Source organism: Balaenoptera musculus, chromosome 2 (genome assembly GCF_009873245.2).
Source record: "Balaenoptera musculus isolate JJ_BM4_2016_0621 chromosome 2, mBalMus1.pri.v3, whole genome shotgun sequence".
NCBI classification, from domain to species: Eukaryota; Metazoa; Chordata; class Mammalia; order Artiodactyla; family Balaenopteridae; genus Balaenoptera; species Balaenoptera musculus.
Window position 1 is genome coordinate 111,866,183 of NC_045786.1, and position 72,089 is coordinate 111,938,271.

Here is a 72,089-nt window from a genome sequence, read left to right on the forward strand (position 1 = left end):
TACTCTATAATCACAAAATACTATTTTATTTGTCAGATTCTTCTCTCTCTCCCTCCACTCTCTTTCCTCCTTCCCTTTCCTCTTCCTTCTCTCTCCCAACATTGCTTAGCTTAGTTCTGATCTCTCTTTCCTTGCTCTGCAACAGCCTGAGAATCCCAGAGGCAATATGCCCCAGGATCAAAATGTGGGCAACAGAGAAGTAAGGAACCCTGGAGACAAATTGAGATTTTAACCACAGAAGCACTTACCCAGAGCATTAGCAAGTACTACTGGATAGCCGATTGTGTTAGCTGGGTACCTAGGCTAACTTTGTAGGACTTATGAACAAACTGGACTTAGGAACGTGCTCTCGGAATGGAACTTGTTCGTATGTAGGGGACTTACTGTACATCTATAGAGGAGGGCGTCTAGTGCTTATTTGCTAGCAGCAGTCAATAACATGGGCACAAATAACTTGGCCCCCAAGTGAAAAAATCAGTAATTAATTCAGGCCTGCTTGTACTTTTCTCTAAAGTAAGAAAAAGAGACTGTCTGATATTGTAGGACTATGATCACAGAACAGGATATCTGACTAGTAGGGGTTTCCAGGCTCCATTGCAGACCTCCTGAATCAGATTCATCAAGGATGATCCTCCTGGTTAGGAACCACTTAAGAGAAGGATGCACACAGAGGTTCAGCCTAATAGCCCAAGGCATAAATCTGCAGACACACACACACACACACACACACACACACACACACACAGGCCCATCACTTATTAGTATGAGACTTTGAAAGTCGTTATGACTCTTGCTTTTCTTATCAGTAAGACAGAGATGATGCCTACCACAAAGGGCTAGTTTAAGGATTCTGTGTGTAAAGCACTTGCACATAATAAGTTCTCAACAATAAGTACTTATGATAATAATCAGATAATGATTTTAACAAGATGATAAGTGCCATCCAATTTTTCTGAATTTTTTTACAATAAGCTCATATTATTTTTATACTTAGGGGAAAAAATTAAGCTCCTTCTGTTTTTAATGGGTCTTGCTCTTTCAAGAGCATAGCCTTTAAGTGCCATTATAGAATCTGCTATTAAAATTTTAAAGAGGAGGGGCTTCCCTGGTGGCGCAGTGGTTGAGAATCTGCCTGCTAATGCAGGGGACACGGGTTCGAGCCCTGGTCTGGGAAGATCCCACATGCCACGGAGCAGCTGGGCCCGTGAGCCACAACTACTGAGCCTGCGCGTCTGGAGCCTGTGCCCCGCAACGGGAGGGGCCGCGATAGTGAAAGGCCCGCGCACCGCGATGAAGAGCGGTTCCCGCACCGCGATGAAGAGTGGCCCCCGCTTGCCGCAACTAGAGAAAGCTCTCGCACGAACCGAAGACCCAACACAGCCAAAAATAAATAATAAATAAATAAATAAAGTAGCTATAAAATTTAAAAAAAAAAAAAAAAAATTTTAAAGAGGAGGGGGGAATATGGGTCAGTTTCATGGAATAGGAACTAGGGAAAAAAATAATTTCCATCTCTTCAAAACATAACTTCTTTCATCCCAGTTATATTTACAGGTATTGAAATAAAAATGAACAAGACAGACATAAGATCTACTCTTAAAGTCTTTATGGAGTAGTAGGAAAGCAATGACTTATAACAGAAATCACTGGAATTGTGCTAAGTGACACTGTGTCACAAGGCCCCTCACCAGGTCTGGAGGGTCACAGAGGTTTCCTGAGGAAGAGATACCTGTGCTGGGTAGAAAAGAGAAAATCTAGAAGAAGAGTAGAGAAGCACTCACCAGGCAGAGGAAGGAGCCTGGGTAAACTCCCTGAGGTGGAAAGAAGAGTGGGAGAGGGAGCGGTAGTTGGTTGAGAATCATAAGAAAAAGCTTATGAAGCACAGAGAGGCAGATCGTCCAGGCCTGTGGAAATGTTAAGGATTTGGGACTTGATCCCAAATGCAATGGAAAGCCATGGGTGGGTTTTAGGTGGAAGTGTTATCATATGACCTATTCTTTCAAAGAGCAGTCTGGGTGCTTTGTGAAGCACTGGGATGTTGTGATATAATAAGAAATACATACTTGGTCTTCATCCCAGGTTCTTGGCACAGAGCTTCAAAAACCCTTGGAATTTCCTGAGTGGACAGAGGTGACAGGAGTGTTTTTTGTTATTCATAAGAAGTCCTTTTCAACCATACCTGAGTTGAATGAGGAACTCTTGATAGGGCCCTAGATAGCTTCAGGGTGGGGCTGGGGGAACCAACCATGTGATTAAAGTGTGGGAACTTTCAGCCCCACCCATCCAGGGAGAGGAGGGGGGCTGGAGATTGAGTTTAATCACCAAAATCGTAGCAAGATCTTTTTGGATCCACCTCCTAGAGTAATGAAAATAAAAACAAAAATAAGCAAATGCAACCTAATTAAACTTAAAAGCTTTTGCATAGCAAAGGAAACCAGAAACAAATCGAAAAGACAACCCACAGAATGGGAGAAAATATTTGCAAAGATGTGACTGACAATGGATTAATCTCCAAAATATACAAGCAGCTCATGCAGATCAATATCAAAAAAACAAACAACTCAATCAAAAAATGGGCAGAAGATCTAAATAAACATTTCTCCAAAAAAGACATACAGATGGCCAAAAAGCACATGAAAAGATGCTCAACATCACTAATTATTAGAGAAATGCAAATCAAAACTACACACCAGTCAGAATGGCCCTCATCAAAAGGTCTACAAAAAATAAGTCTACAAACATTCTACACTGTTGGTGGGAATGTATATTGGTACAGCTGCTACAGAGAACAGTATGGAGGTTCCTCAAAAAACTAAAAATAGAGCTACCATATGATCCAGCAATCCCACTCCTGGGCATATATTTGGAGAAAAACATAATTTGAAAAGATACATGCACCCCAATGTTCACTGCAGCACTATTTACAATAGCCAAGACATGGAAGCAACCTAAAAGTCCACTGACAGAGTTTAATCACCAACGGTCAGTGATTTAGTCAATCATGCCTACATAATGGAACCACCATAAAACAATGGGGTTGGGAGAGCTTCTGAGTTAGTGAACACATCACGGTGCTGTGAGGGTGGTACACCTGAAGAGGACATGGACGCTCCTTGCCCCTTCCCACATACTTTGCCCGATACATCTCTTCCATTTGGCTGCTCCTCAGTATTCTTGGAGTCAGGCATGATAACCATTTCACCATGAGGTCCCTCTAAGTATTCTTTATAATAAACCAGTAATAATAAATAAAGTGTTCTCCTGAGTTCTAGCAAATTATCAAACCCCAGGAGGGGATCATGGGAACCCCTGATTTATAGCCAGTAGGTCAGAAATACAATGGTCCAGACTTTCCATTGGTGTCTGAAGCAGGGGCAGTCTTGTGGGACTGGGCCCTAAGCCTGTGGGATCTGACACTAACTCCAGGTAGACAGTGTCAGAATTTAATTGAATTGTAGGACACCCAGCTGGTGTGAGAAAATTGGTTTTGGTGTGGGGAAGAAAAACATACATTTGGTTTCAGAAGTGTTGTGAGTACAGAAAAAGAGTTTTACTTTAAGAATGGATTCAGGGGAGGTAGGAATTAATGGAATAATGGCAGTGTAGGTAAAAATGAAAAACAGACAATTCTGATCAATTATTTAGGAGGTGGAATCAACAAAACTTGATGGTGGATTGGAAATGGCAAATGAGGAAAAGTGAAACAATAAGGGTAAATCCTAGGTTTCTGATTCGGATAACTATGCTTGAGGGTACCATCTACTGAGATGGCAAGCACTGAACCAGGATCAGGTCCTAGGGGCCAAGAAGAGGAAATTAGAGTGTCCAGTACATAGCAGGAAATAGGCACTCAGAAGCAAGGTCTGGACTGCATTATCAGTTTGGGAGTGGTCGCCCCAGGAGTGTGTAATCAATACGTCCCCAGACCCCATCTCCTCCAACTGCAAAGTGAGGTCACATCTCCATGAACATCTAAATTGCTTCATCCTTTCCCAGGGCTCTCCTCCAGAAACACCCAAAGATTCTCAGGGCTGCTCACACTGGCCCAGCTCTCCCAATCCTCATGTGCCTCTTGCTGCCACCACAGCAAGGGCAGAGGACTCAGACATGCCCCTCAAGTCAGGTCTCCACCACCACTGACCCCTCTGTGGCCAAGCCTACAGGTCACCTCCAGCACTTTCTTCCTGGATGGCAGAATCAAAGGCCAGTGTTGCCATCAAGGGAAGAATTGCTCTCACTCCTGATTTCCTTGAGGAAAGGTTTTCCTTCAGTGCATTCCTAGCCCCTCTCCATTTGGGAACGTAAAATGACTTACCCGCTTGGAAATTTGGAAAGAACTGGAAACGCAAGATATTCACCTATCTTCTTGGGAATGAGCTACCCACCGGGAGACCAATTTGTCTGCTCCTCCAGAGGCTGGCTCTTCCCCCCACACCCTGGTCCATCACTGCCTGTGACTGATAGGGAAATTCTGCCTAATTCTGGGCTTTGAGATGAGCAAGACCATTTTGAATAACAGACCTAAAGTATACCATGCCCTTTGACAGTAAAAAAGGGGGAAGAGGTGGAGATTTTGGCCGATTATGGTATCTAGTACATACCATTTACTATTTGCTGTCTCTCCATAACATAAACTAAATGTGTACATCATTTTTAAGTATAAATACACCATAATTTAACCAGTCCTCAATGAACAGCCATTCATCTTGTTACCACTTTTCTACTGTTTAAGCCTCATTTCAATTAATATCCTTGAACATATAATTTAACTGTCTATAGACTAAGAGTAGAGCTGCTGGGTCAAAAGACATATATTTCTTTTTGGGGGGGGTGGGGAGCTGCATTGGGTCTTCGCTGCTGCACGCGGGCTTTCTCTAGTTGCGGCGAGCGGGGGCTACTCTTCGTTGCGGTGCGCGGGCTTCTCATTGCGGTGGCTTCTCTTGTTGCAGAGCACAGGCTCTAGGCGCGCAGGCACAGCAGTTGTGGCACAGACTCTAGAGCACAGGCTCAGTAGTTGTGGCGCACAGGCTTAGTTGCTCCACGGCATGTGGGATATTCCTGGACCAGGGCTCGAACCTGTGTCCCCTGAATTGGCAGGTGGATTCTTAACCACTGCGCCACCAGGGAAGTCCTATATATAGTTTTGTTTGCTTGTTGTGTTTTTTGTTTTTTAAATATTGATACACCTTCTTTGAGACAATATACACTTCTACCTGCATGAATGTATTAGTATTATATTGCTACATAATAAACTTAAAAGCATAAAAGTGTCTGTGGTTGGGGAGTGCAGGTACAACTTCCCTGTGTCCTTCACTGAGAGTTTCACAAGGTTGCAGCCAAGGTGTCAGCTGAGCTGTGTTCTCATCTGGACACTCAACTAGAGGAGAATTTTCTACCTGGTAGCTGTATGAATTAGAATCCGGCTTCTTACTGGCTGTCAGCTAGAGGCTGCCCACAGCACCTAGAGGCTGCCCACAGTTCCCTGCCACATGGCCTTCTCCATAGTAAGTTCAAAGCATGGCTCTTTGCTTCTTCAAGGCCAGCAACAGAATCTCTCTCTCCAGTCTGCCAAGATAGGGTCTTTAAAAATGTAACATAATCATGAAAGTGACATCCCATCACTGTTGTCACTGAAGCAAATCACATGTCCTACCCACTCTCAAAGGGAGGGGGTTCTAGAGGACATAACACCAGGGGGCAGAGATCATGGGACCATCTTAGAATGGTGCTTCCCACAATGAAGCTTCCCACCCAGCTCCCCATGCCAATCCTAGGTTATCAACCTCTGCCAATCTGACAGGTAATGAAATATCTTATTTTTATTGGCATTCTTTGATCACCAGTGAAGCTAAATACCTTTTTATATATTTTCTGGTTATTTCCTATTTCTTCTTTTGTGACATGTTTCTGCTCTTGCCCAAAGTTTTATTGAAATGTTGGTACAAATCAACAATCTCTTATTTGCAATCCCCAAAATCAAAAAAACTCTGAAAATCTTAAATTGTTCACAACCCATTTGGTAGCATAATCTGGCTTGATATGAACTCTTTTGTCAGCAAAATGTTCTCTGGACTGATGCAAAACTATAGTTTTATTTACCTCATTTACTGTGAATATTCATATAGTTCAATGCAGAACTAAAAATATATTTGATAAACTGCATATTGCCCTGGGTCTCACTAGGAATATTAAATAATATACACCATTTACCTTTCTAAAGCCCCCAAAAATCGGAATTCTGAAATATTTATAGTCCCAAGTGTTTTTGATAAGGGGTTATGACACTCCATTTCTTATTGATTTCCAAAATGTTTTTGTAGTTTAGGAAAGTAAACATATTTTCATAGATATTGCCAGTTTTTTCCCCATTTTGCCATGTTCCAATCTATCGTATAGTATTATAGGTTTTTTTAATTATTAATTCATGTTCATTGCAAAAATCTTCAAATATAGATTATAACAGTGGTTCTTAATCCTTTCAAGTAAATGATGACTTTGAAAATCTGATTAAAGCAATGGGAAAGCTCCCCAGAAATTTTACGTATAATTTCAGGAGCTTTATAAGCTTAGACACCAGATTAACAGCCTCTGCCTTCTATGCGCTTCCTAGGAACTTTCATCCTTTCCTTTGACTTCAATTATCATCTATCTATGACATACATACATACATACATACATACATACATATATATATATATATATATATATATATATATTCAGCCCAGATCCATTTCCTGATTATTATCTCTCCATATTCATCAGACTACTAAACAGCTCCACTCAAATATTTCATCGACATCAAACTTGACACATCAAAAACTTAAATCATTTTCTCCTATGCTAAACCCATTCACCTCTTTATATTAATTTTTAATGAATCAAATTCGTTAAAAATTCAATAACCACTCAACTGAGTCAGCCAAAAATCTGGTCAGCAACCATGACTTCCAAATCTCCTCTACACTTGACATCTCTCAATTTTATCCACTTCTCATCTCCACTGCAACAAACTTAGTTTGACCACCATGCGTTGCCTGAATTACTCTAACAGCCTTTTAAATAGTTTTCCTACCAGAGTTTTTATCCCCTCCAATCCATGTTTAACGTTGTAACCAGAATGATCTTACTAAAATGCAAATCTGGGGAATTCCCTGGCGGTCCAGTGGTTAGGACTCCATGCTTTCACTGCCGAGCGCCCAGGTTCAATCCTTGGTCAGGGAACTAAGATCCCACAGGCACGCAGTGTGGCAAAAAAAAAAAAAAAAAAAAAATGCAAATCTGATATCACACCCTCATTTAAAACTCTCCAATGACTCCCACTGCTTTAGGGCTTACAAAGCCCTTTATCATCTACAACCCACTGACTCCTGCAGGATCACCCTTATACCTGATCATTTCCCCCAAGTCCCCATGTCAGTGAATGTCGCCACTTACCAAGTTGCTCAGGACAGAAACCTGGACTCTCTCCTCCCCCTCACTCTCTATATCTACTTAGTCACCATATCTTGCTTCTACCTCAGTGCCACCACCTTGGTCCAAGTTACCCTCTTTTTCTCACCTAGACTACTAAACTAGCCTTTCCTCATTGAGGAGGGAGCAAAGTAGATGGTTCTCATGAATAGCTTGACCAACCATTAGTAAAGAGTTCAATTTTGTACTGTAAAAATGTTCGTGTAAGGACATTTGACATATGCTTTTAAAAACCCTGATGAATATTTAAGAATCAGAGAAACTAGAGTTTCCATGTAAACTATAAAATAAAATAAAATAAAATAAAATAGGGACTGCCCTGGTGGTACAGTGGTTAAGAATCCGCCTGCCAGCTTGGTGCTTTGTGACCACCTTGAGGGGTGGGATGGGGAGGGTGGGAGGGAGGGAGCTGCAAGAGGGAAGAGATATGGGAACATATTGTATATGTACAACTGATTCACTTTGTTATAAAGCAGAAGCTAACACACCATTGTAAGGCAATTATACTTCAATAAAGATGTTTAAAAAAAAAAAATCTTATTGGCAGCCTCTGATGCCACAGAGTGAAAAAAAAAAAAAAAAAAGGATTCCGCCTGCCAATGCAGGGGACACAGGTTCGAGCCCTGGTCCAAGAAGATCCCACATGTCGCGGAGCAACTAAGCCTGTGCGCCACAACTACTGAGCCTGTGCTCTAGAGCCTGTGAGCCACAACTACTGAGCCCACGTGCCGCAACTACTGAAGCCCGTGCTCCGTGACAAGAGAAGCCACTGCAGTGAGAAGCCTGCACACTGCAATGAAGAGTAGCCCCCGCGCGCTGCAACTAGAGAAAGCCTGCGCACAGCAACAAAGACACAACGCAGCCAAAAATAAACAAATAAATAAATTTTTAAAAAATAAATAAATTAAATTAAATAAAGTAAAATAAAATAAAAACAAGATCAAGGCTTTGTATATATTCCAAAGACTGAAAGCTGACAAATCAAGAAAACAAATACCAAGAAAAAATATTATGCTCTAATAAAACCATGGTACTATTTTATTACTCAAGGTAAATGAAGTAAAGAAGTTTAAAGGGACTGAGATTTCATTCCGCTTGAAAGCTCACAAGTTAGCCTATTAACTGTTTGATGGATGCTGACAAAGACAGGAAACTCCAGGGTCAGAGACAAAGGTCTTTGTTGCCCTCAGCAACAGCAGTAGCTGGAGGACAGCATTTTCTTGTTAAGGATCCTCAAGCTCTAATTCTCACAGAGAGACATAAAGAGGGCCTAGGTAACATCTATACATACAATGGGTTTCATTACAGGCGAGAACCCCTGAACTTTGAGAACCCAAATCTTTTTATACAGGACAGTAAGCATGTCTCTGCCTTTTGCTCCAGAGACGAACACTGTATCTTCCAGGGTTCTAAGCAAACCTACCATTCACCCTAAAAGGAAACACTACATCTTCCAAAGCTGTTCCTTTAACAAACATCCTTAGAAAGATAGTCGGGAACAAAGGCAATCAGAACCACTGTTATAAGACATGCAGAAAATGTGAGAGACCCACAGAGAACTATCTCCCAACAATATCCACTCCACGCACACATTAGTTTCTATACATCTCTTTTTTTTTTGGCCATGCTGCTTGGCATATGGGATCTTTGTTCCCTGACCAGGGATCGAACTCACAACCCCTGCATTGGAAGCGTGGAGTCTTAACCACTGGACCGCCAGGGAAGTCCCAGTTTCTATACATCATTACGCGGCTCCATCAGCCACTCTAATTAATCTAACCAACAGAGGCTGGAACCAAATCAACTTATCTAGCACAGCATTTAATTAAGGCTACTATCAAATAGGATTCTGACAACAGGATGAGGCCATCCTATTTTGATCTCAACCATGGCCCCCAGCATCCTAGAACCAACCCAGCTTAACAAATCCCCAGAACTATCAGGGTCTAATTTAGAAAGCCATGTTTCTGTATTGACCTTTCCACTTGGCCCAAGGCATTAACCCAGGCACAGCAAGGTGTACTTGAGATTGCACAAAATCCACCTTGGCCCATCAGGAGGAAGTCTAGGGCAATTCTCTCATCCGTAACAACTTTGGCTAATGAGTTGAGGCTGACCTGAAATCCTTCTAGGGCCAAGGCAGTGCCATGGATCACTTCAGCTAAAATCATGAAATTCTGTACCACCTTTTCTAATTGGATGACTCCTGTTATAGGGATCACTGCCCATAAGGTGTACATGAATAACAAATCAGTTACCTTTCTGGAGAGCCTCGTGGGAGAGATCTCTGCAGTCATCTGAGGGCCACATGATCTGTCAAGGCTATTTCTAAACACTTGCAGGTCTCTCATGATTGCCCCGAAGGGTGTTTTTCAGGAGACAAGTTAACTCCTGACTTCCACACAAGAAATAAAGTCCAGAGGTCACACGTGGTGTCCCTGGAAAGAAAATGTTTTTACAATTGTTGGCCTCAAGTGAGACCTCCATTATTCAAAGGGCATAGGTTGACAGTTCCTCCAAGGGGCTTCCTGGCAAGCTGGTATACCTTAGTTAGGGTTCCCGGTTCGGTTTAAATAGTTGAATCTAGTCACTATTTTTGGAGGGATTGCCTGAGAGCCGACAGTCCAAACTGTCCTATCTGTCCAGTGCCAGCAGGAAGGTGGCATTTGTTCACCCCGCAGAGACTGAGCAATGGCTATGGAAATGGAACATATCCAGAGGTGTTAACCAGTGTTTTGCATGGGAGATGCAGAAGCTGGGGCTATCCTCTGCTTTATGTGATAGATTTCTTGGTAAGGTCAAAGGGAATGGCAATCAAAATCATGGTCAGAGCCATCTGGAGGTGCAGGAGAGGGATGGCAGATTCAGCAGTCAGTTCCATTTAAGGGGCTTGCACCATTGGGAGAGCCACATCAGGGCATTTTCCTTCCTGAGGAAGGATCCAGGGTGGCTCTGAAAGACAAAAGATCATTAGAGTTCCTTCCTCCCTGTCCTGGGGTTTAAAGTGTTCTCACCTCAAGCACTGGAGTTGTTCTTTCTCTCCATCACCACAAAATCAGTCTGTCCCATTCCAGTAGCTATAACTTCACCTTTTTTCCAATCATCTCTACTCACCCAGACCTCTCATTTGGAAGAGTCAGGTACAAAAGAGATAAGGCATTTTATAAAACTTATAGAAACTCATTATGCCACTGACCTTGGCCTGCATGAACCACTGGGTGAATCCCGAGGTGGTGTACTCAACCAAGTACTGACTAGCCTTATGATATGCAGCTATATCAATCCAACAGGAGAAGCCAGGGGGCTGAGCCGGTTTGAAAGCCCTAGGCCCCCTTTTGGCTGGGCGGCCATGAGTGAACAGGAAAGCATCACGCCCAGGAATGGTCAGGGAGGAATCCCAAATTGTAAAATAATAAAAGATCATCCGAATCACTAACCAGAAAGTGGTTGAGAAGAGATGGTCCCTTTCTGAGCACAGCCACATACAGTGACCAAACTGCCTTATTAAGGTATATGCACCAGGAAGAGATGAGGGACTAAGAGTCAAAAATATATTTAAATTGATTTTTCAGGAGGCCATTCCAATACTCAATGATATCAGATACCTGCGAATGGCAGGGAGCATGAAATGGCCCTTGAATACCTTGACTGTCAGCGCACTGTTGAGTAGCTTTTGTGATTAAAAAAAAAAAAAAGCACACCATTGTCAAGCTGCAAATGGGCCATGAAAACATGACACAGATCAGTTTCAAGGGCCACAACAGTGTGGCTGGAATCAGCTGATTAGGCTGGAACAGCAATATTATAAGCCCAGAAAATGCCGACAGCCATGAGGCACAACAGACAGCCCCAAGAGGGAGTCAAAGTTCTGATGTATTCAATTGGCCAAGAGCAACAAAGTTGGGGTGAGGGCCCACGCTACGTCACTCCCCTCACCAAAATGCTTTTGGCAGGAGTCACAAGTCTGGCTTGTAGTGGTAGCCTCTGCATCAGAAACAGAGTCCTTCACCTTGCACAGAGCCTACGAGGGTAGCTGTGTTTCCACGTCCAGTACAAAAATGGACCCAGGCAGTAATGGTGGCAATCCGGGTGGCGCAGTCTTGACATGAACGGTAGCTTTGTACCAGAGAACTGGCCCATATTATGGGCATCTACATACGTGACACAGACATTTTGATCAGCAGCTGTGATTTATGACATTTTGCAGCCCCAAAGAAGGATGTCTTTAACCTACCGATCTGTAGTTTTCCAAACTGCTAGACCATTGGCTACAGCCCAGGGGTCATTAAAATATAAGTTGTATCAAGGGGAGTATTGGCCAGGGCTGTGAGAACAGCCTTGAGTTTTAACAGCAAATGGAACAAGCATGCCCATGTTTGGTTCTGCAGGGCTGACACTGAGGCTGAATAGTAGCAGAAGCTCAGCAGACACCATCAGGTTTAAGCTTAGCCAAACCATCAGTGAAGTAGACCTTAGCACTCAGGGTAATCTCTGTGAACCGAGGTCCCCACTGAACCAGCAGTTTTGCTTCAGGCAGCAGAACAAGAGGTAAAGTATTCCCAGAGGGCGGGCTGCCCCTTTTTCATGTAAAGCTGAGACGCACTGGAGCCGGTCAGCTGCACGCTGGAATACAGCATTTCCCTCTGACAGTGAGGCTGGTTTGGCCTCCCCATCCTGTTTGCGTCCAGCTGATTCACCCTGAAATGAAACTATCATGCCGGACAGTCAAAAGTCTTCCGTGAGTCAGTTCCAAGAACAGCCCAGTAGCCAAGTTCCTAGCTGTTTACAAAAGGAGAGCTGCTACCAGGGGGCAAGAGGGCCCAGGAGTCCAAATATCCAAGGAGCACCTCAGATAGAAGATGCCTCTTTTTGCCAGACTCTAAATGGTTAGACCATTAGTCATAGAGACTTGTAGCTCAAAGGGGTCATTTGGGTTGTGGGGATCCAAAGGTACTAGTATTTCTCTACACACATCTCTTCCCGAACATGAGTGTCACCTCTGGCACTTACAAGCATTGATAGCACCGACATGTAAACATCAATACCCATTACGCATTCACCAGTGGAAGCTACAGCAGTACACTGAATAGGCCCAAACGGCTGCACCCAACAGGGTCACATAAATTTCCGTTCTCCACTACAAAAATTGCCCAAACTCCACTAGTTGAGTTCTGGTGCCCTTCCTCCCACAGGAATGGGTAGGATAATGACTTGGGTAACTATATCCAACGGAGCCATGAAAGTTTGACTCTCTCCCCTCTGCGAAGCTCCCCAGCATACTAAGGCAGGATGCACTGAGTCTCACCTTTGATCATCTTCCTCCTTAATGAAACTGAAGCCAGGATAGAAGAGAAGGGGGCACAGAGGGAGAGAGCAGCTCTGAGCCCATTAGCAAGGTTTTGCATTCAGTTCACCTGAATAAATGTGGAGTGTTTCAGACCACCCAAAGGTCTCTATTGAATAACGTGCCCCTCACTGCTGTCACCATTTATTTCTGTTTTGGGGGTTCCTTGGCTTAGCAGCCACAGCTACATTGTCTTTAGAGCCGTCCCATTACCCTAAGATCCCTTTTTCCACCTGCCCAGAGGAGCATGCCCAACCACTAAGGCACTGTGTAGGCAGCCTGTTTCAATCATCTTTCTCACCGCTCAGCCTCTAATGATTAATTAACAAGTAGGATAGCGGAGGACCCTGGTTCCCCTAACCCATGCTCTTACTTGAGCAAGAGCATTTACTACTGGATACCAGGGTATGTCTCATCTCTGAATCTGGCCCATGGGGCCATCATCCTTTCTCTTCTAGGAGACCACGTCCCTTCTTTGTCGCATTCTCACCACCAAAACTGTCAAGAACTGTGAAGGATCTGCAAGCTAACAAGTTAGTTTGGCAGTTTTGTGGGTACTGGCAGAAGACATGAGATTCCAGGGTCAGACATAAAGGACTTAATTACTTACAGAAACAGTCAAAGTAGGGGCTTCCCTGGTGGCGCAGTGGTTAAGAATCCGCCTGCCAATGCAGGGGACACAGGTTTGAGCCCTGGGCCGGGAAGATCCCACATGCCATGGAGCAACTAAGCCCATGCACCACAACTACTGAGCCTGCACTCTAGAGCCCGCGAGCCACACTACTGAAGCCCGCGTCCCACAACTACTGAAGCCCGCGCACCTAGAGCCCGTGCTCTGCAACAAGAGAAGCCACCATAATGAGAAGCCTGTGCACCGCAACGAAGAGTATCCCCCACTCACTGCAACCAGAGAAAGCCCACGCACAGCAACGGAGACCCAACACAGCCAAAAGTAAATTAATTAATTAAAAAAGAAAAAAAAAGAAATAGTCAAAGTACCATTTTCTTGTTTTGGTTTCCAAGCTCCAATTCCCACAGGACAATGCAAAGAGGGCCAGGTGACACCTGTACATGCAGAGGGTCACATTACAGGAGAGGAACCCTGAGCACAGGGAACCCAAATCTTTTCTAGTGCCCACTGCTTCAGAAGATGATCTTTATATTCCAAGGCTCTAAGCAAACCTGCCCTTTGTTCTGGAGGGAGACATTATCTCTTCTCTATCTTCTCTATCATACAAACATCCTAGAAAAATATTCCAGAAAAAAGGCAGTCAGTATCTCTGTTCAGAAGACATACGGAAACATAAGCGACCTATAGAGAATTGTCTAATGCCCACTTGTAAACAGATAGAAAGTTAAATGATCTCCCCATTTGTTATTTACTGACAAATAGACCAGACCCTTGCATCAGTGGGTGAGGATATGCTTCCCTGATTACCTCTCAGTGGATCTGCTCCTATTTCTCTTTCTGATTCTTCTCAAGATTCTCTGTACGGCTAAACTTATCTTCCATCTATCTCATAGGCCAGTGTTTCATAACAACCATTAAATACAACAGTGATTTAACGGATTTCAGCAGAGTGAGGATGAATTAAAGATTTCTGAGTAGAGGGCTAGGATAGATAATCTGGATACCCATCTAAACTAGTGATTCTTGACTTTTCCTGTCTTCAACTCACCAGAGATCCATACATTAGAATCTACTTGTCAGTGGTTAAGGGGGAGAGGAGGGATGTCAATGGAGGAAAGCCAAATTTAAGCATTAATTGAACAAATCCAGACTTAAATCCTCATATTCATTATTTTGCTTGAGATAGTGTGAATACTATAATTATGCCATAACCAGACATAACCATATCCAACTACTTTTAAGCACTTCAAAACTAAATAATTATATATTATTCCCACCCTCCCTAATAGTGATGATATAAATTGATTCTCTAAAACTACCAGACTTTTATATATTACTTACTACCTCTGGACTAGAAAACACTTCAAAAGTCTAATCCATACAATTTGGGGCCAAAAGTACTTACATTTTTTTTTTAAATAGCAAAACATTCTGGGAGATATGTTAAGAAAAATGTCTAATTTTTTAAATTAGAGATACTTTTATGTTGAGAGACATGTTAAGATATACTTACTGCTTATCTGTCCACAGCAATCAATCCAGAAGTATAAATATGAGATCAACATTTAACCAACAAGGAAAAAAAAATACTGTTACATCAGCTGATTTTTCTCTCTTTGAATTTAATGAGTTTACATCAAAAAATTAGGTAGTCATTTTACATTTAAGGAATAAAAATCTTTTTAAAAAAAAAGCAATACAAAGAGTGAGAGGATTTTAACCAAGTTTACATTTCTTTTTGCTATAGTTTTTAACAATTCATCTCATCATATTACAATGTGCAAATGCATTTGCAGCACCCATTACAATCATGACACTAAATTTAAGGAAGTACATTGTTACTAATGGCCCTCAGAGGAAACTGATTTACCTTCTATTAAAAACTCTACAATATATAAGCATTACGTAATAATGCTACTTCACCACCATTTGTCACAAGAACCATCACCAAAGTTTTCTGGAAATCAGTCCACACACAAATTAAATATTTAAAAGGTGAAATGTTCCTTATTTTAACTTTAGCAAGATCTTTCTTTTTCATTGTTAAGAAACACTTTAATAGTTTTAAAGTAAAAGCTGTTAAGAGTAGAGTCCAGATAGCTAAAACTGCACTCCTGAGTTCGAACTTACAGATAAGTCTTTTGTAAATAGTTCTCAATAAAATATCCTCCCTCCCCATCCCCCTGCCCCAAATCTTGATTTTTTTCTTACAAAACTTTGGTCAAGAGTAGAAATATATCCAGGCAGATATGTATGCCATATGATAGCAAGAACGGTAAAGCCCAACTAATGACTTTGGGTTTTAGAAATAGAAGGCAATTAAAATGTACTCAAAGTTACATTAAGAAAAGCTTTCACTGGGTAATATTGAAACAGTCACAAAGGTTAAGAAAATACTGATATCAAAGTACAAATGACTACAATGTTAAAATAGACAAAAACTACTATACAAGAGCCTCTTTTAAAATTAAAAGTAAAGAACACAACACATGAGTCAGGATTGTTTTCCTGTTCAACTCATAAATTTTAGTCTTTATATTCAGAGGGTTGGTTATGTTGACATCTAGTAGAGTTTCTTATGACATCTGATGAAGTCTCGTTCCAACTTCAGACGGTGGCTCTTCCCTAAAGAACTTCTTGATTTTGGTCACATCTTGGTCACTGTACAATTTCAAAGTAGTGCAGTATCGCCATGATGTGCTGAGGCATGAAGACATATCCTGTGTACAGTGCCATCCCCACGATGGAAACCAGCATGGAATCTGAGTTGTAGTTAAGGAAACTTCATTTAATTTACTTTTTCTCAGTTTATCCAAAACTAAATCCCCAAATTTTTTCAACAATTGTTCTATGTGGAAGTACCCATTCATTTAATGCTTTCTAATACCTACCAAGTATTTATAAAGAACTAATAACTATAATTATAGCCACTAACCTTAACTATGCCTGACACCATTCTAAGTTTTTTAAGCTCATTTTATCTTCACCATCACCTTACATGGTGCGTACTATTATTCTCCCTGTTATATTCCAAAACATCAGGCTGCTTAAAATGAAGCAGAGAAAGTGACCCTGTTCAATCTAAGAAACAGAAATGTATAGGAATAAAATTGTACAGTATTTAATGACTGCAAAAGGTCTACAAGCTTGAACAATAAGAATGTCTGATCCAAGAATTCTAGAATTATTTAAACTAGAATGTGGCTAAGATATTGGCTTTACAGCCAAAGATAAGATCAATCATATACTAGTGACATAAACTGGTAATAGCTGCTACTATTAAACATTTAGTAGTATTATTATTATCACTAAACTTTGCAACAACATCAAATTAAAGTCACCTTGATAACCTAAACCATAAACATTCTGCCCTGTGGTCCTTTCTCCGCATTCCAAAAGGAATGTAAACTGTATAGCGGGCTTCCCTGGTGGCGCAGTGGTTAAGAATCCGCCTGCCAATGCAGGGGACATGGGTTTGAGCCCTGGTCCGGGAAGATCCCACATGCCGCAGAGCAACTAAGCCCATGTGCCACAACTACTGAGCCTGCGCTCTAGAGCCCACGAGCCGCAACTACTGAAGCCTGCATGCCACAACTACTGCAGCCCGTGCGCCTAGAGCCTGTGCTTCGCAACAAAAGAAGCCACCGCAATGAGAAGCCCTCGCACTGCAAAGAAGAGTAGCCCTGCTCCTCAGAACTAAAGAAAGCCCGCGCGCAACAAAAACCCAATGCAGCCAAAAATAAATAAAAATAAAAATAAATAAATTTATAAAAAATAAATAAACTGTATATATGCAAGTCAACAAGGAGCCCTCCTCTTGGGCCACACGAAATACTGCTAACAAAAATTATGTAAAACCTGAGGGCTTTTTGCTTTGCAGAGTCATGCTAAGGGGAATATCTACTTCTGACCTGGGACTGTGTTTTATGCATTCATTCATTCATTCATTCATTCATATTCTCTCTCTCCCCTCTTCGCCCACCTCCTGTCTTACATACCTTCAGCTCTACATACTAGTAGTTCTACAATACCTTACATTCCTTTATGAGAATATAGGGTTTAAATAAACAATGTGCTTACTACCAGCTAATATTTGTATAACAGTTTAGTTGACAAACCTCTTTTATGTATTATCTTGCTTGACCTTTATGGCTTTCCTGTGAAATGTTTATTCACTAGTACTCATCAGAGACTGACAAAACACTGAGGGGACTTGTCCAGGGTCACACAAGAAACTGTCTTTAGAGCCACAGCTCAAACCTGACTCAGACCCTAAGTTCATTCCCCTCATCTGGCAAACATGGGTGAAAGTCTCCCATGATAATTTTTTTTGAAATGAAATTAAAATCATAATAATTTGGGGACTTCCCTGGTGGTCTAGTGGGTAAGACTCCACGCTCCCAACGCAGGGGGCACAGGTTCGATCCCTGGTCAGGGAACTAGATCCCACATGCTGCAACTAAAGATCCCACACGCTGCGATGAAGATGCCACATGTCACAACTAAAGACCTGACCCAGCCAAATAAATAAATAAATATTAAAAAAAAAAAAAGATTCCCACATGCTGCACAGCACGGCCAAAAAAAAAAAATCATATTTATTTTATAGTGGGATTTTACAGTCTTCATGGGAGGGGTCAGCCTGCATTCAGTCTTAGCTTTTAAGCTAAGGTTGGTCAAGTGTGGGTCCTGAGGTGGGGAGGGCAAGTTCTTGCCGATTAACAACCACTATTTGGTGATTTACATTTTCCTGGGGGGTAGGAGGAGCAGGAGCAGCTGGGTGATGGGTAAGGGGGTTAGGAGGAAGGGCCTTGGTGACAGGGAGACGGCCACAGTGGACATTCTTAGTCCTTCAGTGTCCCTCACAGTGCCCAGAATAGTGACCGGGACAATTTGGACACAGGGGTATCGTGAAGCGGGATTTATGAAGAAGATGGACAGGACTTTGGAAATGGGTCACTGCATATGGCGGCAGAGGCCAGTGTCACATCTGGGGTGAAACCGATGACCCTGTTGGGGGTACCTGGGTTGGTGCTGCTCTCCCTGTGAACAACTTCACAAGAGGGAGGGTGTTTGCAGGAAGGAGATGTGCACTGGTAGAGATGCAGATGTCAGATGTGGGTAGTTCTCCCATGACCATTTTTTAAATTTACTTTTTAGCCTCCCTTAATCCAGTTCTTTCTTAAACAACCACCTTGTATTCACCACTTAATTTCTTAAAAAAAAAAAAAGTACAAACTTGCTGCTTCCACATCATTGCTCATCACCCACACAACCATCGGCCTTCTACCTCTCCAGGCTATAGACACCGCTCTCAGGTCACCAACGACCCCCTATCGAGTCCAATGGCTATCTAAATTGACACTATTTTCATCTTTCCTCTTCAAAACTCCTTCAGCTCTGGGCTGAGGTACTTCTCTGGTGCTCTCTTCCCTTCTCTCGCACCATTTTCCTAGTTCACTGGCTCTTTTTCCCTGTCTGCCACTAATGTGTAAGATGATTAGAGTTAATTTTGTGCTTTTCTCCCAAACATCCACTCCAGCCCTCCTGCTAGTACAGCAGCCATCCTCTTTGGGTGGGCCTAACCCTATCCCAACTCCAGGGATAAGCCCTGACTGATCTGAACCAGTTAAGATCTTCTCTTTTTAACAATACCCCCCAAATCTGATCAACAAGCTCAAAGTTTAGGAGTTCTGCCAGGAATTCAGGAACACAGATTCTCCTTCTAGAATATGCAGTTTGCTGATAGAACCCTGGAATCATTGGAGTCACTTTGCCTCCATGAGGAAATCAAAACTCAGAACAAAGTTGACAGATGAAGGTGGTGGAACAAAAATAATCGCAGAAAAATGGAGCTAGAACCCTGATCAAATGACCTGAAGCCCCCCCACCACTGGATTTTCAGATACATAAGCCAATACATACGCCCTTTACCCATAAACCACCTTTAGATATTCTTTGTCATACTTGCAGTTGAAAGGATTCTAAATGATAAAATGGAGTTCCCAATGATTTGTCTTGGGCCTACACACACTTATAACTTAAACAACCACCTTAATGTTGTTGACCTGACCCCACCTTCCATACTGCAGACAAGTATTTCCTATGATACTGGACATTTCCACCTATGACAGGCTTAAATTCACAGAGCCAAAACTGAACTCATTAACTTTCTCCAAAACTACTTCTTCCTATAGGTCCTATTTTTCCAACGATTTGAAAATAGTTGACACACTATCTGATACAACTATAGATTAACTATTTGCCTAGTCACTCAATCTAGAAATTTCTTTGATTCCTTCTCCCCAAATTCAAATTATTTAAGACTTCTCAGTTCTTTCCAACCACAACAAATGACTTTTATCTCATGTTCCCCTACCCTAATCAATGATAAATGATTGAGGTACTTATCATTCCTTACTTAATCACTTAAAAGCTCCCATTTTAGGCCTCTGGCTATTTTCCAAGTCTCTCTATACTAGAGTTATCCTTTTAAAATGCATGCTTCCCAATGCCTCTAGGATAGCACTTGGAATTCTAAGCCAAGCATCCGAGGACCTTTCCAATCTAGCTCAAGTACCTGGTCTTAGGTTGGAGTGCAAGAAGTAGACAAGAATTGACAAGAATTGGCTGGAACAGGGATTCTTGTATAAGTTATTCTGAAGGCAGTTTTATCAGAGGGGGAGTGAGCAGAACAGAACAGAGCAGGGGGAAAAGCTGAGGAGGTTCAGGAGCTCAGCCCCCACAGGGCGCTCTGGAGCATGAATTGTACCACATGTTGGTGTTGCTTTGAGGCAACAGGTCTGATATTTTGTATCCCTTAATCTGTCAATCACTGGCTGTACCATAGGCTGAGGAAAAACCACCTGGGCAAGACAGCTGCCTCGGCCAAGGGCAATAGTCTGGAGAAGGGGGAAGCTAGAAGGCAGTAGCAGACAACACTCCCAGCAGCGGGGAGAAGTACATCAGCTGGCAAAGGGGATCAAGGTGGGGGCCAAAAGCATCTACAGTTGACCCTAGAACAACACGGGTTTGAACTGCACAGGTCCACTTATACGTCGATTTTATTTCAATAAATACCTACTACAGCACTACACAATCCACGGTTGGTTGAATCTGCAGATGTGGAGCCACAGATACAGAGGGCCCGACCGTAAAAAGTTATACTCAGGGCTTCCCTGGTGGCGCAGTGGTTGAGAATCTGACTGCTAATGCAGGGGACACGGGTTCGAGCCCTGGTCTGGGAGGATCCCACATGCCGCGGAGCAACTGGGCCCGTGAGCCACAATTACTGAGCCTGCGCGTCTGGAGCCTGTGCTCCGCAACAAGAGAGGCCGCGACAGTGAGAGACCCGCGCACCGCGATGAAGAGTGGCCCCCGCTTGCCGCAACTAGAGAAAGCCCTCGCACAGAAACGAAGACCCAGCACAGCCAAAAATTAAAAAATAATTAAAAAAAAAAAGTTATACTCAGATTTTCAACTGTGCAGGGGTCAGCACCCCTAACCCCTGCTTGTTCAAGGGTCAACTGTACCATGCTGCTTTTCCATCATACCTCCCAACACTCCAAATCATCCCCCAACAAACACACATCCTACTCATGCCATATTACATGAGTCTCAGAAAACAATGTTCTATATTTTCATACTGCTCTGCCTTTGCTTACGGTTTAATAATATGACTAAGGATAACAGCAGTGGCAGCTTTCATTTTGTCTAGTGTGCACACGGCACTGTGTTAAGCCCTTCAGTAATATCCCGAAATCAGAGTAAGCAATGGAGCCAATTCCAAACCAAGTCAAACTCCTAAAATGTGTTCTTAACTATTACACTATAATATCTTCCTATGTACGAAAAGTCCTATCCCTCCAAGTAAAACCTAATCATTCTTAGAGCTCAGCTAGTCATCTCCTCTCGTATGAGACTCTCCCTAGCACTCATACTTTTTCTATTCTTACCCCAACGTCCTGGCAGAATTAACTATTCCTTAATGCTCATCAAGTTCTTTACTCATATCACAGCGCTTATCACCTGACATTACCTATTTGGAGATGTATTGATATTTATCTCATCCAGATTATCAACTCCTTGAACACAGGAACAATGTCTAATCATTTTTGTATCTCCAACATCTAACATAACACACGCTTAATAAATATTTGATGAATAAAGGAATTGCTTAAGAAACATTATTTGACTCTAGATTCACTATGGTGCTTTCTACGTATTCCACATATTACCGTGACCAACAAACTCTAAAGCAACTACAGCAAAGAAAACCAAAATCTGTTTCTAAGCAGTACTATATTTTCAAGATGCTTTTTGGTTTTTTTAACAGCTTTTATGTAAGACTTATGAATGTATACACCAAGCAAATGAAATGGTACAGTAATAATCTTCAGGTCATTGGCTCAAATTCAAGTAAGAATTACTAAAAACAGCCATTTGAATGATTATATTACGTACTCTTTATGGCACTATAATTCTTCTATTTAGTATGGAGAATGTATCAGTTAACATGCATAAATTAGCTTAACAGAGATTGCTCTACTATAAGACAGGAATCTGAAACTTAGGCTCAATTTTGTGAACACTAAGTTGTCAAACCTTTAATCTTTTATATGCATATAAAAATCAGGACATCTTTCCAAGTGAAACAAGAACTTATCAAAACTTTTTTTTTTTCTTGGCCACACCAAAGGAATGCAGGATCCTAGTTCCCCCACCAGGGATCGAACCTGTGCCCCCTGAAATGGAAGCGCAGACTCTTAACCACTGGACTACCAGGGAAGTCCCCAGAACTTATCAAAACTTGAAAAGATGTTTTGCCTGGTTAAAATATTAGACACTAGAGTTCATGACTTTCTACAGCATTATCCTGTGATGCATACATGTGGAGTAATAACAAATAAATGGCAATTATATATGCTAAATTCAGGATAGTGGTTACTTAGTGGGGTGAAATGGGAAGAGGAAGAAGGGAGATCAAGTGAGAAGGGGCACAAAGGGTCTTCAAATGCATGTTTTTCTTCAGTAGTTGGTGGTATGGGCACACTTTCATTATATTATTCTTTATGGGTTTTTTATTGCATGCCTGAATAGTCAATAAGTCTTACTTATTTTTTTTAGTAAGTAAGAACTGTAAAGGAAAATGGAACTGCATATAGTACTAGACTAAAAACTGTTTTATTTGAAGGATCTTTTTCCCTGGCAAAGTTTGGGTTTGGCATCACTGGATCTAATTTGCTACTAGGAAATAAACAGAAAATCTTAGCTGTCAGAAACAGAATAAACAACTCTCAATTCTGACCAAGAAAACAGAAAATTACCAAAAGTCACTTGCACCTAGATGCAAATGCCAATTATTAGCTACTCAAAATAATAACAATAATAACAATAAACCTAACCTTTTACCCAGAGCCACTTATTAAATTTAACTTTTAATTCTATTTCCCTCAAAAAACAGTTTCTGTATTCTGATCCCACTTCTCCTAAGTATTTCGAGAATCACAATAATTAAATAAGCCTCTAAAAGTAAGTTTTCTATACAATTAAATTTCAAAATTATTCCCCAAAATTATCCTAAAGCTCTCAACCATAAGAGAATATTTTTTTACTGAAGTATAGTTGACTTACAATGTTTCAGGTGTACAGCAAAGTGATTCAGATATACATATATTCTTTTGTAGATTCTTTTCCATTATAGGTTATTACAAGATATTGATTATAGTTCCCTGTGCTACACAATAGGTCCTTGTTGTTGATCTGTTAATCCCAAATTCCCAATTAATCCCTTCCCCCCCCCAAATAAGAGACTATTTAAAACTGACTTAACTATACAGTGAAACTCATATTAAATGAAAAAGTAAACAATGGGACCATGAGGAATTTCTACTAGCCTCAATAATCACCTTGCAAAACATGCAAAAAAGTGCCTTTTAATAAGTAACTTTCTACAAATGCAATTTAAGCAATTTTAGCCATGTAGCTGAAATAGCTCCAATACACTGAGTTGAATACTCCCTGAGATTATGCTTGGCACCATTCAAAATGGCAGTTTTATTGTGACATTTGCAAGGTTGGGGAACATGTGACCTTCATCTTAGAAATGTTCTCACAAACAGAGCTAAACATACACCATTTAGAATATAACAGCTATTATTTGCTATCTGGGTACTTGAGTGGATTTCTCAATCCACTGCGTTCTTTAACACACCTCTCAAAGTTTAAAGTATCCTTGACACACTGCGAAGTACAAGAAATGGATACTGGAATCACCATGGCACTGGAAGAGACCTAGGTTTGAGCTGCAATTCTGCCAATCCCTGGTTGTGTCAAAAACTCTCTGATCACTAGTCTCCTTATCTATGGTTTGGGGACACACATCACCTACCTTTCAGGGTTGATATAAAAATTTGGAATCAAATCTATTCTGCAACAAAAGGTAATATAATCTTTACTGAAATTATTGTTTGAGGGCTTGGGCACTAAACATTATGACTCAGACCTCTGTTTGGAAATTGCCCAAGGTCACCCTGCTATTAACTTGTTATTTATAGCATAATCCTAAGGCATCACAACCTCTCTGGACCCGAGTTTCTTCTCCATAAAATGAAATCCCTTCCTGGATTAATGTTAGGATCCCACTTGCTTGGAGAGGGCATTTAAGCACCACTTCTCAATCATCCTTAATGTAATCTTCTCTTTGAGACACTGAGGCACACACACACACACACACACAGAAAATGTAAATATTCAGTGTTATATAATACACATATATTGGAAGGTAATACACAAAGTGATAGAGTAATCTTTCCATTTACCAAGCCCTTACTGCTGTTTGTATAAGTATCAGCAGCTGTACCAAGATTAATCACGTTTATGTTTTAGAAGGGGAACCATGATTCAAGAAATATAGAATTTTAAAGCTAGTGAAATCCAGACTATAACAAACCAAAAACCTCAAAAATTAAAAAATACGTCTTTTCCGTTTTGTGTGTATGTAACTGTCTCCACCACTGAATTTTAAGTGCTTGAGAGCGAACGCCTCAGCTGCTCTTTGCTTCCAGTTGTAGTGCATTGTTAGACAAAGCAGGCACTTCATCAACCATTCAAGAACCGAGCAGATAATGTGCCAGGATTGGGCAGGCACTGCCGATAATTGTTTGTTCAAGGGCTGAGTGAACAAATCTGAGGTTATTTATAACCTGGACATAACATAAATATTTTATGGATCCAATGGATTAAAAAGCAAATAGATGTGAAACCATATATCTGTGTGCTGTTTGCTGTTTTCTTTAACAGGGATCCCCAACTAATCATGAGCTGATAAGTTCCCAGTTAGACAGGAAAAAAAATAAATAAAGACTTTTTGCGCATACAAGGGATTGGCCATCCCCAGTCCTTTTCCCAGCAACTTAAAAAAAAAAAAAGAGGAAATGCTTTAAAGTTAAATACAGTACATCAGAAGTAAGACCACAGTAACTAACATTTCCTGCCCTAACCAGTAACCCCGTACTATCACCGCCTGCCTTAGCAACCTATTCACAAGACTTTGGAGAAACCAAAAGTACCTCCTCACTGGGAAAAGGGCAGGGGCCTTTGTTCCAGTGGGTATGATTTATTCCTCTTCACTAGTCTAATTTCAATGTTTTCAGTCTCTGATGGCCCTGGTCACATCAAAAAACAAAGCTAAAATGTCATCTAAAACAATCCAATCTTCTATTAGTCCAATTCCTTTTGTAAAACTAACTTTAAAAAGCTACTTTTATCCTTAGAAATATTCAAAAGTTTTGATAAATTTGATTTATTTTAAGGAACCATCTTAATGAAAAAAGAAAACAAAGTATCTGACAAAGTATTACCGTAGGTTGTTTGGTGAAAAGCAATCAAAGCTCTAAGGGAAAGCAGGTGTCAGCTGCTGAATGATGCTCCAAAAAGGAATCTTTCTTATTACTGCAGGCTTTGTCCCTTGACCTCGAAAAACTAGAAACCATCACCAAAAGAAACGTTAAGAAAGCTTATTTTGGGAATTCCATAGTGGTCCAGTGGTTAGGACTCACTGCCGAGGGCACGGGTTCAGACCCTGGTGGGGGAACTAAGATCCCGCGAGCTGTGTGGCATGGCCAAAAATTTAAAAAAAAAAAAAAAAAAAATGAAAGCTTATTTTTACCAAATATATCACTTCTGATGCTTTCCTAGTTTCCATAAATGAAAGCAAGTAGAAGATAACGATATGGTTATAGCCCTGTGTAAGTCAGCCAATTTGATATTCTTGGGCCATAGTAAAGGATATCACATCAGCATCAGAGGTTACTGTTAGCAAGCAAAACCCATTCTCTGAGCTTTCTGTAGTGTTGGTCATACTTAAGTACGGAAATTGATTTTAGAACAACTTGATGATGAACTCTTTAAAAACTAAACAAACAAAAAAGCCTGCTGCTGAAACCAGCAATGAGCATGTTCAACTCTGAGCCGAAATCCTAGAAATGGTCTGTAGCTCTGAACCCAGAGACACCAAGGCTATGTATCACTATATGTCTTTATAATTAGAGCTTCTATTAATCACATGAAGATCTGAAGTCCCAGGGTCAAGGGGGAAAAATTACCTGTCTGCTCTAAAATATAATCTGTTCTGCTATAACACATTTCTGGAGCATCAATTAACTCATATACGACTAGGATATCACAGGAGCTGCATGGTTTCATATGGGATTTTTCGTAAATTAGGGGAGCCAGATTAGTGAGGAAAGAATTATAATCTTCAGCAAGAAACATCCTTCAGCTCAGCGGCTGCAGTCCTTTTAGCTCTATTTTAAGAAAATTAAAAATTAGCATCTGTACCTGGGCTCCCTCTCCAGAAAGGTACACCTCCAGGCTAGCACAGCTCCCAACTAATGGCAGGATTGCACTGCCTCCTGCACCTCCTCGACGGCAGCCCACACCAATTCCATCTCTTCAGCAGTTCCAGTCAACTCTGTCCATGCATTTTTAATGTCCCCTGGGGCAGCGCCCAGCCTGCCTGCCCAGGCTATCCAAGTTGTCCCCCCAACATGCCAATCACTGTTTTCATTAGCACCTGCTTACGAAGTTGCATAGATTTTGAGGGGCTAATGATATTTTCCCATAAACTCTTTTATTTGAGAATTTTTCAGGAACGCATACAACACATGATGGCCAAAATTCTTGTATTAGTAGTAATTCTACTTTTCATAACTATTGATCATAAATACAATACTGTCTTTCTATCATTCCATAACTACTTTTTTTTTTTTTTAATTGTTTCTGGCTGCATTGGGTCTTCGTTGCTGCGCGCGGGCTTTTCTCTGGTTGCGGCGAGCGGGGTCTACTCTTCGTTGCGGTGCATGGGCTTCTCATTCTGGTGGCTTCTCTTGTTGCGGAGCACGGGCTCTAGGCGTATGGGCTTCAGTAGTTGTGGCACCTGGGCTCAGTAGTTGTGGCTTGCGGGCTCTACAGTGCAGGCTCAGCAGTTGCGGCGCACAGGCTTAGTTGCTCTGCGGCATGTGGGATCTTCCCGGACCAGGGATTGAACCTGTGTCCCCTGCACTGGCAGGTGGACTCTCAACCACTGCTCCACGAGAGAAGCCCCCATAACTACTATTTTTTAAGCATTCCAATTCATGAAAAGTATATATCCTCTCTTAAGTAGATCTTTCAGAACATAGAGTTTTAATTATTAAAATTGAGCACTGGGTTTTTTTTTAATCTAAAGAATTTACCTTCAACTTCCCTGGTGGCACAGTAGTTAAGAATCCGCCTGCCAATGCAGGGGACACGGTTCGAGCCCTAGTCCGGGAAGATCCCACATGCCCCAGAGCAACTAAGCTCCTGCGCCACAACTACTGAGCCTGCGCTCTAGAGCCCGCGAGCCACAACTATTTAGCCCACGTGCCACAACTAGTGAAGCCCGCGCGCCTAGAGCCCGTGCTCCGCAACAAGAGAAACCACCGCGATGAGAAGCCCACTTCGCCTAGAGCCCGTGCTCCGCAATGAGAAGCCACCGCAATGAGAAGCCTGTGCACCGCAACGAAGAGTAGCCCCGCATTCTGCAAATAGAGAAAGCCCGCGCACATCAGCGATGACCCAACCCCAACGTAGCCAAAAAAAAAAAAAGAATTTATCTTATCCTTGCTCCTAAGCACCACAAATGTTACAACAATCAAACCCTGAGCCGGGGTGTCGGGGGGAGGAGGTCACAAGGTCTTTAAGAATATGAAGCAGTGGAGTCAGGCTCCACATTAACCTGTACTGAAAAATCACTGGTATCACATGCAGAAACACTGTAGATCATTTGTATGTGCTTTGTCTCCACTGCCATCAACCTCCCATGACTTTCCCTGACGCCCTAGTACAGATCACCTAGTTCTTGTGTAGCATAGTTTTTCTCTTCCACCTTTCCTGAAAGAAAGGAACTTTTTCCTACTAAAGAAAAAGTTATAATATCCTAAGGAGTACAGACAAAGTATAGTCTAACATTCTCACATAGCCAGCCAAATATCCAGACAGTGTCAAACAGGCTAGAGCAGCTGTTTTCAAACTAAAGCACAGGAGCCCTGGAGGAACAAGACTTTTCAGAGGATTAGAATCAGTTAAGGGGAATCAGTTTACAAATCTTCAGCTTCCACTGTACTCTCTCCTCAAGCTGATCTGAGAACTGTGATCTGCTAGTTCTCCTTCCCATCCCCCCCCTTTACAACTTTACTTCTCTCTCTTTACTTCCAGAATCTTACAATTACACATTTCCCCAGGGTATAAAATAACCTCTGGGACAGCAAACAAAGGAATAGTAACTAACTTACATTGTACTTTATTTCCTTCAGGTAACAGACTCCTAGCACAGCTCCAAACCTCACCTATCTATCCATCTAATAATGTGAATTTGGAAATGAGACACATTTCCAATCTGGGCCAGGCAAAATGCCTCCAGCAAGGAGGATGGTGAGAGGGGCTGTTCTGCCATCACTGAGGAAGTGACCAGAGAATCCACTGTCAACATTCACGAGCGCACCCATGGAGTGGGTTTCAAGAAGCGTGCCCCTCAGGCACTGAAAGAGATCCAGAAATCTGCCAAGAAGGAGACAGGAACTCCAGATGTGCACAGTGACAACAATTTCAACAAAGCTGTCTCAGCCAAAGGGTTAAGGAATGTCCCATACTGTATCCACCTGTGGTTGTGCGGTTGTCCAGAAAACATAAAGCTGAAGATTCACCAAACAAGCTCTATACGTTGGTTACCTAAGTACCTGTCACCACTTTGAAAAACCTATAGTCAATGTGGATGAGAACTAACAACTGACTGTCAAATAAAATTATAAAACAGCAACAACAAAAAAGTGAGACAAGACTGAAGGTGTTTACATAACAATTATTTGAACAGAAAAATGACACTGAGCTTTTTCTGACAGAAATTAAGACTGATTTTGCCTATTTGGCTTCACAGTGAGGACCAGCTTTGCCAATCAGGTCATGTGATGAATGTTTTCTATGAATTGTATAAGAAAAAAATTATAGTTTTAAGGTTTTAGCAAAAACACAATAATTTTTAAAAAGCAAAAACTTAAATCTTTTGTAATTGTCTAAATTCACTATGAAAGATTTCAGATGTCAACTTAAATGAGTGAGAGGATACACAGTATGTGCTTTTTGTTCTTTTAGGGAATGCACAAATGAAAAGTCTGAACACCACTGGGCTGGAGGGTTGGAAGTATTAATTTATCAGTTACAGACACCTCCCTGGCGGTCCAGTGGTTAAGACTCCACGCTTCCACTGCACGGGGCTTGGGTTTGATCCCTGGTCGGGGAACTGCACGGGCAACATTCTGCATGCTGCATGACTCGGCTACAAAAAAAAAATTTTTTTTAATTAAAAATAAAAATAAAATAATTTATCAGTTACAGTTACTCCTAGCTCGGCTTTCCTCATTTAGCCCTCCCTGGTAATGGAAAACTGCATTAATTTCTACAAAAGGAAGATCAAAAGGAAATGGCATAGGGCTTCCCTGGTGGCGCAGTGGTTAAGAATCCGCCTGCCAACGCAGGGGACAGGGGTTCAAAGCCCTGCTCCAGGAAGATCCCACATGCCGCGGAGCAACTAAGCCCAAGCGCCACAACTACTGAGCCTGCCCACTAGAGCCCACGAGCCACAGCTACTGAAGCCCGTGTGCCTACAGCCCATGCTCCGCAATAAGAGAAGCCACCACAATGAGAAGCCTGCGCACCGCAATGAAGAGTAGCCCCTGCTCACCCCCTGTCTGTGCGCAGCAACAAAGACCCAATGCAGCCAAAAATAAATAAATAAATAAACTTATAAAAAATAAATAAATAAAATAAACTGTCAAACACGTTAGTTACTCTAGTATATTGACAGGTGAAGAAAAATCCTTCTCAATTCTAGCTTTAAGCATTTGAGGATACAGCAAAAATCTGAGAAAATAACTTAGTCGCTACTGAAAAGAACATACAGCTTAAAATGTAGCGCTGGGGAGGGGGAGGGGCAACATGGGGTGGGGGAGTGGCAGATACAAACTATTGGGTGTAAGACAGGCTCAAGGATGTATTGTACAATGCAGGGAATATAGCCAATATTTTGTAACAACTGTAAATGGAAAGTAATCTTTAAAGTTGTATAAATTTTTTTTTAATTTTTAATTTTAAAAAAAGGAATGCTTTTTTTTCATTATCATTCAAAGCCTATCTCAATGCAAAATATCTTCCTTTGCTTCTACCCTTGCCTCCTCCAGCCACCCTTAATTTATTCCAAATCCTGCAACCAAAGTAAACCTTTTCAAACTTAAAAAGCCAGATTGGATCACTCCTCTATCAAACCTTCCAAGAGTACCCTTTTTTACCAAAATTAAAAATCAATCCGCAAGGGCTTCCCTGGTGGCGCAGTGGTTGAGAATCTGCCTGCCAATGCAGGGGACACGGGTTCCAGCCCTGGTCTGGGAAGATCCCACATGCCACGGAGCAACTGGGCCCGTGAGCCACAATTACTGAGCCTGCGCGTCTGGAGCCTGTGCTCCGCAACAAGAGAGGCCGCGATGGTGAGAGGCCCGCGCACCACGATGAAGAGTGGTCCCCACTTGCCGCAACTAGAGAAAGCCCTCGCACAGAAACGAAGACTCAACACAGTCATAAATAAATAAATAAATAAATAAATAAAAGAACGTGAATTTCTTAAAAAAAAAAAAAAAAAAATCAATTCGCAAGAAGAGAGGCCGCGATAGTGAGAGGCCCGCGCACCACGACGAAGAGTGGCCCCCGCTTGCCGCAACTAGAGAAAGCCCTCGCACAGAAACGAAGACCAACACAGCCATAAATAAATAAATAAAAATAAATTAAAAAAATAAAAAAACATAGTTCAAGTACTTTCTTTAAAAAAAATAAAAAATAAAAAATAAAAATCAAGGGGCTTCCCTGGTGGCGCAGTGGTTGAGAATCTGCCTGCCAATGCAGGGGACACGGGTTCGAGCCCTGGTCTGGGAAGATCCCACATGCCACGGAGCAACTGGGCCCGTGAGCCACAACTACTGAGCCTGCGCGTCTGGAGCCTGTGCTCCGCAACAAGAGAGGCCGCGATAGTGAGAGGCCCGCGCACCGCGATGAAGAGTGGCCCCCGCTTGCCGCAACTAGAGAAAGCCCTCGCACAGAAACGAAGGCCCAACACAGCCATAAATAAATAAATAAATAAATATTTTAAAAAAAAAAAATCAAAGTCCTTACAAAACCTCCAGGACCTCCAAAGAGTCTGACCTCACCGCCTAGGACTCTCTCGCACACTCACTCTGCATAGCCATACCTGCCTCAGTGATGGCCTTCATCCGTGCCAGGCAGGCTCTGGGCTCAGGGACTTTGCAATGACTAGTCCCTCTGCCAGCTCTGCCCTTCCCTCAGATTTCTACCCTGCTAACTCCCTCACCTCCTTTATCTTTTTACTCAAATATGCTTTCGCAATGAAGCCTCTCCTGATATCCTTTTTAAAAACAGTAACTCCATCCCATCCACACATTTCTTATCCCCCTGACCTACGTTTCTGTTTTCCATAATGCTTACCACCTAACATACTATATATTTCGCTTTTTTTTTTTTTTGGTAACACCTTGCTGCCTGCAGGATCTTAGTTCCCTGACCAGGGATCGAACCCATGCCCCCTGCAATGGAAGCAGAGTCCTAACCACTGGACCGCCAGGGAATTCTCACTATATATTTCACTCATTATCAAAGTTCCCCAAGGACAGGGATCTCTGTCTCATGTGCTCACTGATACATCACAAGCATCTAGGCCAGCATCTGGCACAAGGTACGCACACAGAAGTGTCTGTTCTCACTTAAAGAATCCACTCTGCCTTAAAGAATCCCTGTTCCAGCCAAGTCAGCCTGGCGTACTCACCATCCCAACACATCTCTGCACCCCAGTCCACACCTTCTCCCCACCTAGGAGAAAATAAAGTAAAGAACTCAAATACCTCCCTGAAAGTTCTCTAAGTCCACCATGCTCTTCCTGCCCTGCATCCCAAAGCACTCACTGCCCAGCTCTTTCAGCGGAATAACAAGGGGTGGGGCAAGGATCTACCTGAGAACATGTGTCAGTTCTAATTTTTCCTGAACTTGGATCTAATTTCCTTGAAGAAATGAAGTCCATCTTCTTGGAAACTTAGAACAGAACTCAGGATGTTGAAAATTTTTTAAATTAAAATAAATTTTAAAACCCTGTTCCTAGGATTTTTTTTTCCATTCAAAATGAAAAGAGCTTTGAGTCTCACTGGGAAAGGGAAAATGTATATTCCTGTGGTTTATTTTCCTACTTTATTAAATACAGTTAGTCTCCTTCAGTTCTACCATCTCCCACCTCCTCTCCCTTCTCCAGTCAGTAATTCTTCTTGGCTGTTCACTCAATGCCAGCCCCTGTATGCCAGCTGTTGTACTATACTACTGTACTTTTCAAGGTACTGTACTGTAAGAGTAAAAATGTTTTCCTTATTTTTTGTATTTGTTTTCTATTACAGTACAGTACCATGTAGCCAATTGTGTTAGTTGGGTACCTAGGCTAACTTTGTTGGACTTAACGAACAAATTGGACTTATGAATGCGCTCTAGGAATGGAACTCGTCTGTATGTAGGGGACTGATTGTATTTAAATGTCAGTGAGAAAAATGTCAGTGAGAAAACTGTTACTGGATTTGAGTGACTCTACTCAAAAGGTATGAGCACCTCCCTTCATCTCCAGAACTCTCACTCCATGCCTAGGAGGCCCTACTGGATCAGATATGACCTCCTTTCCTACTACTCACCCCCACTAACCCCACCCCAGACACACCAGCCACTCAGCTATCCCAGAAACAAGCCAGATACACTGGTGCTTCAGGGCATTCCTAGTTACTGTTCCTTCTGCCTGGAATGCTCGATCCTCTGGAATTTTTCCCCTGCTTAAATCTTTCTAAATGTCCCCTCCCTGACCACTCTAACTAAAAATCAAAGAACATGCACTCTTTCTTAGTTCCTATCCTCCTCTCCATTTTATTTTTCTCCATAACAGCTATAACAATCTAATAATCTAATTTTTTACTTATTTATCTAGTGGGATTAGAATAAATATTTTTAACTGTTTTATTCACAGGTAAATCCCTACTATCTAGAATAGTATCTGGCAATTAGAAAGTATATAATACTTGTGGAATACAGAACTCAGCAAATGTACATGTTTTACAAATGAGTAGACAGAGCAATGCAAATTTTGTTAACATCTCCAAAATAAATCAAAGAAGTTCTTTCTATCTATAGCCTCTTCTACTTCTTTAAGTTTGAATTCTCTACAAGAACTGAATGTTGTTCATCAGGAACAGTCAAGTTCCAAAGCTACTCTAAAAGTGGCTTAAAATCAGTGCTTCTGCAATTTCTTTGAAATGACAAATCAACATATAAACAAATGTCTGTCAAGCATTATTTGTTTGCCCAGCACTGTGGTTGAAAAAAAAAAAAAAAAACTCTTTCCTTGAAGAAACATGGACTGTCTTTCAGGGGGAATCTAATTCCAAACATAAACCAAAAAAACTGCCTGCATTTTGCTTAAAATAAATACAAATATAAAATGTCATGGAAACACAAGAAGCCATTACAGAATAAACCTTTGTTTTTTTAATTAAAAGAACAAGGCTAAAATAACTTTCACTTATGCTTCCAATTATTTTAACAAAGATTTTTAATTTTCTAGCTCCCCTCAACAGCATGACTACAATGTTACCCAGTAAGGCACTACAGGGAGTGTCTTGCTGGTTACAAAACATGTCTAGGTTACAAAACCTGGTCTTTTCCTTTCCCACTGATGGCTGCCAGTAGGGAAAGGGGACTTTCGAAACATGTTAAAACTTCCCCTCCAGAGGTGGATGTCAACAGGTCCCAGCAGGTCTCTTTCTAGTTGGTTGCAAATCTCACTAGTGTGTTTTTTCTTTTTTTAATGAAATCATGTGGTCCCATAAACCAATGAGAAGTCAAATGCTTCAAAGGCAAAAATCCACAGAGGTACTACATATCATTTCATAATTTATTTCTCCATCCCCCCCAAGAAAAACACGGAGGTATTTATGACACTATTACTATTGCAATGTAATACAGAAAAACCTTAACACCACTGACACCATAGCATTTATCTATGTGCCAACAAAAGCCTTTAAAAGTAGAGTGTAGACTCTGATAGTGGGGCACTACATTCAACTTCTGATTTAAAGAGTTTAAATTTAGCACAACATTGTTTAAATTCATTTTTTAATAACTTTAACTGAGTCAAGAGGCGGTCTATATTTTAGTATACATTTTACAAGGATGACCTCATGAGCTCCAACCTATAGAACTTAGAGTGAAACTAAACTGCAGCTACAAGTAAATGGTGCAGGAAATTAGAGCATACCTTACATTCAGACTTTAAATCCAAACTCTGCATTCTGGTTCTTAAACTCCAGGTTTGGAAAGAAATGCCAACAATAATAAAACTAAATTTCCTTGTAAAGCAGCTAAGATGCCTCAAAAGTATTGAGACAAAAGACTCAGCTTTGAGTACAATCCTATGCTAGTTCAAGACAAATAAACACACTTATTAAGGCTTGGAATGAAATTACCTCCGTCACTCTACCACAATGTGACAACGTATTTGCAAAGTTCTTCTGAAGCTACTCCAAACTAAACCACACTGAAGACGAGAGGCCCTGTATGAAGCAAGCATGCTATATAAAATATTTGTTTCATATTGGCCCTCAAGTTTTTAAAAAAAGTTATCTCTCATTAGTATTTATTCTGCAAGAATAATATCAAGGGATGTCAACATAGACAAATGAAGACAGACTTCAGGAAGCCCCTCTTCACAACCTTGAGTTATTAATTGAGCTTATGAAAGTTAGATGAGTTAAGATACAGGCAAAGCACTTAGCACAGTTGCTTGGCTGGTAGTAAATGCTCTATAGTCGTTAACGAGTAGTTATTAGCCATCTACGAAAACACAGCTTCAAACACTATCTACAACTAACCACATATTCCTTTTCGGGCTCGACTGTTACGGACTGTGCAAACAGCAAATTAATGAGTAGAAGAGACTTTTTAAACCATCTTGAAGACCAAAAAGGTACGATTAACCAACTGCTTTCAAAAACTGTATTGGGATGCCATGAGCACAAATTCACAACCTGACTTAAAAGCCGATAAACTGGTTAGCATTCTTATTAGGACCAAAGCCAGCTAAATCAGGGACAGCTAAAGGTCAAAAGCGTCCAAGCCGGGAGCGATTTGCTCCACTTACACGGTTCCTGCCTCCCACGGGAACCGGAGATTGAATCAAAGGCTGGCACGGCCGAAGTGCAGGCGAGGGCACACCAGGTAGACATCGCCCTAGGGGATCTCCTCCAGCAATAAAGACGCTTCTACCTTGGTCCAGTGACTCACCGGCGACCTCAGATCTCAAAGGAGTTCTCGTCCCCCACCCCCCAACCGCGGGAGCGCCACCCTCGGCCCCGAGACCTCGGCCCCGCGCGCCCGCCGCGAAGAGGCGAGTCCGCGAGCGCAGTTCCCGCGGGGCCGCCTCTCCGCCCTCCCGCCGCCCCGCGCCCGCCAGGCCCTGGGCCTGGGAGGATGCCGCCCGGGCCCCCGCGCCCCGACCCGACCCCGCGCCCGCGGCCCGAGCAGGATACTGAACACAGTCCGCTCCCAGGGCTCCAGCATGTAGAGCGCCGTGACCAGCAGGTACTGGTAGTAGAACCAGGACATCTGTTTCCAGGCCCGCGCCAGCGCCATCCCTGCCACGCGCCTCCCGCGTTGCAGCCAAACGTCAGTCTGTCCGGCCGGCCTCCCGTTCGCGTCCCAGAGCCCCTGGCCGCCAGGCCCGCCTGACCCGCGCCCATTGGCCGGCCCGGCCCGGAACGTCACCCGTGGGCACGCCCAGCCCCGCGCGCTCCCGGGCAGCCGGCCGCGAGCCCCGCCCGGCCGGCGTTTATTGGCCAGGCCTCGGCCTCGGCCTCGCGCCGCGCCCGCTCTCTCCCCGCGGTTCCCTCTCCCGGGGCCGCGCCCACGCGAGCCCGAGAACTGTCCCCGCGAGAGCGCCCCGCCCGGCCCCGCCCGGCCCCGCCTCGCCCGGCCGTTGGTTGGGGGGCGGTAGTGCCCGATGGGGCCCTGCCGCGGGGGTCGGCCGTGGCTCCCTTACGCGGTGGGTCCCCCGAGTCGGGCCCAGAAACACCAGTCGAAGAAATATTTGCGGAATACCAGTGACGCCTTAGGCGTCCTCCTGGGCTGGGGGATTACAGGGTGAATAGGAGCATATTAGGATCCTTACCTCTTGAAGTTTACGATCTAGGGGAGGAGACAGGCATTTATCACACAAATGCCAGAAAAGCTGTGATCGGTGCAGAGGGGGAGAAGAAGGTGCTCGGAGAGGGTGGGGAGGCGAGCATCGCCCAGTCAAGCAGGTCAGGAAAGGCATCTCTGAAGAAGTGATGCACACACTGCCCTCTTCCTCCTTCCCCACCCACACGCGGGCTCACACACACAAAAGCACACCCACATAAACCAACATACCCCGTGCACTCCTTAACCTAAAGACAAGAGAGAGATTACCATAAATATGTCAATCTGCCCACCTCTCTTAGTGGCGAAAGGTGCCGTGTAGGTCAAGGCCGGGAGAAGGACGCTGATCTGGTCGGTTCTGCAGATGACAGGCTGCTTGAGATCCGTCTGTGGGACAGATATCTCCTGGAGATGCACTCTTAAAAGTCCAGATTTTCCCACTGGCAAATGGGCCAGCAACATTGCACTCACCTTCTGGAATGAAGATGCACGATTAGCATGTGAAATGACACAATTAATGGCCTGCTATTTAAATGTTAAAAGGTTTCTAGGTTAAGTAGCCTTCTGCTTAAACTTTAAAACTTTGATGGTTGATCACTATTTATTTATTTAGAAATATCAAGTACTGTTCATGAGTAAAACATTGGGGATAGAAAGCCAGATAGACTGAGATCTTCCTTCGTAATGTACCCAGTCTACCAGGGAAGAGAAGCAAGTTAACTGATTATAGTGAGATGCGGTAAAGGGTATTTTTATGTTATGTGTAGGATGCCATGATAGCCCAGAGAAAATCAGATTGGGGTTGTAAAAGTCTTCTGGGAAATGGTGCTTGAGCTGAGTATTGAAGGAAAAGCAGAAATGGCAGAATGAATAGGGTTAGGGTGGGGAGTATATTACAAACACAGGAGTATGGAACCCCTGTATGAAGGCCTGGTGCTTTTAAAGAGCTGGAAGAATTTCACGTGGCTAAAGCAAAAAGAATGTGTAGGCAGCAGCAAGAGATGGGGCTAGTTAGTAACCAGGGACCATATCCTGAAGGACCCTGTGTGAGGAGCTAAGGAATTTTTAACTTACTGTCTAAAAGTTAAAAGAGCCAATGGCTTGGACTTCCCTGGTGGCACAGTGGTTAAGAATCTGCCTGCCAATGCAGGGGACACAGGTTCGAGCCATGGTCCAGGAAGATCCCACATGCCACGGAACAACTAAGCACATGCGCCACAGCTACTGAGCCTGGGCTCTAGAGCCTGCAAGCCACAACTACTGAGCCCGTGAGCCACAACTACTGAAGCCCGTGTGCCACAACTACTGAAGCCCGTGTGCCACAACTACTGAAGCCCAGGCGCCTAGAGCCTGTGCTCCTCAACAAGAGACGCCACCGCAATGAGAAGACCACGCACCACAACAAAGAGTAGCCCCCGCTCACCGCAACTAGAGAAAGCCTGTGCGCAGCAACGAAGACCCAATGCAGCCAAAATAAATAAATAAATAAATAAATAAATTTATTTATTTTTTTAAAAAAAGAGCCAACGGCTTAATAAGATTCGCTTTTTGGACAAGACATGGGAGTGAGCAATAGCCTGGAGGAAAAGAGGATCCAGTTGGAGACCTTACAGAGGTAGAAACTGTAAATGGGACATATATAAACCACATTCACTTGGGGCCTCCTTATCCCTGAGAGATCCAAGTACTCTCAGCCCTCCCACTTCTGAATCTTACTGTGTTGAGCTTCTCTCTGTCCCTGATCCTCTTTGAGCTATCTCTCTTCAGATCTGTTTGGGCACAGGCAAGCTCCTTTCTCTTCAAGAATTCCAAATACCTCTGCCCTTGGTGATGCTCGGTGAAGTTTACACCAGGTTGGAAGCATCACCCATAGCTACCCTTCCCTCACTGGGCCAGCTCGCTAAGTGCCATTCCTACCAGGTAGTCCTCCCTGCTGTATGTAGCCCCCCAATCCACTGCATCTCTTCAGGAAAGCAGCCCTGCCAAGCCAATCTCCATCCCTCAGCTTCCCCGGGATTCCAGTGAACATAAATCCCTCCATCTCTCTAAAGTTGATGACTGACTAGGAATGGTGAAAAGAGGCCGGGATCCTGGATAACGACAATATTCACAAAGGATCCAGGAGAAGAAGTCCGGCTGAAAAGATATGAATTCTGTTAGGAAGAGGCTGAGTCTGAGGTATCTGAGGGACATTTAAGTGGAGGTGTCCAGGGGGCAGTTGGGCATGAGGGTCTGGAACTTCAGAGAAGCCTGAACAGGAGCTAGAGGCATGTGAATTTTCAATCAGCATTGGTAATTGAAGCCATGACTGCAGACGGGGTCAGCCAGGGAAAGCAGCCAGAGTGGGAAGAGCAGAGCACAGAATAAACCCAGCAACGCTGCATTTAGGGGATGAGAGTCCAAAGGGAGCCAATAAAGGGCACTCAGAAGGAACTAACAGATTTGACAGCAAGGAGGATTAGACAAATGGGCAAAGTCAAGGGAGGAAGGGACAGCCAGTAAATCAAATGGCTCAGGGAGGATCCGGGAAAGGAGGAAGGGAAGTGCCAGTTTGTTTTGTCCACATGGGGTTCAACTGATGATTCATTCACTGTGGAGTGATAAGGGCAGAAACCGGATTAGAGAGGGAGTGGGAGGTAAGAAAAGAAGAGAGCTGATCAGCCTTATCTTTGCAGGAAGGTGGCGGGGGGATGATAACAAGAGTTTTTTGTTTGGTTTGATTTTCAGATGGGGAAAGTGTGAGCAAGTTTAGGAGCTTAGAGTAAAAATACAGGTGCAAATGGTGGGATGGGGAGGCCAGATCTAAAGCCTTAATAAACAGGAATCGGTAGCTCTTTTCCTAAGAGGGGAAGGATAAGAAGATGGGAGCCAGACGGACATAAACATGGAAGAGTAAGTTAAGGCACTCCCTACTTTACAGCCTCAGTCTCTGTAAGGAAGTAAGGCCTTCTGTTGAGAGTGAGCAAGATGTTGACGTGGACAGTTGGAAAAGGAAAAGGGGGAGTGGGAGAGACTGCCTAAAGCTGCGTAGGGATCATCAGGCAGAAAAAGCATATCAATTTCACCAGCAATCCACAGGACCCATGTACGGAACTGGAGAGGATGAATTAGGAGGCTTGCTCCAGGGTGGAGTCTTGCTGGCTGAGTACAAGGGAGAGACAAGGAAGCAAGGAGGTTGGTGGGAAGAGAATCATTGAAATAACGGCTGTGAGAATTGGATCAGAGATGGAAGTAAATGCGGAAAAGTAAAAATGGAATCGTCAAGAGCTGTGCAAGGGCTTCCCTGGTGGCGCAGTGCTTAAGAATCTGCCTGCCAATGCAGGGGACACAGGTTCGAGCCCTGGTCCGGGAAGATCCTACATGCCGTGGAGCAACTAAGCCTGTGCACCACAACTACTGAGCCTGTGCTCTAGAGCCCGTGAGCCACAACTACTGAGCCCGCATGCCACAACTACTGAAGCCTGTGCACCTAGAGCCCATGCTTCGCAACATGAGAAGCCACCGCAGTGAGAAGTCCTCACACCACAATGAAGTGTAGCCCCCGCTTGCCGCAACTAGAGAAAGCCCATGCGCAGCAACGAAGACCCAACGCAGCCAAAAATAAATTAAAAAAAAAAGAGCTGTGCAAGGTTGGGAACTGCAGGAGTACATGAGTGGGAGAGCTTCTGTCCTGGAGGAGAATAACCACGGATATGCTGCCAAAGCCTGAGATCACAAAGACGGGCCAGTCCAAGGCAAGGATGGGCACAGGTTGTGACCATGGGACAGGCAGCCAGAGTGGGGTGGAGAAGTAAGGGACCGTCGTTGCCAATGGTGTTGGCAGGGCTGGCCACATGAAAGTTGAAGTTATCTAGGATGGTGGCAGGACTAAGGGTTGAGAGGAAAAGTCCACAGACCAAATGTCAAAGTCTTCAGGGAGCACTGAGAAAGCTCCAGAGAGTGGAACGGAGGGGGCAAAGCCCGGTGGCATGCGGTCTTGCTTAGGATGCAGTAATGGGGACAAGAAGAAGGCCAACCTGCCTTGCCCACAGCGCCGTGGTGGGAGGAGATGGGCCCTTCCTCAGGGGCTGGGGATATGCAGAGCATCCACCATGAGGTCAACAGTAGAGGAGACTTTGTTTATATGGGAAAGGAGAGTCTGGCCCAAGAGAGGGTCGGCAGGGAGGGCTCGGTGCAAGGATGTGTCTAGACGAAGGAAATGCCAGAGCAGAATGGGAAGATGGGACATTGGTGCCTTAGGGAGGTAGTGCTAATGACAACATGGGCTAGGCTGACCTCCAGATCTGGCTTCCAGAAACATCACTGTGGACACGGCAGGCCCCAAGCAGTGTCCAGGGCTAAGGGGCGACCACTGACTGCAGTCCAATCAGCAAGCCAGGACCTTTGCTCATTCACAGCCTGTCTTTCAATTTCATGTTAGTAAGAAGTCATTTTGGGCCTCAGCAAAGCTCAGTCCTGGGGTAGCAGGTCATGCAGTTGATAAAAGTGACCAATAGCCCGTGCAAACTGCCCACCTCAGGTTCCTGCCCAGACAGGGGAAGGGGAGGGGGAAACATATCAGCTCAGGGCTTCCAGCTTCTGCAAAGAGGAGTCCTAGGTAAAAAGTGAGCGGCACAATTAGGTCTGAGTGTGAAAGAAAACAATGTACACTGCAGCATCTTTACAAGAAACACACACACACATACACACATCCATGCACAACCACGTAGCTGTATTCATGAGTAAGATCAATGCCTGACTGACATATAATGAAAGTAACTTAATTCAACCAGCATTTATTAAAGATCTAGTTCCTTCCTATCTATTTAGATTTGTATGAAAGTGAATAGCTCTTAGCTGAATGTGACAAATGAACATCTGTATTTGCAAATTTTTGTATGTGTTTTGTACCACAAGAAACATTTGCCAACTAGCTAGCTCTCCTTCCCAGCACAGTTTCAGAGCTTGTCTTCCTAACTGCCCAACTTCTCTACAATTCTCTCTCGTTCTGTGCTCATGAGTGGCCCCTACACTGCTCTGCCAGTACTCTGAGACCTTCACATTTCCCCCCAGCCTCCAAAGGGTTCTCTCTAATCTGTAAAGCCACTCCCTCTGCTTAGACTGAATGTCACCCTTTGTCCAGCTCCTCAAGAATCTCCTCTCTCTCCCCCCATACTTCCCTGCAGCCTCAATACATTCTCAGCCAATCTTTCTGCCCCTACTTTACCCTTCAAATCCTTTTTGAAATGAGAGTATAAAAAAAATTATCGTACCTCCCTGGTGGCGCAGTGGTTAAGAATCCGCCTGCCAACGCAGGGGACACGGGTTCGAGCCCTGGTCCGGGAAGATCCCACATGCCGCGGAGCAACTAAGCCCGTGCGCCACAACTACTGAGCCTGCGTGCCACAACTACTAAAGCCCACGCGCCTAGAGCCCGTGCTCCACAACAAGAGAAGCCACCACAATGAGAAGCCTGCGCACCGCAAGGAAGAGTAGCCCCCGCTTGCCGCAACTAGAGAAAGCCTGCGTGCAGCAACAAAGACCCAATGTAGTCAAAAATAAATAAATAAATAAATGAAATTTATTAAAAAAATTATCAAACTGTCTTCCTTTTGCCACTAAGCACCTATAGTTGTGGTGATACCCACAGCTGCCACCTCCTCTCCTCCAGGACCTTAACACCTAGTCCCAGCCACCCCTCAAAATACATGAAGTCTGGGTTCTACCTCAACCCCCTCCTGAAACCATTTACTCAAGTTTACCAGACTCAATGGAGTTTAATCATCCCTCTTCTCACTCAGCCTCTCTGCAGCATTTGACACTGTTGAACATTTCCAGCTTCTAAAAATTCTCCATAGTCTTGGTTTCTACCACCCCACACTATCCAACCCTGTCTTGGAGTTCTCACTACTCCTTTGATTCAACCCTTTTTTCTTCCCCATCCCTAAAGACTTGCTGGCCCCTCTAGCTCTCTCCACTCATGCCCACTTCCTTCTCCACTCATGCATGCAACCTTTCCTTTGGATTCCAAATATCACCTCGAGTCTTTTTCCTAACTGCTGGCAGAATATGTCTAAATATAATTAAAATAAGAGTAAAGGTTATTGGGCTTCCCTGGTGGCGCAGTGGTTGAGAATCTGCCTGCCAATGCAGGGGACACGGGTTCGAGCCCTGGTCTGGGAAGATCCCACATGCCGCGGAGCAACTGGGCCCGTGAGCCACAACTACTGAGCCTGCGCGTCTGGAGCCTGTGCTCCGCAACAAGAGAGGCCGCGATAGTAAGAGGCCCGCGCACCGCGATGAAGAGTGGCCCCCGCTCGCCGCAACTAAAGAAAGCCCTCGCACAGAAACGAAGACCCGACACAGCCATAAATAAATAAATAAATAAATAAATAAATAAATTTATATTAAAAAAAAAAAGGAATAAAGGTTATTGTTACATAATTGGTCCTTCCCAGCTTTCAAATTTCAAAGTGCTCTCACATCCATTATCTCATTTCCTCAGAAATGAGAGCAAATACAATCCCTATTTAATAATTATGGACACTGGAGTTCAAAGACATATCCAAGTCCAAACTAATCTTGCACCCAAAACTCACTTTTCTTATCTCTATTAATGGTGAAAACTACTTTGAACTCCAGGCCAGAAACCATGTACCAGTTTTAATTCTCTTGTCTTCTCCCCACTCCTGATTTCCCTCCCTAAGTGATATGGAGTCATTCTCCCAAGTATCTTAGATTTGCCTCCTTTGCTAAGATCTGCCCATAATCTCACTTTTTTTTTTAAATTAATTTATTTTATTTATTATTTATTTTTGGCTGCATTGGGTCTTCATTGCTGCACGTGGGTTTTCTCTAGTTGCAGCGAGAGGGGGCTACTCTTCGTTGCAGTGCGCAGGCTTCTCATTGCGGTGGCTTCTCTTGTTGCAGAGCATGGACTCTAGGCGCACGGGCTTCAGTAGTTGTGGCGCGCGGGCTCAGTAGTTGTGGTGCACGGGCTTAGTTGCTCTGCGGCATGTGGGATCCTCCCGGACCAGGGCTCGAACCTGTGTCCCCTGCATTGGCAGGCGGATTCTTAACCACTGCACCACCAGGAAAGTCCCCATCATCTCACCCTTATCAAGATAATGAGCTGGCTGTTGTCATCCAAACTTGGCTTATCAGCTACCACTGCCTATTCCTGCTTGAAAACTTTCATCCTGAAAATACTTGCAGCCTATGAGAAGAGGATGACAGATTTTCAAGAAACTATCCCATGTTGTTTGCATCCTGAAAGTTTCACTTGAATCATCTTTTCAGTTAAAATGGCCCAGGAGTTCACCAATCCATTCCCCGACCGCCCACAGTATGGCAGCTGTGCCAAGGCTGGGTTACAGAAAGCCCAATGCAACATGGCCGCTGCCATCAGAGTCTATGGTCTAATGAGAAACATGTCCCCGTGTCCCATGGAAAGAATGTTACAATTAGGTTTAAAACTGCTGTGAGTGCCTCATTCGCCAGGGGCTGTAGGAGTGGCAGGGCGGGTCACCCAGAGCCACCCTTTAAGGAGACACACGTAATGGCAAGGAAAACACGGGATTCATCCTGCCCACTAGGTTTTCATGATATTCCTGCAACAGCAGCCATAGAGGAGACTACTCATAGAGAAGTCTGAGGCTGAGGAGGCAAGGAGGCTGGGGAAGCAGAGAAGGCCGGGGAGGCGGAGGCACACAGGCTGCTGGGAGAAGAGGAAGGCAGGGAGCAGTGTCTGGCTGGAAGGGTGGGGTCCTGCAGGTAGATCCGAGAGCAAGAGCCAAAGGTACCCTTTCAGCTACCCACAGCTGCAAACCTGCTTGTCTCTTTAGCAAATGAATGTAAACTAGAGGCCCACTTAAGCCTCACATTAACAGCTCCTACTTCCTCTAACTCAGTCTGCTTTCCAAGTACAAATACAAGAGTGATTTCATGTTTAGTTTCCTTTATGTTGCAAATAAATAGCTGGCCTTGTCTGTGGTGTCATTCTTTGTAGCCTTTTTAATAACCTCTATAGAAATATAATTTATCTTAAAACTTTGCTGTGAGGACTCTCCTGGTGGTCCAGTGGTTAAGAATCCTCCTTCCAATGCAGGGAACGCAGGTTCGGTCCCTGGTCAGGGAACTAAGATCCCACATGCCGCGGGCCAACTAAGCCTGCATACCACAACTATTGAGCTCGCGTACCTCAACAAGAGAGCCTGCCTGCCACAAAATACAGAGCTCACGCACTCTGGAGCCCTCGCGCCACAACTACAAATCCCACACACCCTGGAGCCTGTGCGCCACAACTAGAGAGAGAAAACCTGCACACCGCAACTAGAGAGAAACCCGAGCAGACTGCACACCGTAATGAAAAAGATCCCGTATGCCTCAACAAAGATCTCGTGTGCCGCCAACTGGGACCCAACGCAGCCAAAAAAAACAATATGGAAAATAAATATTTTTTAAAAACCCCAAACTTGGGCTTCCCTGGTGGCGCAGTGGTTGAGAATCCGCCTGCCAATGCAGGGGACACGGGTTCGAGCCCTGGTCTGGGAGGATCCCACATGCCGCGGAGCAACTAGGCCCGTGAGCCACAATTACTGAGCCTGCGCATCTGGAGCCTGTGCTCCGCAACAAGAGAGGCCACGATAGTGAGAGGCCCGCGCACCGCGATGAAGAGTGGCCCCCGCTTGCCACAACTAGAGAAAGCCCTCGCACAGAAACGAAGACCCAACACAGCCATAAATAAATAAATAAATAAATAAATAAATAAATATTAAAAAAAAAAAAAAAAACCCAAACTTTGCTGTGAAAAGTGAATCATTCTGACAGGTGATCATCAGTCTTAGGGTGCTGAACTTTTCAAGTCTAAAATTCATATGCAGGAGATTTGGCTACTTTAGGGAGATATTTGAACTGCTCAGCAGTTCACCTATGAGGCAGAATTCTACAAAATAATCATTTGGTAAGGTAAAATAACCTCCCTTGTATGACTTTGAAAATTATGTCAAATAAATTTTGAACTCTGCTATTTATTCTAGACATAATTAAATCGACTTAAGGTTCTGGAAGAGCTCATCCAAAACTTAAGGTGGAGGTGGTTTCCAACTATGTGCTTAAATTGCACATCTACTCATTAAAACTAATTCGTGTTTTCTGTCATTAATGCTAGAACTCCATGCTTCCTACTGCTGAATTACAATCCCATCTGGAACGTATATCACACAGGCCAGGGATTCAGGAGCAGCTGCCCTGTATCATTATGTCACATTACATGTTACCTCATTATAATTTTATAAATTATATGTATAATAAAAGCTGGATTGATTACATGACATTGCCCTAACAAGTTCTAGGAATTGGTGTCTCTGATACTCTCCTAAAACAAATCTTTATGCTGGCCGAGTACTAATACTGAAATTCAACCAGTGTCAACACACTCTGAAGACCTGTCAGAATTCTCTCAAAGTCTTTAGATAAGCAGAGTAAGACAAGGAAAAAAAATCAATCAATCAATCTTTCTCCCAAAATTCAAAAATAAGAAAGGCTTCAGAAGCCACTATGGAGCATAGTATGGAGATTCCTTAAAAAACTAAAAATAGGACCCCCCCTGGTGGTCCAGTGGTTAAGCCTCTGCACTGCCACTGCAGGGGGCACGGGAAGCTCCACATGCTGCCACAGTGTGGCCAAAAAAAAAAAACTAAAAATAGAGCACCACATGATCCAGCAATCCCACTCCTGGGCATATATCCAGAGAAAACCATAATTTGAAAGGATACATGCACCCCAATGTTCATTGCAGCACTATTTACAATAGCCAGGACATGAAAGCAACCTAAATGTGCATTGACAGATGAATGGACCAAGAAGATGTGGTACATATATACAATGGAATATTACTCAGCCATAAAAAGAACAAAATAATGCCATTTGCAGCAACACGGATGGACCTAGTGTCATACTGAGTGAAGTAAGTCAGACAGAGAAAGACAAATATCATATGATATCGCTTATATGTGGAATCTAAAAAAAATGGTACAAATGAACCTATTAACAAAACAGAAATTGAGTCAAGATGTAGAAAACAAATTTATGGTTACCAAGGGGGGAAGTGGGGGGAGGGATAAATTGGGAGATTGTGATTGACATATACACACTACTACATATAAAATATATAACTAATAAGAACGTACTGAATAACACAGGGAACTCTATTCAGTACTCTGTAATGACCTATCTGGTAATAGAATCTAAAAAAGAGTGGATATATGTATATGTATAACTGACTCACTTTGCTGTACAGAAGAAACTAACACAACATTGTAAATCAACTATACTCCAATAAAAAATTAACTATATAAAAGAAATAAAAATGGGAGCTTAACAGACCCTCATCAAAAAAGATGCAAGGGAAAGATGTTCAACATCATTACACATTAGGGAAATGCAAATTAAACCCACGATGAGATACTACTACACACCTTTTAGAATGACTAAAATTGAAAAGGTTGACCATACCAAGTGTTGGCAAGGATATGGGGGAAATGCCATCCCCATACATTGATGATAAAAATGTAAAATTATACAGCCACTTTGGAAAACATTTTGGCACTGTCTTAAAAAGTTAAACAATCACCTACCATATGATCCAGTCATTTTATTCTTAGGTATTTTCCCAAGAGAAATGAAAGCATATGTCCACACAAAGACTTTTACAGGTGCTTTATTTGTAATAGCCCCAAACTGCAAACAACCCAAATGTCTGTCGATAGGTGAGTGGAAAAACAAACTGTGGTTTATCCTTAGTAGACAGAAATGAAAAGGCTGTGAGTCTCCTTAACTCTCCCATCACCTCCATGGAGAATATCTCAGCTGGTCCTTTGACCCTTTACCACTGAGGTATCCCAAGAGGCAGGAGAGTGAGTCTTCCCCTGAGGCTGGGGGCTGGGTATAGGCTGAAGGGACCAGCCAGAACAGGCACAACATTTATTTGAAACATCATTCTAAATTGGCATTCTACTCCAGAAATATATATCTGCACTTGTTTCCCCCCCACAAATCTCCCCAATGAATCCAATGTTTCAGGAAGATGGGAATTGTACCTACAGTGGCTTCAAGTATCCCCAGCACACACACAAACTGAGATTCAAGTTTGAAAACCTGGCCACAGTCCTCTCCCACCTTACCTTCAACTCAGATTTGATTATCAAAGTCTGGCAATTCCAGAATTCCAGGATCTGCAGGCTTCAGTCAACAACTCACACCATCTCCTAAACACATGGCTGGCCTCTTCTTTCTGCTCAGAAAGCATAGGGGGCCCCTATTTCCTTCTGCATTTGATATTGGCTCCTTTGCCTTGCTTTCCAGAATCTCCACAGCTGGACTGCACCCTCCTGGTTACTGTAGTCTCCACACCTGCTGGTGGCCTCACCCTCACAAATGGCCTCTCCATCCACAAACACTTCATGCTTGCTCCCACCTTTATGCCTGGAATTTCTTTCCCACTGGCCTCTATAAATATTCATATCATGTTTTTCCAGCCCCAGCTTAAGTTTTCCTTTGCAAATATAATGATTCCCTGCTCTTTCAAAATGCAGTAACAGCTGCAGTCTGTGCCAGCCGTTGGGCTCATCACATGATTTTTTTCTCACATTTTGGGTAATGTCTTCACTCTGGTCCTTAAGTGTCCTCCCTAAACCATCCCAGTAGCCCCTTTCCTCCCCCCACTCCCCCCAAATCAATACCAAGTCCTTGCCTTGCTCTTGCCTCTCCAGGCCTTCCAGAGGCAGTAATCCTGGTCCTGAACCCCACCCCCATCCTGCTTTCATTTCACTTCTCCCTGGTGCCCACCTGTTGCTACTGCCAGGTGTCAAGAGGTTCTGCCCCCTGGCTGGGCACCCTCATGTAGCCTCCTCACGGTGGGCTCTGGGTTCCAACCTTCCCAGGCAGATGGAACATTCGTTACCACATTTCTGAATCCTCTACAACTTAACCAAATAAATTAAACTTATGCTAAATCCAGATGTGTGAATGATGGTGACTCAAATATGGGCATGTGGGGCCTCCATTAAAAGAGTGCATGGTCAACTGGAGAAGACAGTCTGGAAGAGGCAGTGCTTTTCCTGCCTGGGATGTGAGGCTGTCAGGAAGGCAGAAGAGGTGATAGTCAACCTGGGTCTCGAAGTGTGTGTCTCATTCCCCAGTTAGTAATGGGGAGGAGGGTGACATGTGGAGACTTTCCAGACAGGAAACTGCCTGAGCCAAAGGCACTAAGGACATGAAAGGCTGCAGTCTCTTCAGAATACCAAGCACACCGATGCTGTTAAAGACTGACCTTTCACTAAATTTTTCCAATTATGAAATGTTTTCCCAATTTTAGATAAAAGAAGAAAACATTTTAAAGGACAGAACTTGGGTGTGTTCTCATGCAGACCCTTACTGAGGGTAAACCTTACCCTTTGAAAGTAAATCCTTTTTGTAAATAACCCGAGGTCAATTTCAATCAGAGGATAACCCGGTGACTCATGTGGATTATCAAACTAGTTCATGCTCTATGGAATAAGTAAAAAAAGATGACCAAATGAGTCATCTTTCATGCTGTGCGGAATGAGTAAAAAAGTAATGAAACTGGAAGATGGCGGTGTGGGAAGACGCCGAGTTAGCGTCTCCCCGCAACTAGGGCTCCTGCCGGCCACTGGTGGGGAACCCTGATGCCCAAGGAGAAGGGAGGAACACCCAAGTGAACCGGTAGGATATGCGGGAACTGAGAGGGGAGGAGAAGTGGAGGCCAGAGAGGATCGGTGCCCCTGAAACCAGGGGAGATCAGGAAAGGCAGGTGGGAGGGGCCCTCCAGAGGAGCTGGAGAGGAGTCGTGGGGGGTGGGGGGGAATTGCCCCACCCACTCGGGCCCAGTGAGCCTGCTGAGCTCCCAGGCCGGTCCCCTGCCCTCCAAAGCCCCCTCCAGTCCACGTGGGTCCTGAGGGCATAGGAGGGAGGCCAGGCAGACAGCAGGGGCCCTCTGGGAGGAGGGGGGGCATTTGCCCCACCCACTCAAGCCCAGGAAGCCTGCTGGGCTCCCAGCTGAGGTCTCCCCCCCTCTGAGACCAGAGATGGGGGGCATGCCTGGGCCCCTTCTGTTCCATTGAGCCTAAGCCCCACCCCGCACACCCCCAGGGCCTTTTCCAGCCCTGTGGGTCCTGAGCACAGGCCCTGCCCACCACCCAAACCTCGCCCTTGCTTAGACCCCGCTCGCCACAGCCAAGGCCTTTCCCCCCCGTTTTTTTTTTTTCTTTTCCCTCCTCCTCTTTTTTACTATTGTGGTACTGCTGTACCTTCCGGTTGTTGATTCATCTATATCTTTATTTTTATATTCTTTCTAACATATCTTTTAGTTTCCTAGTCTAATTTTATTTTTTACTTTGTTACTGTTCTCTCTCTCTCTCTCTCTTTTTTTTTTTTTGCCACCCCACGCGACTTGTGGGACCTTGGTTCATGAACAGGGGGTCAGGCTGAAGCTCCTGCAGTGGGAGCGCCAAGTCCGAACCACTGGACTAACAGAGAATCTCAGACCCCAAGGAACATTCGTCAGAGTGAGTTCTCACGGAGGTCCTCATCTCAGCACCCAGCTCTACCCAACAGCCTACAAACTCCAGTGTTGGAAGCCTCAGGCCAAACGACCAGTAAGACAGGAACACAATCCCACTCATTAAAAAAAAAAAAAAATGAGACGGCAAAAAAATATGTCACAGATGAAGGAGCAAGATAAAAACTTACAAGACCAAATAAATGAACAGGAAATAGGCAATATACCTGAAAAAGAATTCAGAGTAATGATGGTAAAGATGATCCAGAATCTCAGAAATAGAATGGAGGCACAGATTGAGACAATACAAGAAATGTTTAACAAAAATCTAGAAGAACTAAAGAACAAACAAACAGAGATGAATGACACAATAACTGAAATGAAAAATACACTAGAAGGAATCAATAACAGAATAACGGAGGCAGAAGAATGAATAAGTAAGCTGGAAGACAAAATGGTGGAAATAACTGTCAAGGAACAGAATAAAGAAAAAGAATGAAAAGAATTGAAGACAACCTCAGAGACCTCTGGGACAACACTAAACACAGCAACATTCGAATTATAGGGGTCCCAGAAGAAAAAGAGAAAAAGAAAGGGTCTGAGAAAACATTTGAAGAGATTATAGTTGAAAACTTCCCTAATATGGGAAAAGAAATAATCAAGTCCAGGAAGCGCAGAGAGTCCCATATAGGATAAATCCAAGGAGAAACACGCCAAGACACATATTAATCAAACTAACAAAAATTAAACTCAAAGAAAAATATTAAAAGCAGCAAGGGAAAAACAAAAAATAACATACAAAGGAATCCCCATAAGGTTATCAGCTGATTTTTCTGCAAAAACTCTGCAGGCCAGAAGGAAGTGGCAGGATATACTTAAAGTGATGAAAGAGAAAAACCTACAACCAACATTACTCTACCCAGCAAGAATCTCATTCAGATTTGATGGAGAAATCAAAAGCTTTTCAGACAAGCAAAAGCTAAGAGAATTCAGCACCACCAAACCAGCTTTACAACAAATGCTAAAGAAACTTTTCTAGGCGGGAAACGCAAGAGAAGACAAAGACCCACAAAAACAAACCCAAAACAATTAAGAAAATGGTAATAGGAACATACATATTGATAATAACCTTAATGTAAATGGATTAAATGCTCCAACCAAAAGACACAGACTGGCTGAATGGATACAAAAGCCAGACCCATATATATGCTGTCCACAAGACACCCACTTCAGACCTAGGGACACATATAGACTGAAAGAGAGGGGATGGAAAAAGATATTCCATGCAAATGGAAATCAAAAGAAAGCTGGGGTAGCAATACTCGTATCAGATAAAATAGACTTTAAAATAAAGACTGTTACAAGAGATAAGGAGGGACACTACATAATGATCAAGGGATCAATCCAAGAAGAAGATATAACAACTGTAAATGTTTATGCACCCAACATAGGAGCACCTCAATACATAAGGCAAATACTAACAACCATGAAAGGAGAAATAGACAGTAATACAATAATAGTAGGGGACTTTAACACCCCACTTACACCAATGGACAGATCATCCAAACAGAAAATAAATAAGGAAACACAAGCTTTAAATGACACAATAGACCAGATAGATCTAATTGATATTTATAGAACACTCCACCCCCAAGTGGCAGAATACACTTTCTTCTCAAGTGCACATGGAACATTCTCCAGGATAGATCACATCTTGGGTCACAAATCAAGCCTTGGAAAATTTAAGAAAATTGAAATCGTATCAAGCATCTTTCTGACCACAACGCTATGAGACTGGAAAGCAATTACAGGAAAAATACTGTAAAAAACACAAATACATGGAGGCTAAACAGTGTGCTACTAAATAACCAAGAGATCACTGAAGAAATCAAACAAGAAATTTTAAAAATACATTGAAAAAAATGACAATGAAAACACTACGACCCAAAACCTATGGGATGCAGCAAAAGCAGTTCTAAGAGGGAAGTTTACAGCAATTCAATCTCACCTCAAGAAACAAGAAAAATCTCAAATAAACAATCTAGCCCTACACTTAAAACAACTAGAGAAAGAAGAACAAAGGCAACCCAAAGTCAGTAGAAGGAAAGAAACCATAAAGATCAGAACAGAAATAAATGAAATAGAAACGAAGAAAACAATAGCAAAGATCAATAAAACTAAAAGCTGATTCTTTGAGAAGATAAACAAAACTGATAAACCCTTAGCAAAACTCATCATGAAAAAAAAGGGAGAGGACACAAATCAATAAAATTAGAAATGAAAAAGGAAAACTCAAAACTGACAGTGCAGAAATACAAAGGATTATAAGAGAGTACTACAAACAACTATATGCCAATAAAATGGACAACCACGAAGAAATGGACAAAATCTTGGAAAGGTACAATTTTCCAAGACTGAACCAGGAAGAATTAGAAAGTATAAACAGACCTATCACAAGTAATGAAATTGAAACCATAATTAAAAATCTTCCAGCAAACAAAAGTCCAGGACCAGATGGCTTCACAGGCGAATTCTATCAAACATTTACAGAAGAGCTAACACCAATCCTTCTGAAACTCTTACAAAAAATTGCAGAGGGAGAAACACTCCCAAATTCATTCTACAAAGCCACCACCAACCTGATACCAAAACCAGAAAAAGATATCACAAAAAAAGAAAATTATACACCAATATCACTGATGAACATAGATGCAAAAATACTCAACAAAATACTAGCAAACAGAATCCAACAACACATTAAAAGGATCATACTTTTTTTTTTTTTTTTTAGAAATTCACGTTCTTTTATTTATTTATTTATTTATTTATGACTGTGTTGAGTCTTCGTTTCTGTGCGAGGGCTTTCTCTAGTTGCGGCAAGTGGGGACCACTCTTCATCGCGGTGTGCGGGCCTCTCACCATCGCGGCCTCTTGTTGCGGAGCACAGGCTCCAGACGCGCAGGCTCAGTAATTGTGGCTCACGGGCCCAGTTGCTCCGTGGCATGTGGGATCTTCCCAGACCAGGGCTTGAACACATGTCCCCTGCATTGGCAGGCAGATTCTCAACCACTGCACCACCAGGGAAGCCCAGGATCATACATTTTGATCAAGTGGGATTTATCCCAGAGACGCAAGGATTCTTCAGTATACGCAAATCAATCAATGTGATACACCACATTGACAAATTAAGGAATAAAAAGTATATGATCATCTCAATAGATGCAGAAAAAGCTTATGACAAAATTCAACACCCATTTATGATAAAAACTCTCCAGAGAATGGGCATAGAGGGAACCTACCTCAACATAATAAAGGCCATATATGACAAACCCACAGCAAGCATCATACTCAATGGTGGAAAACTGAAAGCGTTTCCACTAAGATCAGGACCAAGACAAGGATGTCCATTCTTGCCACTCTTATTCAACATAGTTTTGGAAGTCCTATCCGCAGCAATCAAAGAAGAAAAAGGAATACAAATTGGAAAAGAGAAGTAAAACTGTCACTGTTTGCTGATAACATGATACTATATCTAGAAAATCCTAAAGATGCCACGAGAAAACTGCTAGAACTAAGCAGTGAATTTGGTAAGGTTGCAGGATACAAAATTAATGCACAGAAATTTCTGAAATTCCTATACACCAACCACAAAAAATCAGAAAGAGAAATTAAGGAAACACTCCCATTTACCATTGCAACAAAAAGAATAAAATACCTAGGAATGAACCTGCCTAAGGAGGCGAAAGACCTGTACTCAGAAAACTATAAAACACTGATGAAAGAAATCAAAGATGACAAAAACAGATGGAGACGTATACCATGTTCTTGGATTGGAAGAATCAATATTGTGAAAATGACTATACTACACAAAGCAATCTACAGATTCAATGCAATCCCTCTCAAACTACCAATGGAATTCTTCACAGAATTAGAACAGAAAGTTTTACAATTTGTATGGAAACACAAAAGACCCTGAATAGCCAAAGCAATCTTAAGAAAGCAAAACGGAGTTGGAGGAATCAGGCTTCCCGACTTCAAACTATACCACAAAGCTACAGTAACCAAGACAGTATGGTACTGGCACAAAAACAGAAATATAGATCAATGGTACAGGATAGAATGTCCAGAGATAAACCCATGAACATATGGTCACCTAATTTATGACAAAGGAGGCAAGAACATACATTGGAGAAAATACAGTCTCTTCAGTAAGTGGTGCTGGGAAAACTGGACAGCTACATGTAAAAGAATGAAATTAGAACACTACCTAATACCATACACAAAAATAAACTCAAAATGGATTAAAGACCTAAATGTAAGACAAGATACTATAACTCTTAGAGAAAAACATAGGCAAAACACTCTTTGACATAAACCATGGCAAGATCTTTTTTGACCCACCTCCTAGAGAAATGGAAATAAAAACAAAAATAAACAAATGGGACTTAATTAAACTTAAAAGCTTTTGCACAGCAAAGGAAACCATAAACAAGACAAAAAGACAACCCTCAGAATGGGAGAAAATATTTGCAAATGAAACAACAGATAAAGGCTCAATCTCCAAAATATACAAACAGCTCATGGAGCTCCATATCAAAATAACAAACAATCCAGTTAAAAAATGGGCAGAAGACCTAAATAGACATTTCACCAAGGAAGACATACAGATGGCCAAGAGGCACATGAAGAGATGCTCAACATCACTAATTATTAGAGAAATGCAAATCAAAACTACAATGAGGTATCACCTCAGGCCGGTCAGAATGACCATTATCAAAAAATCTAGAAACAATAAATGCTGGAAAGGGTGTGGTGAAAAGGGAACCCTCCTGCACTGTTGGTGGGAATGTAAATTGATACAACCACTATGGAGAACAGTATGGAGGTTCCTTGAAAAACGAAAAATAGAACTACCATATGACCCAGCAATCCCACTACTGGGCATATACCCTGAGAAAACCATAATTCAAAAAGAGTCATGTACCACAGTGTTCATTGAAGCACTATTTACAATAGCCAGGACATGGAATCAACCTAAATGTCCATCGACAGATGAATGGATAAAGAAGATGTGGCACATATATACAATGGACTATTACTCAGCCATAAAAAGAAATGAAATTGAGTTATTTGTAGTGAGGTGGATGGACCTAGAGTCTGTCATACAGAGTGAAGCGTGTCAGAAAGAGAAAAAGAAATGCCGTATGCTCACGCATATATATGGAATCTAAAAAAAAAAAAAAAAAAAAGAACTGATGAACCTAGTTGCAGGGCAGGAATAAAGATGTAGACCTAGGGAATGGACTTGAGGGCATGGGGTGGGAAGGGGAAGCTGGGGCAAAGTGTGAGTAGCATCGACATATATACACTAATGAATGTATAATAGTTAGCTAGTGGGAAGCAGCTGCATAGCACAGGGAAATCAGCTCAGTGCTTTGTGATGACCTAGAGGGGTGGGATAGGGAGGGTGGGAGGGAGGCTCAAGAGGGAAGAGATATGGGGACATATGTATGCATATGGCTGATTCACTTTGGTGTACAACAGAAACTAACACAGTATTGTGAAGCAATTATACTCCAGTAAAGATCTATTTAAAAAAAGATTAAATGGCAGGTATTCCTAGGGCAACTGCCAGCAGAAGGACAGAAGAAAAATCATGAGTCAAATTCTAAGAAAGGTCCTAAGAACCTGGATCCGTATAACTACGTGCACATATCCCATACTAGCATTCCAATATGGGGATTCTGAACCAGAAAACAAAATGAATGAGAAATGGTCAGGGTCCAAAACCTTCCTTATCTTCATAGTTGGTTGATTGTAACTCTGTTTTTAACCCTTAAACTAGTGCTTGGTTTTATAGTTAATTGTTGGACATATCTGTCTCCCCAACTCAGTTTTAAATTCCTTGAAAACAAATGGTTTCTTTTTCATCTTTGTACATCTCAAATTGCTCTGATTATAAAAGGTTCCCCAATAAATAATTATTCAGTAAAACATTTTTTAAAAGTAATGAAACTGATCTTCTTGGTCCATAAAGGGACTCAGAAGGCAATTTTAAAAGTTAGTGACCAAGCTGGAAATATAGGAATTATCCTAGACTACTCCTTTAGCCCCTACCTTCACCTTAAATTACTGGCCAAGATCTGTAATCATTTGCCTAACCACTGAATGACTCCATTGTCCTGGCCATCTCCTTCCTTTCCTTCCCAGTCCCTACCTTGGGTTAACCATTGATTCTGACCTGGATGGACCAAATGTGCAGCATGACTGACAGGTTTTTTGATTGGGTGGAGGATGGGGGAAACCAAGCTCTCATTTTCTATCTTGATGAAAAATGTTCAATTGTTATGTTCCTGTAGGACACATGGAACTGTGGGATACGTTTCACCATGTACATGTACGGTTCACCTATTGGATAGTTATCATGTTTCTGAGAGTTATAAAAGTGCATAAGATACACACTACTATATATAAAACAGATCACCAAGCTCCTATTGTATAGCACAGTTCAATATATATGTTGAATTATATATAGTTCAATATATTGAACTATATTCAATACCTTCTAATAGCTTATAATGGAAAAGAATCTGAAAAAGAATTTTACATATATATATATATATATATATATATATGTGAACTGAATCACTGTGCTGTACACCTGAAACTAACACAACATTGTAAATCAACTATACTTCAATTAAAAAAAAAAAGAAGTACTTCAAGTGCCTCTAGGAATTCAGGGAGGAGGGTGCATATTCCCTCAGTTACCTCCCCCCCTCCCATTTGTGCAGATAAGTAGTATTAGCCTCATACCCCATCTTCCTGTCTTGCCCCCAAAGCCAGTCCTTCCTCACTACTGCCAGAGTCAACTTTCCAAGAATCTTTCCACAACTTTTCATCACCTCAGCGTGGTGGGCAAAGTTCTGCACGCTTCTGCTCTGCCCTCTCTCCCCCAGGCATGCTGAACTATTCCCTCTGTCTGTGGCACACTCTTTCTCACTCCCACGCCTACATAGAGAACTTTTATTCCCTCTGCCAGGAAGCACCTGAGTCCCCACTCCTGCTCCTCCTGGCGAACTCCAGCTCACCGTTCAAGGACCAGCTCCATGACTTCCTCCTGCAGGTGCCCTCACTGTCTCCTTTAGACCCCCAGCAGCCCTCCCTCCCTCCCCCCATAAGGACCCAGCACCTCACACCCCCTCCCCTAGAGCACCTGCTACCTGCATTGTCACTGTCACTGCACTGTAACTGTCGCCCCACCATTCAGTGAGCTCCTGGAGGACCAGTCCTAGGCCTCTTCATCTTTATGTCCCCAGCAGTGCTTGGGACAAAATAGATCCTCAACAAATGTTTGTCAAAAGAATAAATAAAAGAATGAAGAGCTCCGAGAATATTTTAGCAACAAAAGCATCAGAAAAATAAGCACGCAGTTTCGCGAAGTCACTGCTATTAAGAATAAAATTAATTTTTAAAAGTTATTTTTAGGGAATTCCCTGGTGGTCCAGTGGTTAGGACTCTGCACTTTTGCTGCCGAGGGCCCGGGTTCAATCCCTGGTCGGGGAACTAAGGTCTTGCAAGCCGCATGGTGTGGCATGGCCAAAAAAAAAAGTTAAAAAAAATTATTTTTAAAAATAGTGGTTGGGGGCTTCCCTGGTGGCGCAGTGGTTGAGAATCTGCCTGCCAATGCAGGGGACACGGGTTCGAGCCCTGGTCTGGGAAGATCCCACATGCCGCGGAGCAACTAGTCCCGTGAGCCACAGTTACTGAGCCTGCGCATCTGGAGCCTGAGCTCCGCAACAAAAGAGGCCGCCATAATGAGAGGCCCAAGCACCACGATGAAGAGTGGCCCCCACTTGCCACAACTAGAGAAAGCCCTCGCACAGAAACGAAGACCCAACACAGCCATAAAAAAATAAACAAATAAATAAACCCAAAAGTTTAAAAAAAAAAAAAAAAAGGCAGGGCTTCCCTGGTGGCGCAGTGGTTGAGAATCTGCCTGCCAGTGCAGGGGACATGGGTTCGATCTCCGGTCCGGGAAGATCCCACATGCCGCGGAGCAAATAAGCCTGTGTGCCACAATTACTGAGCCTGTGCTCTAGAGCCCGTGAGCCACAACTACTGAGCCCATGTGCCACAACTACTGAAGTCCACGTGCCTAGAGCCCGTGCTCCACAGCAAGAGAAGCCACCGCAATGAGAAGCCCACGCACCGCAACGAAGAGTAGCCCCCGCTCACCGCAACTAGAGAAAGCCCGTGCACAGCAACAAAGACCCAACACAGCCAAAAATAAGTAAATAAAATAAATAAATTTATTTTTTAAAGAAATAGTGGCATGTTATAATTACATTGGTTGTTGGGGAGGAAAGTCATGTTTTGATTTTATTTTTAATACAAAGGTTTCAGTGATATCGTCTCCTGATTTTGAAAGATATTTAAAATGTGTCATACTTAAACACCTAATAGTCGTGACTAATTAAGCCAGAAATGATCACCTTCCTCTTCTTGTTCCAGCCTGAAGTAAAGATAGAAATCAGAAGGGATAAAAGTTTGATGACTAGCAAAACAAAGCAAATGTCTGATGTACTGATATCATTCTAAGTACTTAATAAGAGATACATCAAACCAACTTCCCTGGTGGCACAGTGGTTAAGAATCCGCCTACCAATGCAGGGGACACGGGTTCGAGCCCTAGTCCGGGAAGATCCCACATGCCACGGAGCAACTAAACCCGTATGCCATAACTACTGAGCCTGCGAGCCACAGCTACTGAGCCCACGTGCCACAACTACTGAAGCTTGTGCGCCTAGAGCCCGTGCTCTGCAACAAGAGAAGCCACCACAATGAGAAGCCCGCGCACCACAGCAAAGAGTAGCCCCCGCGCGCCGTAACTAGAGAAAGCCCGCGAGCAGCAACAAAGACCCAACACAGCCAAAAATAATAAATAAATTTATTAAAAAAAAAAAAAGAGATACATCAAACCAACAAACTAGAAGACTTTTGCCTTCTCTGTTGGCTTTTTCCTTCCTCCTTCTCAGGTCAGCCCAGCTAAGAGCTCATTCGATGAACATCGTCAATGTGCTGCACAGGCCCTGTGAGTGCTCCCCCCACCCCATGCCCTGACCCTGAGGAGTACTCACTTTCTAGTCTGAGAGGCGTCCCCTGGATGTAACTGTAACTGCTCTGATGAAGGGCCCAGGCAGGAGGCACCCAGCCCAGTGAGGAACACCACCCATTCCCCAAGGAGCTCAGGCTGCCCTTGACTTTCATTACTTATTACTTCCACAGAACTTGCATTTTTCAAACTTACATCAATGCCCCCAAACAACCCTTCATGAACAGAATTCAGCTCTCTTCCTCAACTTGACCAACTTTCTATCCTGGTACTTCCCATTCTAACCAAGAGAATCTTGCCATTTTCCTAGGCATGATTTATTCATTCCCAACTTAGAGCCTCCATGAATGCCATCCTCTAGAAATCTTCTCCCTCAGGCAATCCAATGTATTCTCTTCCTATCAGTCAGTGGTTCTCATCCAGGGGTGATTTTGCCACCCAGGGAATATTTGGCAATATCTGGAGACATTTTCGTTGTCAGAACCAAGGGTTGCTATATGTGGAATCCAGAAAAATGGTACAGATGAACCGGTTTGCAAGGCAGAAATAGAGACACAGATGTAGAGAACAAACATATGAACACCAAGCGGGGAAAGTGGGGTGTGGGGAGGAATGAATTGGGAGATTGGGATTGACATATATACACTAATATGTATAAAATAGATAACTAATAAGAACCTGCTGTATAAAAAAATTAATTAAAATACAAAAGAACAAACAAAAAAAACCCTAAGAGTTGCTACTGGCATCTAATGGGTAGAGTCCAGGGACGCTTCTAAATATCCTACAATGCATAGGACAGCCCCCAACAAAAAGAATTACCTGGCCCCAAAAGGTCAATAGTATACCCAGACTGAGAAACTCTGCTTTAAGTTGAGCTTTAAATTCATCTATTTGGATTAGGGAAGTGTTCGGCAGCACATATACTAAATTTGGATTAGGAAATATTCCTGAATTAACCATACCCAACTCTGAACATGCCTTTGCTTTGCATTACCCCAAAATGTACAGAGTGCTCTACAGTAACTTGAATGTGAGGTTAAGAATCATAGAGTCTCCAGATAGAACAGGACTTCAAAACTCATATATTCTAACCACTTCCTTGTTAACATTGCTTTGTAAACATCTGTTGCATGTGAAAATGTTGTCTTTCTTCAACTAGATTATAAGCAATTCCATTAAATCCTTTTATGTCTGTGCACTCTGCAAACATTTATTGAGCACCTACTATGTACCAAACACTATTCTAGGCACTGGGGACACAGTGATAATTAGACATTATCTCTGCTCTTATGGATATTAATTTTAGTGGGATAGACATATTTTTTAACTATGTAACTTCCACGGTGATAAGTGCTCTAATGGGAAGAATATGGTTTACCTGTTAACAGGAGCTCCTTAACCTGATCTGTGACATCAGACAAGGCTTCCCTGAGGATGGGACATTTAAGCACCCATCAGACATTCAGTCAGTATTTGTTGAATAAATAGAGGTGAAGCATGAAAGATAAATAGAAGTTATCCAGGGACTTCCCTGGTGGTCCAGTGGTTAAGACTCCGTGCTTCCACTGCAGGGGGCACAGGTTCGACCCCTGGTCAGGGAACTAAAATCTCGCATGCTGCACAGTGCAGCCAAAAAAAATAGAAGTTATCCAGGTAAAGTACGCAGAGGTGAGAGGGGGACAGCAGGGGAGATGAGTGGCCATGGTGGGTTTGAGGTGTCAATGAGACATCAAGTTAGAGAAACCAGGTGGTCCATTGAATGTATATGTCTGGAGCCCAGAAAGAAAGGCTGGGACCACAGCCAGGGGACCTCCAACTCCAACATGTAAGTCAGGAAGAGGAGGAAAAACCATTGAAAGACTAATAAGGGGAGGCCAGAGACACAGACAGAAAACCAGGAAAGGGTATGTCATAGAAAAAAGCTTTTCAAGAAGAAGCCAGCCAGCTTCCAAGACTGACCAGGAGGCCCATCCTCTTGCCGCCCACATCTCCTCAGTGCTGGGAAGTGAGCAGCCTGGACTGACTATACAAGCTTCCTATAGGACAAACAAACTACCGTTTTTTTCATTTTGAATTAGTATAAAACCTTTCTTCCTAAAGAATTTTCTACTTCAAAGTTAACCATGTTGATCTGAGTAGCAATTAGTGTTTGATTTTGTGGGTGCTTTCATTTATGACACTCAGATTTTAAAAGATAAACTCTACCTAATCTCAGTTTCATTTTAGGCCTCAGTGTCACAATGCTCTCCCAGTTTAGAGTATCAAAGGGAAAGAGTCTCGAGCTAGGATTTCAGTGGCTTAATAAACAAAAGATCTAGTAACATGAAATTAGATCTTGATTACTTTTGCCAGTGAGGGGTAGGAATACATGAATAAAATTAATGGAACCTAAAACCCCAAGTTCAACCTTTTTTCCAATTAAATATTTATTTTTTAAATTACTAAATAAATACAGAAAATCTTACAGTAATCTCACTGTCAGTTTCCTTTTACCCTGATCTGGAAGAGATGAAGCTGCTGAAAAGATGGGGGGAAATAGATAACATGCCAGATAACCTAGAAATTGAGAAATCAACTCCTCAATAATATTAATATAGCTATCTCTTACTGTTTCAGGTTAGATCTCCGAAGAGTGCTTCTGTTTCTAATTTTTTTTAACAAGCTTTCATTGAATATTTACCCAATAAAAGACACATGCTAGAATTATGAAATGAAAAAGACATTGTCTTGTCCTGAGGGGGTCTTAGATTCCACCAGTGAGACAACAAGCTACAAGGCTGAATGCACTAAGACTAACAGAATCACAGACAAAACGGTGGAGCACAGGGGAGGGAATGACTTACATTCCAATGTGTGTGGTGCCCAGGGAAGGAAGTGGATCAGGCAGGCCTTCGTGGAGGATGATGAGAAGTAACGACAGAACATTCTGGGTGAAGGAAGAGCAGGAACAGGACTTTGCAGTTACTCGGTGAGCCTGAGGTAAAACTCTTGATTGATTTGGATGAAACGCGCAGGTACGTGAGGAAAGGTTGGAAGAGTGGGTAGGAAAATCTGTTGGGGCTGAAACATGAAGGATCTTGAGGATCTTGAGGGTGGACTGTATTTTTCATGAAAATGGGGAAGCTTTCTGAGAACTGAAGTGCCAAGATTGGCTTTGTGGGTTAGAAAGAAAAGTGTGGCAACAATATAAGTCACGGGTTTAGGATAAAAGAGACTGGAGACAGGGAAAACCCCCTTAGGCGGTTATTGAAATGACCAAGTTCAGGGTTACCCAACATGTTCCAAGGAACACTGGTATTCTCAAAAGAAAGGTGGAGGAGGACAGTCTTGGGGAGTCATAATGCATATTAGCGTATTAGGTGCTCTTAGATGTCCTGCAGTAAAAACCTAACTTTGCCCAACCCAGTGTACCCCAAACTCATCTGACCAAAGCATCTTTGTTGTGATGGTGGTTGTAGAACATCTATTAATACTCAGTAAGACCCTAGGGTTAAACAGGGTGTAACTCATGCAATGTAGTTCAGGTAGTAGTTGATGCGGTTCTGAACTAGGATATAGCAATATAAGATATAGCAATCAGTCCTGTATTCAGTATTTAGAATCTTGAAATATTTCCAATATGATGATTTCCTCAGTTCAGTCATTTCTCTTTGTATCCTGTACACAGGAAAAGCCAAAGATGAGAATTTGGGGCCACGTCAGGAACTGGGGATCCTGGGTTCTGCTGGAGGGCTGAGGGAGTGACAGGAGAGGCTGGGGTCAAGAGAATTGGTTAAAAGGCTGGTTAAGAAGCTGTTTGGGGGGATTCCCTGGTGGCGCAGTGGTTAAGAATCCGCCTGCCAGTGCAGGGGACACGGGTTCTATCCCTGGTCCAGGAAGATCCCACATGCCACGGAGCAACTAAGCCCATGTGCCACAACTACTGAGCCTGCGCTCTAGAGCCTGCGGGCCACAACTACTGAAGCCTGTGCGCCTAGAGCTCGTGCTCCGCAACAAGAGAAGCCACCGCAGTGAGAAGCCCGCACACCGCCACGAAGAGTAGCCCCCGCTCTCCGCAACTAGAGAAAGCCCGCGCGCAGCAATAAAGACCCCGCGCAGCCAAAAATAAATTTATAAAAAAAAAAAAAAAGAAGAAGCTGTTTGGCACCAGGTGTCATCACCACCCCGGAAAGCCAAGCGACTTTCCCTTTCTCCCAACCCTGCAGGAAACAGGAAGTAAAGGCAAATTTTACTTCCAGGAAAAATACAATGTAGAAGAAAGGAACTGTAACCATCCTACACTGCTTAGTTTAGGCATAATGATGTAATCATTTAATATTGACTTTAAAAAGAAAGGCTGCGCTACATTCATATTGAGAGGTGGCAGGATATGAGAGAGCTCTAGGTCCTTGCTGACCAGAGAGAAAGTAAATACCGTGATCTAAGGTTGATGAGTCAAGAATCCATGGTATAAGCATGTTATTTAGATAGAGGTGAACACCAGAAAAAACATTTACATTAGAAGGAGATGCCTCTGCATAGTAGCAACATGGCTAGGGGAGGGAAACACTGATTTTGTTGCATTTTACTACTATTTTATTCTTAAAACAGTTATATATTAGCTTGATAAAAATTAAAATTAAAAAATTCCAAAATTTGCAGTGATAAAGAGCAAAGCTTTATGCATTACCTAAAGATGAAGACCATTCTTTTATTCAAGACACATTGGCAAAAGGTACCTTCTGTGCTAGTCTGGATCATCCGTGTAGAGTTCTCTTGAGATCTCCAGGTAAAAGCTACTGAAGGCACAAGCTATATTTTGATAATGATTCTCCCTATGAATTATTTATCATATTTTTATATAGTGGAAAACTACCTGGCAACTGGTATATCATGGTTACATTGTGGATACAGATGGTTAATAAGCAGGGACTGCTATATTTGATTCAATAAAATAATTCTAAACCAGAAGCTGAAGTTACTTTAGAAAGCAGCTTACTACAGTAAAAGGAGAAAGGAAATCACTGTGGCCCTAGCACCTAGAGACCCTGTAAAAGCTGATATTTCTGCACGTGCATAGGAATCCTGGGTCAAACACTGGGCAACTGAAAACCCAAGAAAAAGTGATTTAACTTGAAAGCCTTTAAAGAGATTCATGTGAGCTACTCGTATGACAACACAGGTTACACACCAATGAAGTTAGTTTGAGGCTAAGAGTTCATTTACATATAAGACGGCTCCTTTTAAACTCTGTGAGTTGAAAAATCCATGACTGTTGCGTACCTGTTTGCATTTTTTTTTTTAAGGATCTTCCAGAAAAGCATCATCTCACTTTCCCATGACAGCCTATGCCTGGAGGGAACTTCGGTACTACACCTGCACAGCTAAAGAAGAGGTCTTGTTTGTAAAGGCTGGGCCAGGGATTCTGCAAGAAGCTCAGAACATGACTTAAGGCTCTGTGTGAAGTCGTCGGATTTTGACACATATGCAAATGACTTCCCCTGCCATCCTTCACTGATCAAGCAACACCGGGAGTCAAAATCACTTTTACAGTCCTTGGGACTCTAGGGACACACCGCTTAGGTGACTGCTGGTGCTTACTACCTCCACCTTGGATGTGTTGAAAGAGTGGCAGATCAGTAAAAACTTAGAGATGAGCAACCCTGATGACTCATCTGTGGTTCACTCAACATTGTGTGCCAGAACTGGGAGGACAAAGGGAATCTTTGAAAGGCCCGGTACTCGAGAAGCTCACAGCCCAGATTCATAACAGATGATTACATACCATTCTTTTACAGAGGTAAGCAGGTGAGGCCGGGAGCATGGAGGCCTATCAACCACAGGCTTCACAGAGGAGCACCCATCTTCATCAGACCCCTCTCTGTCTTTTGTCTACAGATCCTGCCTTACTGTAATGTGAGCACTGAAAAAGTCAAAATTTGGTAGGACTGAGAAAATTTTATATCTGCCTTGCCATTACCCAGGCTAGGATAACAGACACAGTTAAAGGCAGCTGCAAAATAACAAGAAAAGTGTCTCTCCCCGTGACACGTTACAGCCGTAAAGTATCAAAATAACACCCTTCTTTGCATGACTCCTGCTTTCTTAACTCACTGAAAGCTTTTGTTCTCTAAAATCATAGATTATCAGAAAATTTCCTGTTTGAAATTATATCCATAAAAATGAAACATTCCATTCCTGATTGAGAATCCAAGTCACTTTGACACAGAGAAGCAGCCTTGATTTACAACCCAGGTGTAAAGCTTCAGAAAAGGAGTTGTGGACACAACATTCCACACCTAAACTTTTACTTTCCAAGGAAACATCACTCTGAGCTCAGTTCAACAGTTTAAACCTGACACTGACCACATGAGCCCTGTTTTGCTTTCAGCCTGTCACTGCTTCTTTTAAATTTTATCTCCACCATTCCCTCAAATCTTGTATTTTTAAAAAATATTTATTTATTTATTTGGCTGCTCCAGGTCTTAGTTGTGGCATGAGGGGTCTTGGTTGTGATATGCGGAATCTAGTTCCCTGACCAAGGATCGAACCCCAGCCCCCTGCATTTGGAGCGTGGAGTCTTAACCACTGGACCACCAGGGAAGTCCCTCAGGTCCTGTATTAACTCTATACTTTGTTTGGTCCTCTGGTGAGTAGCCTCCCTCATTGTAATGGGTTAATAAACCTGACTTTGTCACATTACTGGTCTGTGGATGGGCTAAGACAGCATCATAATCTACTAGAGCCTTGTTGATTTCCAGAATCCTATCGTAACAATCTAGACAGTATTTGGGGTATGACTATACAGCTGTGGCAGAGGGAAGGATTTCTACCTGAGGTTTAGTTTCTTAGTACATCTACCCATTTGTTAGCTTGAAATTTGATTCCCCACTTGAATTACAATGATTGAAATGTGATAACTGCACTTAAAGAGTCTTAAAGTCTACTACAAATAAATAAATAAGATATATTGAAAATTTGCATTCAGAGAAAAAACTTTCCCAAAGAAGAGTTTGATCTAACAAAGAGTTAACAACCTCAGAGGGCTGAATTCCTGGCCAATTCATACCAGTCGTGTAAGACTCAGCTCAAACATTTCCTCCTCTCCAGAGCTGTCCCGAGTCCTTCCTTTTCTATACTCTGGTGGCACCTGGTGTTACATTTGTGCCATGGCCGACACCACACAATATTGTGATTGTTTGTTTACCTGTTTTCCCCCACTCATCTCAACTCTTTGAGAGCAGGCCCCTGTCTGTAAATTCCTAGCACCTGACACAATCCCAGGCAGAGAGGAGCTCAGTTAATGTGGATGAACTAATGAATGAAGGGGAGACTGGGAGCAAGAAAACCAGTTGGCAGGTGGTTGTAATGGTCCAAAAGGGATGGAAATGACCTGGACTCAGCGTGACTAGAGGAAAATGATAGATAAGTAGGGGACATTTGAAAGGAAGATGGAAAAAAAAACAAAAAAGACTTGATAACTAAGTGGAAGTGGGAAACAAAGAAAAATTTTCAATTTTAAGCCTACACAGCTAGGAAGTGGATACCACAACAGGCATAAAGGAATCCTAGAGTAGACAATTTTTTCAGTTTTTGGGTTTTCGGTTTTTTTTTTCTTTTCTTTGGCCATGTCCTGTGTGGCATACAGGATCTTAGTACCCAGACCAGGGATCGAACCTGAGCCCCTTGCAGTGGAAGCTTGGAGTCTTAACCACTGGACCGCCAGGGAAGTCCCTGTTCAGTTTTAGATAAGCAGATTTTGCAAGGTCCTAGGAAAATCCAGTGTGCTTCTAGACATTCAGAATTAGAGTCAAGGCTCAAAATAGACTTGGGAACCATTAACATTGAGACTGAAACTTTAAAGAAGTGGATAAACTTTGTAAGGAAGAGACTATGCACTGAATGGTTGAAGGACTGAAACTTGGAGAATGAAAAGGTCTAGAGGAAAAGAAGTAAAAAGGCAACAAAGAGAGAGCGTGTTCACAGAGGAACAGGGCAGTACAATATCCTGCACAGCAATGGAGAAGGACCGCCTGCAGGTGAGAGGAGGAAAACCCAAGAAAGTCACCTGAAAAACTATCAGAACTCCAAGTTCAGCATGGTAGTGAGTTACAAAATACAGCAATTGCTTACAACAATCAATGGCTTTCCTCCAACTATTACCTGTTAGAAAATATAATGGACAAAAGATACAATTTGCAATAGCAAAAACAAAAACAAAAATACTTAGGAATAAACTTTGAAAATGTGTGGTAAATTTTACAAAGTTACAAAAACCGAAAGTTTTTTGAAAATATTTATTTATTTATTATTTATTTATTTATTTATTTATCTGGCTGAGCCAAGTCTTAGTTGCAGCGTGCGGGATCTTTAGTCGCGGCATGTGATCTCTTAGTTGCAGCATGTGATCTCTTGGTTGCGGCATGTGGGATCTAGATGGAACCCGGTTCCCCTGCATTGGGAGCGTGGAGTCTTAGCCACTGGACCAGGGAAGTCCCCAAAACCGAAAGATTTTAACAATGAAGAGATGTAGTAGATGGGAAACACTGTATTATGAAATGTTAGTGTCCTCCAAATTTACACATTAAATACAATTTAAAGCCAAAATAAATTCCAAGTGGACCAATGAGATACTTGAAAAATAAAAAACATAAAAGATGTATAAATGGGAGGAAAAGGGAGAATGTGTCCTAGGCATAATCCCAAAAGCAGGACTAGTAAAAAAAAAAAAAAAAGATTGATAGATATGATTGTGAACGAACCTGATCCTAGACCCCAAGCACCCCAGCTCAGGCCTTTAAAATGTCCTCCCCAGTCCTTGGATCTGTGATCCTTACAATCTGCCCCCCCTCAACCCCCAACACCAACCCTGGCCTTAGCTCAAGGTATTTCCATCCCCTGTACAGATGAATCATCTGTAACTATTCGCCAATGACCTTCACAATCCCACTGTAGGTGAAGCAACACTGCAGATTCTCAAATTCCGAAACCACTCCCACAGCCTTGTGATACAGCTAGCCCTCAGCCCTGGCTGAGAAATAGGATCAAGAGAAAAAAACAACCAGGCCATGGCTGGCACTGATAAGCCCAAAGCCAAAATTCCACACCATGAGTGTGTTTGGGCTGGGGTTGTTCCGGTCCTAGAAGTAACAGCAAGACACCCCACCTAACCAAAAACAGGGACCAAAAGCAGGGGAAAGATAGTAGCAAGTACCTATTAGGATAAATGTTCAAATGTTCTCTGGCTTGTTTTTTCCTTGTCTTAAAAAAAACAGGGACTTCCCTGGTGGCGCAGTGGAGAGGAGTCCACATTCCCAATGCAGGGGGCCCGGGTTCAATCCCTGGTCAGGAAACTAGATCCCACATGCAAGCCGCAACTAAGAGTTCGCATGCCACAGTAAGGAGCCCACCAGCCGCAACTAAGGAGCCCACATGCTGCAAGTAAGACCTGGTGCAACCAGATAAATAAAATTTTTTTTTAAAAAAGAGAAGTTATTACACAGCCTCACACCATACATAAAAATAAACTCAAAATGGCTTAAAGACTTAAATAAAAAAAAAATAAACAGTCCTTCATAGTGGTTCTCAAACTTCAGAGCACATCAGAATCACCTGGAAGGTTTGTTAAAAAGATGGCTGGGGGCTTCCCTGGTGGCACATTGGTTGGGAGTCCACCTGCCAGTGCAGGGGACTGGGGTTCGATCGCTGGTCAGGGAGGATCCCATGTGCTGTGGAGCAAGTATGCCCTCGAGCCACAGCTACTGAGCCCGCATGCCACAACTACTGAAGTCTGCGTGCCTGGAGCCCATGGTCTGCAACAGGACAGGCCACCGCAATGAGAAGCCCGCACACCGCAACTAAGAGTAGCCCCTGCTCACCGCAACTAGAGAAAGACCACACATAGCAACAAAGACCCAACGCAGCCAAAAATAATTATTTAGAAAAAAAAAAAGATGGCTGGGTCCCACCCCTCATGGCCTGGAGTGGGACCTGAAGGTTTGCATGTCTACAGGTGAGTTAAACCAAATTTTGAAAGAACAAATCATCACAATCTTATACAAAATCTTTCAGAGCACAGAAAAATAGAGTTCTCCCCACCTTGTTCTACGACAGGATATAACCTTGATCCTAGAAACAGATAAGAACAGCTAAGAAAGGACAAGTACTGGACAACATCACTTGAGAACATAGGTAGAAAAATTAAAACTGACAATCTGATTCTAAAATTTATATAGAAATACAAAGGGCCTAGGATAGCTGAAACAACTTCAAAAATAACAAAACTAGAGGGATTGTACTACCTGATTTCAAAGTTTATTATAAAGCTACAGTAATTAAGACAATGTGGTATTAGCATAAATACAGACCTATATTTCAATGAAACAGAATAGAGTCAAGAAACAGACCTCCACATATATGATCATTTCATTTTCAACAAAGGTCCCAAGGCAATTCAATGGGAAAGGATAACCTTTTCAACAAATGGTGCAGGAACACTATTGGGTAGCTATATACAAAACAAAAAACAAAAAAAACACTCAACCTTTATCCCACATCACATACAAAAATTGACTTAAGATGGATCACAGACCTGAATGTACGAACTTAAAGTGTAAAACTTGTACTTTTATTATTTTTGGCCGTGCTGCACGGCATGTGGGATCTTAGTTTCCCAACCAGGTATCGAACCTGTGCCCCCTGCAGTAGAGGAGTGGAGTCTTAATCACTGGACCGCCAGGGAATTCCCTAATTTATTTTTCTTATCTTACTCCACTGGCAAGGAGCACCAGAAAAAGCAACCTAGGCCAGACACTTACTAAAGTTTGGGCACTCTAACAGAGACCATGATAATGATATTGTTTAACTGCACCTTAAAAAATCCAAACATAATCTGGAGTTAGAAACAAAAACTAAGTTCAAAATTTAAAATCTGAAGATGCTCCACTTCAAGTGAAAACTCCATCCTTAAACAACAAGCTCTACCAGAGAGATTTAGAAGTTACATCCGTACTACCAGTGAAGGAACCATCAACAGACTCCACTGGTGTGCAGGGGTTTCAGGGTAAAGGAATTGAAAAATGTGGCAGTACTAAAACAAAAACAATGAATAAACTTTCCCATTTCTCTAATTGTAGCACAATTAGTGATTATTTGAATTTGGATGAAATTACTGAAGATGATTTGCATGATGGTTAATGCTTGACTAAAACAGAGGAACATTCTTTTGAGAGGAAGCACTAGACCCAGTATTAGTGATCCGACTTCAGTGAGAGTGAGGAAAAAGATGAAGAACTCACTATGAGTAAAAATGAAGGAACGTTTAAGTGAAGGAAAAAGCCCCAGTAAAAAAGAACCCACCTAAATTAAAATGTAATACTTCGAGGATACCAGTAGATGGGGCTGCTGTAGCAGCCAATAAAATAATCAACTCACCAAAAAGTGTTTCTCTCACTTCAGAGCCTATAAGGAAACCATTACAAATATTCAGCCCTGAAGCTCAAAGCAAGAGGTCAAAAGGTTCCACCAGCAGCATCAGGAAGTAGTGGCAAGAGCAGCAGACTACTTGTGAATGTTTGTATTAAGTCTTGATAACTGGTACAATGTTTTACAACAATTTCAAGCATATTCCTATAGAACACAACATCTGCTGAAACAGAAATACAGTGAAATTGAGAGATCAGCACTTCTATTTAAGGCGTGGAGGAAAGCTATGTGAATGCCTATGTGTGCATGTGTCTGTGTGTCTGTTTAAATAATCACTTTGTATTAAATCAATAATATAGCAAGTGCTTCTCAGGTACTTAGTTAGCCCTACTATAATGCCAGGTAATATCTTTTTTAGGTAGATCTAAATTTATCATGAATAAATAGAGTTACAAGTATTTTATGTAAAGGTGTGAATTTTAATCATCTGCTAGTTATAACTATAATTTATATCATATATAGATATCATTTATATATGTTTCAAACCTTGTTAACCATTCAAAATTAATAATACCTAGCCTAGTTTATTGTGCTTTGTAAAAACATAGATGTTAACACAAAAAAAAGCAATTCAGAATTATGATTAAAGTGGGCATTTGCCTTTTTATTAAAAAGCAATTGCTCCTTCAATAGCTGAATGGCTAAACAAACTGTATCACATAGAGAAAATGGAATACTACTCAGCAATAAACAAAGAATGACCTATTGACACATGCAAAAATTTGGATGGATCTCAGGGCATTATACTGAGTGGAAAAAAAAAAAAAAACTATTCTCAAAAGACCACACACTGGGCTTCCCTGGTGGCGCAGTGGTTAAGAATCCGCCTGCCAATGCAGGAGACACGGGTTCGAGCCCTGGTCTGGGAAGATCCCACATGCCGCGGAGCAACTAAGCCTGTGCGCCACAACTACTGAAGCCCATGCACCTAGAGCCCATGCTCTGCAACAAGAGAAGCCACAGCAATGAGAAGCCCGCGCACCGCAACGAAGAGTAGCCCCCACTCGCCACAACTAGAGAAAAGCCCACATGCAGCAACGAAGACCCAATGCAGCCAAAAATAAATAAAACTAAATAAATAAACTTACAAAAAAAATACATGCTTAGTGAGTAAACAGAACCTTTAAAAAAAAAAAAAAAAGACCACACACTGTGGTGGGAATGTAAATTGATACAGCCACTATGGAGAACGGTATGGAGGTTCCTTAAAAAACTACAAATAGAACTACCATATGACCCAGCAATCCCACTACTGGGCATATGCCCTGAGAAAACCATAGTTCAAAAAGAGTCATGTACCAAAATGTTCATTGCAGCTCTATTTACAATAGCCAGGACATGGAAGCAACCTAAATGTCCATCAACAGATGAATGGATAAAGAAGATGTGGCACATATATACAATGGAATATTACTCAGCCATAAAAAGAAATGAAATGGAGGTATTTGTAATGAGGTGGATGGAGTTAGAGTCTGTCATACAGAGTGAAGTAAGTCAGAAAGAGAAAAACAAATACAGTATGCTAACACATATATACGGAATCTAAGGAAAAAAAAAAAAAAAAAAAAAAGGCCATGAAGAACCTAGTGGCAAGACGGGAATAAAGGAATAAAGACACAGACCTACTAGAGAATGGACTTGAGGATATGGGGAGGGGGTGGGGTGA

At 42.7% G+C, this 72,089-nt stretch overlaps 1 protein-coding gene and 1 non-coding gene across 2 annotated transcripts; one reads left to right on the forward strand and one right to left on the reverse strand.

Moving 5' to 3' along the window:
* Positions 1-15,047: 15,047 nt before the first annotated feature.
* Positions 15,048-35,827, reverse strand: SPTSSA (serine palmitoyltransferase small subunit A). The gene is made up of 2 exons (XM_036844828.1): positions 35,636-35,827; positions 15,048-16,207 (listed from the first exon to the last, which is right to left on the reverse strand). The coding sequence occupies exons 1-2, from the start codon at positions 35,736-35,738 to the stop codon at positions 16,104-16,106; spliced, it is 207 nt and encodes a 68-aa protein (XP_036700723.1). The 5' UTR covers positions 35,739-35,827; the 3' UTR covers positions 15,048-16,103.
* Positions 35,828-57,335: 21,508 nt separating this feature from the next.
* TRNAK-UUU lies at positions 57,336-57,408 on the forward strand. The gene has a single exon. It is a non-coding gene; the product is annotated as a tRNA-Lys (tRNA).
* Positions 57,409-72,089: the final 14,681 nt, after the last annotated feature.

What these genes read in the sequence shown, in the direction of transcription:
- SPTSSA (XM_036844828.1), bottom strand. Translation starts at nt 35,738, where the DNA reads ATGGCGCTGGCGCGGGCCTGGAAACAGATGTCCTGGTTCTACTACCAG. An exon ending in CTGGGAGCGGACTGTGTTCA is followed by an intron (nt 16,208 to 35,635) that starts GTATCCTGCTCG and finishes ACTACAACTCAG; the next exon opens with ATTCCATGCTGGTTTCCATC.